Source organism: Toxotes jaculatrix, chromosome 3 (genome assembly GCF_017976425.1).
Source record: "Toxotes jaculatrix isolate fToxJac2 chromosome 3, fToxJac2.pri, whole genome shotgun sequence".
NCBI classification, from domain to species: Eukaryota; Metazoa; Chordata; class Actinopteri; family Toxotidae; genus Toxotes; species Toxotes jaculatrix.
The window spans coordinates 12,407,168-12,468,115 of NC_054396.1; the positions used below are offsets into that span (position 1 = coordinate 12,407,168).

General features: G+C 38.3%; 1 protein-coding gene across 2 annotated transcripts; it reads right to left on the reverse strand.

The window, feature by feature from the left end:
- Positions 1-16,077: 16,077 nt before the first annotated feature.
- On the reverse strand, positions 16,078-41,705 carry mdfi (MyoD family inhibitor). Of its 2 annotated transcripts, none has more exons than XM_041032884.1 (5): positions 41,264-41,705; positions 39,299-39,500; positions 29,190-29,327; positions 20,808-21,170; positions 16,078-19,921 (listed from the first exon to the last, which is right to left on the reverse strand). In XM_041032884.1, the coding sequence occupies exons 2-5, from the start codon at positions 39,453-39,455 to the stop codon at positions 19,668-19,670; spliced, it is 912 nt and encodes a 303-aa protein (XP_040888818.1). In that variant the 5' UTR covers positions 39,456-39,500; positions 41,264-41,705; the 3' UTR covers positions 16,078-19,667. The 2 variants fall into 2 exon arrangements, with proteins under 2 accessions (XP_040888818.1, XP_040888819.1); XM_041032885.1 differs by lacking the exon at positions 41,264-41,705 and adding an exon at positions 41,105-41,157.
- Positions 41,706-60,948: the final 19,243 nt, after the last annotated feature.

Sequence of the window (60,948 nt, forward strand, 5' to 3'; positions counted from 1 at the left end):
GCGCACCATAGATGAACTTTAGCTATGCAGATTCATTTTTTTCTGTCTCTGCTGCTTTAATTAGAAATCAGAAAAAAACACAACGTTGTACATAGTATGGTAGTGGAAACTGATATTGTTTTTGATATGTTGTTATGAAATTAAATAAAAATATACACATTCCATAGTGGTAAACATACATGCACACAGAGTTAATAAGTCTATGTGCATCATACTTATAGCTAAATAATGTGTGGTTTTATGTTTTCTAATATAAAATTTAAAATGAAAACAACTGAAAACTAGTTTTTGTTTTTGCACTCCCTGCAGTAAAATATTATGTGATTTAATTATTTCATAACAAAACTACTGAAAAAGTAAAAAAAAAAGAAAAAATGACTTAAGGCTGACATTTGTGACAAATTGTAGGTGTCACTGGAGGAAAAAGGGAAGCAGCAGCAGCATGACCAGCGTGCAGAGAGGTGCAGACACACAGTGAAGCAACAACAGGGGGCAGTGTTGGGTCATACTAAACAACCCAGCTCTCCGTCCACCTCTCCCTCTCTCTTCCTTTCTCTCCCTGGCCAGAGTCCAGTCCCACCACCTCTCAGGATTAATTACACTTTTTCAATTAATGTTCTAATGAGAGCTGCTGGTGCAGAAGTCTGATAAGGCAGTTAGGGAGTGAATGAGAGACAGACGCACACATGGTGGAGACAGACAGAGAGAGATGCACTAACTACAATGATTGATGGGACAGAACAGAAGCTGATGGAGTTGATATGGTGCAGATAGTAGCAGAGATCAGGTTGACCAGAACAGGACTGAGATGGACAAACACACATGTGCATATGTCAAACATGTGACAAACATGTTAATATACACACGAAATAAAAAAAAAACAAAAAAAACACAGGCCATATGTTGTGATGAGGATACTGGCTTTCGTGTCACAAACCCACACATGAGCAGACTGGGTTTCCATGGTAATGAGCTCAACTGGTGCAGAAGAGGACTTCACCCACATACACACACACACACAAACTTTGCCGGCACGCACCAGGGGACCTGTCAAGTATAAATTAGTGCCGTTGATGTGTCACAAGATGCCCCCGAAGGTCATTAATTGGTCAGTGATTGGAGGCTGGCATGTCATTTATATGAAGATAATTTGCATAAGGCAGCAGAGTACTTTTCCCTCAAATGCATTTTACAGATTCTATATGTTAAAGCTCGCTCTAACTAGGACTTCTTCTTCTTCTTCTTCTCCCAGTGAGGCAGTCTACTTCTGAGAGGCTGCAGCTTTACGTTTCAGTGCTGCGTGCCCACCGCAAGACAGAGCATCTTCTAAGAATGTACATTTCATTTTTATCAAATTAAATTGTCATAAATTCAGTCATTTTTGTCTGAAAGCAATGCGCCAAGGTCTTACACCTGAAAGAAATCCAATATGTTGGAATTATTTATTGTTAAAAATACTTTTATCCCAATGCAAAAACGTACAATTTTATGATGCTTTACAGTTTCATAAATGTTGATATGAACAATATGCTTTTGAATATGCATAGCTATCCTGTCAAATACAATGCATTCATATTACCATTTTAAAATAAGTCACAGACAGAATAACTACGTTTTAAATGGATGGAAATGAAAATCAATGGAGATCTGATGAATCTTAAAGGGGGGCCATTGTTCAAGAACCAGAACCAGATTGAAGGTCAAGGAAAAAAAAAAAAAGGAAAATCCCCGACTTTTTCGATGACATCCTTTTGAAAATGTGGAGGCTGTCTGTTCTTAGAAGACAAAGGAGAAGATAGTGTATGGTGTGTGTGTGTGTGAGAGAGAGAAAGAGAAAGACAGAGAAAAGTGAGTGAGCGAGAAGACTGTAGAAATATAGTTTTTAATTTGAAAAAACGCTGAATGTGATTCTTACTCTCACTAATCAGAGCAAACCATTACATTACATTTTACACTTTTAAAGATAATAAGAATTAATAGTGTCTTGTCTGTATATGCATTAGTCCGTATATGCATTAGTTAGGAATTTGTTAAATTAGAATACCATTTTCTCTCATGTACTTACACAGTCTTCACCAAAGGATAGTATGAAAGTACGAGAAGTGAGAGATTGCTTTTCTCTCCACTGCTGCCCCCCCCCCCTCCCCACACACACAAACACACTCACACACTTATTCACTTAGTTTCTTTCTCCCTCTGTTTCATTCTTTTTCTCTCTTTCTCTCTCTCTCTCTTCGTCTCATTGCCCCATAACCACAGAGAGATGAGTTCAAGCCACCATTAAAGCGTTAAAAATTTAAATATAAAAAAAAAAAAATCTTAACGCTCTTTTTAATTAAAAAGGATCCTAATAATCCACATCATATTATACGTCGCAGATTCATCGGTCAATTTAATAACAGTGAGGCTTTTGGATCTTAATATCTCTGCTACCAGGTTTCCTTCATAACTGAGAGCCCGTGTTAATTACAGCAGAGCCTAATGGTGGGGAATATTCAGGGCTTCTCCATGTTTTGATAAATGGCTTTCCACTAAGATTTATTCCTAATTATCTCATTTGTCTTTCTCCATTACTTTTTATAGCTTAAATTTATGAAGTCATTAAGACGTTAGTGGGCCTGATAATGATTAGGAGAAGGAATTGTATGAAAGTGAATTATATGAAAATGATTATGGCTAAAGGAGTGTTTAAAATGAGGGCTGCGGAAGCCTGGACGCATATGTGTGTATGTGTGAGAGAGAGTGTGTGTGTGTGTGTGTGTATGAGGTACATGGCTTTGTTTGAAGGTGGTGCATGGCACAAGCCCCCCCCCCATTCCCCAACCAGACCCCCACCCCAACTGCCACAAACCCCCCTGTCCTGCCCAGCTGATGCTACCACCTTACACCAGTGGAAATAAGCATGATGAAACATCTTTGTCACTTTCTTCATCCTTCTGTGTCTCTCCTCCCTGCTGGCCCCCATCAGCTCATATCTCTGCTCCATCTATCTGTCTGGTCTGACTCTGTTAACGCAGGGCAATGTTCTCACCAAGTAATGAGAGATGATCTTTCTATTTCTCTAACACACACACACACACACACACTCACACACACAGAAGAAGTTTTTCTTCCACAGCATTTGGCTTTTGTTTAATTTCATTTGCCTTGGAAGATAATGAAACATATAAATACAGAGGCCCACGTGTGCGTTTGGGGTTTTGGAGTTACGACCACTTTATAGTGTGAGAGCTCCCTGCCACCGTCACTGCGGTCTAATCTGTTTGATGAAGGCTTTCAGCTCTAGCACAATGGGAAATAGCAGTCCCTCCCTCTGCCACCAGACACACTCTATGGTATAAAGTGGATAAAATGCATGACAGATGCCACTCTGAGCTTAAAATACACCCTTTTGGCAGACACGCTGAGCTCCCCTATTGTCATTCTGGCCCTTCCTTGTCTCTCAGCGGTCCGCTCCCCACCCTCCTGCACCTCTTCTCCCCTCCACCCTGGCAGGCTGTGTGCCAGAGATCATAAGAGGCAGTGCAAGCCCCTGCTTAATGAATTAATTATTTGATTATTTAATCACCCAGATGAAGAGCGTCTTTAACACTGGTGTTAATTAGCCAACATCTGGGCCAGTTGGCGGGCCAGCCACACAGAAACTCAGAGAGCAATATCAGCACACACTCTGTTTCTCCCTCTCTGTGAAGTGTCACAATTACCACATCTTTTTCTACACTGCCCTCCAGATATGTTTTCATTGTGAAAAGTGAGCAAACTGACCTATTGTCTGATTGTAAGAAAAGAACTACTAATCTATCCACAGAAGTTTTTCAGAGAGGCATTTCTTCTTGCTTTTTCCCCCCGATTTTGTCATAATGTACACTATAAGTAAATGTCATACATGCCTGTCTTTCAAAATAAAATGCTCAAGAAATGTATGCTATGTGTCATAGCATACATTCATTTTCCTCTCACCTTTGCTTTCTCCACCCTCATGCAATGCTGCCTCTTGCCATCAGGAGGAGCAATGTCTTTTCTTTTGCCCTTGCAAAACAACACTCCTTGATTTTACTGGGTAGCAGAGGTGCCACACAGCTGTCCGCAGTATGATTACTGATAATGCATGCAGGTTGTTTGCACTGTTGTACTTTCAGACAACAGTATGTTGTTGTAAGTGTTGTTGCCACATGGGGCGCACAAACTGCAAACAAAGGCACTTGTCTCCTCAACTATTGATATAAAATTCTCACTGATTCTGCCACTTATTATGCTCTATATAGTTGATTTTATATTGTGTTCTACATGGCTTCCCATGGCTAGAATTCACATGTAAATCACATGTAAAACCTGAAGGTCATGCATCTGTTCTTATCTATCTCTTTTTTTTCTGCTCCATGTGCTGTGTGTTTGTGGAGACAGAGACGGAGGGAGAAAGGGATGGTCCAATGAAAGACAGCAGACAGTGAAGGAGGGATGGAGGAGGAGAAAGATATTTGTGACTCTCTAGTCTGATTAAGACCACTCCAGTCTGGGTGGTGCTACTTCACACCAGCAGCAGCCTTCAATGGGTGAGGGAGTACTGGAGAGGTGTGTGTGTGTGGGTGAGTGGTGAAAAGGGGTAGAAGGAGGGATTCCCTTTAATTGCAATCATTCTGGCAGCACTGCAGGGATCTACATGCCATGCATACAATTAGAGAGGAGAGGAGAGGAGAAAGCATGCTTTTGGGCTTGGTTTCTTTCATTACAGTCACGACTATATCACCTAAACCTAAAACACAGAGAGTTCAGGATTCTCCCCAAAACAATATTTGTGGCTGTCTCTAAATGTACAGTGTTTGCTGGGGTTGATAGTCATGGGCTCTCTGTCTGAGAGGACAGGACTCTGGCTTAATTGCATCAGTGTATGTTGTGTATCAGTTCTGTGTTGGCAGCAGCATCTTGATTTGTGTGTGTACGTGTTTGTATATATGCTTTCTGTGTGCTGCCGAGGTTAATTGAGACACACAGCTCATCTCTGCCCTGATGAGGGTCAGAGCACAGAGGCAGATCTGCATTGCATTAATCTAACCCCAATTTATGCTGCCACACACTGTCAGTCCCAACCCTGCCCCCCAATCACACACACACACACACACACACACACACACACACACACACACACACACACACACACACACACACACACACACACACACACTCTCTATGCACTCACACATAACCATTAATTTAGCCCCAATTTGTGTTGTCTTCAGCTGCTGCGATGCATGGCCTGTAACGCAATCACAAAAGCGTACAGCAACAACACTTCTGCTTTCTCACACACACTCACAAAGGCAACAGCAGCTCAGAGAGAGCTGATGGCATTTACTTTTGATGTCAGTAGTGTAAAATCGACTCAGCTACTATGGAAAGCAAAAATCTCCAAACATTTAACTCACCAGCACACACTTTCCCTAGCAACACACACAATATCTCACATCCATGTGGCCTCTATTATTCCTGCATAAGTTTCTTGCAGAACGATGGCCTGACAGAAGCTAGACCCTGCAGCACCCAGAGAAGGAAAGGCAAATTAACCAGCTTCACTCTAACACTGAGGGACCATTAAAGTCGAAACGCCTGATCTCCCTGGCCGGTTTTTCCTCTCCATCCTCTCCCTCGTTCCTCTCTCGTTTCCTCACTCTCCAACTGGAAAGGTTAACCGTGAGAGGCTCTCAGAGACACTCCAGCAGACACACAAGTGATCTTTCCTTTAATTGGCTTTTCCACTCCCCTTCTCCTCCTCTCTTCTTCCTTGCAGGTCAGCAGCGTCCACTGCAGGGCCCGACAGAGGCAACACACACACACACACATATGCACACACAGAATGACACATAGGCAGTCAGGCTGAACTGAGGACTTGATGCGCTGGGCAAGGTGTGTGTGTGTGTGTGTGTGTGTGTGTGTGTGTGTACACCTTTAAATATCTCCATCCGACCAGTCAATCTGTTGTTAGTAGTACAGGAGTTGCAGTGCTGTGTAATTGAGCTATCTGGCTCTTGGGCCTCCATGATGTCCTCATCCATGATGCAGCTGACACTGCGGCTCTGCTCCTCACTGTCACACAGACAGGGCACACAGGAAATTCATAAGGAGAACACTGACAGGTGTGGAGCCCATTATCAGCCATAGTACAGTCTAGTTTTTTTTTTTTTTTTCTTAATCAGCAGTGAAACCTTTAAGCCCCTGCTTTCTTCTGAAAGAGAATTTCACAAAATGTTTTGTAGTTAAAAATGGAGGTATGCAATTTTAGAAAGCTTCTTTCAAATAGACATTAGGCTCTGACAGCATGATAAAAGAGATGCATGTATTTTGGCTCCATGAAGGCTATTGTTTCAGAGCTGGATTTGAAGCTACGCTGAACTCCTGCCATTGAAAACAGAGCAGAGAAAAGTTATCCACTCCTATAACTTCTCATCACATCTGGGAAAAAAAATACTTAATTGTGTTCCTCTAAACTCAATCTGGCAGCTAGCAGATCCAGATAGTAGAAAGAGAATCACAGTGTGAAATGAGCTACACGCTACGCTGACTTCCGCGTGGTAGCCTAGAATCAGACCGAGATGACTAGACAAGGCTGTTCAGACGATTGCACCCAGGATTCAGTTACGCCGACTATTCTGCTTCATCTCGCTCTACGCGCTGGGCCTCGCCACAGCCATTATCCTCAGGGTGCAGTGTGTGAGAGGACATCATTACTAGCTGTCTGCAGACCTGCCTCCTGCCCCTTTCTCTGCTGACACCATCCTATCTAATGGCCCAGACCAAGGAGAACCAGAGCAAGGCCGGTAACTGAGAACAGCCTCATTCCCACCTGCCACAGAAACAGATAGGACACCAAGATAGCTGCAGCCTGCTGGTGGCTTCTAACCTCTGTTAGGCTGATAATGGAGTGAGGCTCATGACTCATCAAGCCAGAAGTTCAGATGTTCAGTCCCCATTTCAGCTGCAAGACTTAGTGAGATACATCTAATCACAGCAGTGTTGAAACAGTACCACAGTGGTACATATATAGAGGGCAGATCAGACCTGACTGAAACCTCTGTTTAAGTAGTTCAACCCTAGTTTAAGTCATTTATGAGTATAGTCATTTTAAAGGACCTGTGCACCCAAATTTCCGTAAAACAGACATATGTCTCACTTTCTCCTCGTAGTGCCATGCAGACAGTTTTCAGATATCTGTCTCTAAGACATCTTACAAATACAAGACGTTAAATAAAAAATTGTTAGTGATCATTACAACACTGAAAAATTGCATTTGAAAATCCAAGGGTGAACAAGAGCTCACAGCCATGTTAGTGGCCCTTTGAGGCTGTACTTTGGCACTGTAGAGCTTTGAGCTAAATGCTAACATCAGCATCCTAGAGATTGCCAAAACACCGTGAATGTCTGTGTATCCAACATTTTACAGTTATCCATCCAAAAGGTCTTGAGATAATTCAGTTTGGAGCAAAGTGGTGGACTTCTTGAGCCATACTACTGTAGCTAGCTTCACTAAACACCAAGAGAGGTATGTGGGATTTTTTTTTTCTTTTTTTTATGATTTGTATGAACTGACCCTTTGAGGTCCAGTGTTCTGTAAACAGCAGTGAACTGTAAGTTATGGAAGCCATTATATAAACTGCACGTAGGAAACTGCTGCAATAAAATACAGTAAGGGTTCGATTTCAAGTCTCTTTTTCACATATAAATGAAAACACATACACGGAGGTTTGTGATCTTGCCTTTGAAAACAGTGTTTGTGATTGTGGTGTTTTTGATGGAGAGCTGTGATATGCTGCACTCTGACTGTGTTTGAAAGATATCTTTTCTCCGAGGTGGACGCGCGACAGCAGGTGGGCAACTACACAAGAACAACAGGCGTGAAAAGGAAATAGGCTTTGAGGTTGTCATGGTAATCAGAGCGTTATGACCCAAACAGTCTCCGGGTTATTACCCCAACCCACGCTGCTGTCCGTCTCCTGACCCCCACTTCCCTTCACACTTACTGCGGTGTAGGTCTTGCGTTGAGGTCAACTGGACCAGATCTTTTTGAATTTCTGCCATTGCACCCACCCACCATGGCGGCCATCACTTTTTTTCTTTTAGTCATACACACAGACAATGGTCCAAGGCGCTTTCTGACACGGGACAGGAAATAAGTGTTTATGTGGACGAGGCGCCCCTTCCCGTGCCTTCCCAGAGGGCCACCACCCCCCAATTCAGACGTTATGTGTATTTATGGATTTAACTTTCCCTCAAAAAAAAAAAGTAACTCTGGGTATAATTCTATCTGAAAGCTCTCTTTTTCTTCACTTCATGCTTCTCTCACACTTGATTTTCCTCCCTCTCTTCTTTTAATCCTCACTGTGTCCCTCCTTCTCTCTGTTTTTACTGGCTCTGGAAAACAATGGAGTTTTGTTAGTGAATTTTACCTTTATGGGCACTTTCACGTTTGTTTTTTTGTCCAGATGACCCAATAAATGTGTTCACATTAGGTTTTTCTCCTGGCAGCACAGGGCTCCAGTTCTGCAGTAGGTCATTGGTGAAGTAGACAGAACTGTGTGTATTGAAGCCAAACAGAGACGTAGCAGAAACTGGAGAAGCTGTTTAGAGCTGTGAGATGTTGACATGTTACCCTTGCATTCTATGTGTGTTTGTGTCTGTGCATGTGCATTTGGGAGTGTGTGTGTGTGTGCGTGTGTGTGTCCATAAGGACAAGGCTCTGTTCTGTGTTCCCTGTTTGCTTAAGGTGGCATGACTCAGCTTGACTCAAAAACAGGAGCCTGTTTTTGTGTGGCCTGCCAACTGCCTGTCTGACATTTAGCTAGCTTTTTCTCTTTTTCTCACACTTTCACATACTGACACACACGCACACTTAGACACAAGTCAACACCACTCTGCAGAGGCAAACAGCCCCTCTTGACACGCCACACATCTGTACAGATTCATATTTTTTCAAATATCAAAGAAATGAGTATGGTTAAAATGAGACTTACTGAAGGTATGGGATGTAAAAATAGGTGGCTGGACACTGAAAATAGGGAACAGTTGTAATGCTAAAACTTGTTGGATGGGTTGAAGGTACATTTGGTTGCTCATGCAGGATGCAAGCGAGCTGAGAGCTTAGGCCGATGTGGGGGTCTGGGATCAGGGATGGCAGGATGCAGATGTGTTAAGGGGGCGAGGCTGCCTGTCTCCTCCTCCTCTGTGCCCCTCGGAGCCACGTCGCTGCGGTTATAAGCAGCCACGAGGGTTTGAATGAAAGCCAAAAGTTGCATAATCGTGCCCTTAAACCAGTGGGGTGCCATGCCTCTCCTCCCCTGTCTGTCTCCCTCTTCTCTTTAGTTTTTATCACCTCAGCTCTTAATCCCTTCCTGTTGATACATTTCTAGCACTAAACGTTCCTTTTTATCTTTCACTGTGTCCATTCATCCCTCGATTAGATGAAGCATGTCTGCTCCTCAGTCTTAGGGGCTGACTGTTTCACTGAAGGTAATTTTATCTCATGATTATACAATAATGTATTTAATAATAACTAACAGTTAGAGGAAAAGAAATTCTAAATTTGAGGCAGTCAGAGTTCAGTGTCATAATTTTCAAACAATCACAAATGTTGTCCATGATCACAGTACACTTTGATGGATGAGCCTATTCACTATTGAAAATAGGGAACACCTTGTACGTTTCAGTTTCTTCTCAGGTTTGTACAGCATCGTTTTTTTCTACGGTGTTTAACTCCCTCCAGGACAGACTGCAAGCATTTAAGACAACAACTTCCTCTTGCTGTAGTGTGTCACGTTGCCATTTGGCAGATTTGATACTATCACCAAGATATTGGGCTGGATGTGAAAACAAGCTGAGCAAATTAGCACTGTTTAATTATCCATTGTTAAAATAAATCATAATGTCAGTTGCATGAGTTTTACTGTTTTTACAAGGTCTTTTGGTGAGTCATCAGGCCAAAAAAGACCTAAAGCAGCAGCCAAACAGAAGGAATACTCCTAGCTAACGGAGAGCCAGCATTTAGGCAGTGCTTTATCGTCAGTGTGCCAACACTGAGTATCTGGCATCTCCCACCCACACAGATGAAAGCCAACTCTTAAGTGGCAGTGCCTGCTCTGTATGCACCTCCCCTGTCTGACACAGAGAGAGAAAAAAGTGCCAACACTGTGATGGAGCTGATGTGTGTGCGTGTGTGTGTGTGTTTGCTAACATGGCATTCATTATGTATTCAGCTAGGAGTTATATCTTCCCCATCTTTCAATTTCTCCCTTTTTATTGTTCGCCTTTCTCTCCCTTTATGCTGAATTCACAAGCAGCTGGGATGGATAAAGCATTTTAATGATCCCTAACTGATTTCTGCATTTGCTTTAAACTCGCCTTCAAGTAGACGCGAGGGTAAAGTTACGGTTGTGGTTGAAATTTGCACGAGCGGTTGTGGCCGGTGGAGTGGGAATGGGTTTTTACCCCAAATCCTGCTGTTCACTTCTGTACATCGTCCCTGCCCTGCACTCTGGAGCCTCTTTCATTCAACACGCCACGGGCTGGTTTCCCAAAACTCAGCAGTGATTATATTTTATTTGTTGACTGTTACTTGACTGCTATGGTCAAATGCAGAACAATCTCTCCTTTATTGGTTTTTCATACCATTTCATACAGGAGCAAACAAAGCTTGGACAGTCTTAGCGTCAACTTCTGCAGGGAAAAATAGCCATTAAACCAAATGACTTTACTCTGTCTTGGAGTGAGATCTTCCAGGTGATTCATCAGTGATTCATTATCTAGCGGATGCTCTCACAGCAGAGGGATCTAGCTCACTAGATTAATCTATCTGTCATCGTCTCATAAGGAAGATAAATGGTCATTGTTCAACAAAGCAGGGATGAAGTAAAGGGGCGGCTTTTTATACGAACTGGACATAGACATTTGTAATGAGAACATCACTCCAAGCACATATTGGGAGTCAGGGGCTATTGTGTTTCTGTCCTTTAAGGAGGCGTTTAGCACATATCCTCCCTTTTACAGCAGTTTTACCAAGGCAGCGCTTTAGAAGCTTTCCCTTGTCTCGTCTCTCTCACACTAACTGACGTCAAAACACATATCAGATGGTCTGGGATACTTTTTAAGGCTCACACATGCAAATGGTCATCTATCCTCCACCCAGGCTGTGTTCCACCCACTTTCTCTCTGCTCAGGCCTGCTGCTGCTGCTGCTTCCGTGAGACCAAGGCAGAAACAAATGTCTCAATCCTGCCAACTCTGTGTGTATATGTGTTTGCATGAGTGTACATGTGTGTGAGTGTGTATTCCATAGAAGCCCACTGGGTTGTGGTTCCCTCAGTAGTCCTGCAGCGGCAGTAACTCGATACAGTACGCACACATTTTTGTTGCTGATCCAAGGTTGTCTGCTTGCCATGATTTTGGTTCAGTTCAACTTGTTGTAAAACACTGAAGTGCAGTGTTAAAGAGGAGAACATGTAATCAGCATCTAATGAACACAGTGTGCCATTTTATGAAAAATGGTTATATGCCCTTTAATGAAGTAGATTTGTTGCTCTAGACTTGCCTTTGATTTAGTGTTTTATTGGCTCTAAATCATATTATAATGCAGAGTTTTTTTCCCCAGTGTTTCAGAAGAATCGAGCTGAAAATATAATCTGAACACCAGTTAATCTCTACAACCTCATTCCAAAAGTCACAGTATATAGCACACAGTGATGCCAAAGTAGCTTTTGCAATAATGCTTTTCTCTCCAATAAGCTATTTCTCTTTCTTTCTGTGTCTCTGCCCCCCACTCTCTTCATCCCCTCTCACTCTCATGTAGGAAGAAAAGATGTTTCTTTGTAGGGACTTACTGGCACTAGCTCCACTGACTCACACAGCTGCCCCAATAGAGCTCTCCTCCCTCTGATTTACAGCCAGAAGTGGTATTATTCTTTTCTACTTCTTATCCAGAGTTATTTACTGGCACTTTCACTGTGTCTGTCTGTGTTTCTGAAATCTGTTCAAAGATGTTTTGAACTGTTTTACTTCTGATTTTAAAAGTATTGGTTAACAGGATATGGCAGGACATGGCTGCTTTGTGCAATTACCAAGTGACCATTTATGACTTTGTTCAACACATGGTGATTAAAAGAATAGTATTAAAACCCTACTCTTGAAGGGTTAAGCTGATTTTGCAGCTATGTTGTTTGACTTGAAGTGAAAAATGCTTTTTTTTAATAGAGGATATTCAACACCTAGTAGGAGTCCTGGACTGCAGCTCAGACTTCCTTTGTATTTTTTAAAGGACAATTGAATTATGGCCCGGGTTTCCTATCAAAATAACTGCAGTCAAGTCTGCACATACTGTATACATGTGAGCCAAAACTTGATGGTGAATGTGACAACGAAGGAGCTGAAGTGTGATATGAATAAAACCTTATTCCAGAATCGGAGCTGGAATGTGTCGTGTCTCTCTCGGTGAAACCAGTGTAAATGACTCTGGGAGTGAATCTAGGTTGTGTTTGGTGCTTCAGTCTTAAGTGTATGAAGATGATCTGTTGATGTGTGATACAAACCTAAACTGCATAAATATTGTCTTAAAAACTAATCAAAATATAATCAGCTTTCAAAGAACTCCTTTTGCATAACTGTGCAGGCACATGAGCCACGGAAATCTTTTCTCTCGCCGAGAGAAAAGATTTTGCCGTTTGACTTAGATGAGAATGAAAACAAAATCCATTTTATGCTCCAATGCTCCTTATGAAGGTTCTCTGTTCACATCAGAAAAATGTCCTGCCTCTTTGCAGATTTTTTTTTTGGTTGGATGATTCTCAAGTACTTGAAATGTGTTTTAGGAAGGAAGAACATTTTTTTGTGACAGAATTTATTTGTAGCACTCGAGAGGTGACACATATTTGGTTCACAATGTAGAGATTTGTGTAAAAGTGACTTGATACAAATCCCTGTTATTGTGCATGTCATGAACTCATGTGGACTGGGCACTTATGCACATAATTAATAAATAAAAAATACAATTAATCAAATAATCAATGTATTGTCTAAGTACGATGAGTAAGAACTAACTGGTAACTTAACATGTCTGCAAATGGCTTTGGATTGCGTGACTCCAATTTTGAGACAAATTAAATAGTTTCCTGTGTACTTGAGTGCAAATGAGTCAATCTGAGGGCCATTGTTTGATAGCTGCTGGGTGAAAGAACGATGTAGAATCACAGTCAAGTTTCTAATAGAATACAGAGTTCTTTTCTCTGTGTCAGAATTATCACAGAATGTGTTGCCAAAGTCGTGATGAAAGGCACAGATTTGAATGGAACACAAAAGATGCAAAATAGTTGGCATTGTAATAGAGGTCCCTTGTGAACACTTTAACAATAACCCCTATAGATGTAGCCACACATGAAGGTTACATGGTTGTCCTCTCATACAATAGTCACATCAGTAAAGTATCAGGCATTTTGTATGAGTGTTGTGGCATTCCTTTGACCCAGTATTAATAATAAATCGAGTATTTCCTTTTCTTGGTGTCTTTGTGACTTCAGTGGAGGAGGGGAGAGCTGTGTTTGGTGGGAGCCAAGGGCGAGTGGCTTGTCATGTCAGGGGTATTAATTTATGATTTCCATCCCAGCTTCTGACCTCATCACCCCCATTAGAATGCAGCCTTTGTAATTTCATGGTTAATATTCAATAGCCACTTGTCCCCTGTGCCTGCTTTGTGCATGTTCTGGAGGGGGTGTGTATCATTCTTGATTTGTTGAGTTTGTGCATGTGTATTTGTGTGCACGTGTGTGTACATGGAAAAGGAAATGAGGGTCGACTGTAGCATGGCTTCCTGCAAAACAGTTGCAGATGTCCAAAGATGTCCTCTGTGTGCGTACTCCCACTGAGGAGCTTGAATTGCCACTCTGTCTAACCTGAGTCGTTTGAATCGCCTCCCTCACACTCACTTTTTTCTTCTCTCTCTCACATGCACACATCTGCACGCACGCATGCACGTTCACAAACAAACAGTAGCAGACCCCTTTACAGGCACTTGCCTTGAGGCCAAAATCTGATCCTCTTATCAGTGAACTCTATACACAGTCTACAAGAAACAGAGGCTGGCCAACAATTCACACCCAGTGGACAGCACACACACACACACACACACACACACACACACACACACACACACACACACACACACACACACACACACACACAGAGGCACGTACACAAATACTAAAGACAGGAATTGTTTTCATGAGACAAAGCTGCTGTTAAGATAAAATGCAGAAAGAAAATAAAGAGAGAGGAAAGATTAAGGCAGAAGAAGAAGAAAATCTTAAACAGTAGAAGTCCCCTGCATTTCTCCACACATTGATGTATTGGCCTGAACACACATTCCTACTGAACGACTTTGGCAAGCCTTTAAAAAAACACATTAAAGGGCTCTGTTCTGCATGAGCCCAGTTGTTGCTCTGTTTTCTCCCTTTTTTCTCGTTTTCTCTCTGCTCCGCTCTGCTCAGACAGCTCAGCTGATGGGGGTTAGCAGTGGGAAAGATGCTAAAGATGATTATGACAGAATATTTATGGAGAAATAATAAAACACAGCAGGGAAAAGATGAGCAACAACACTGTTAAAAATGGGGAAAATATTACCCTAACATGGACATAGAACACGCTCATAGCTGCTTTAGCAACATTTTATCCTCAGTCTTTGTTGAATTCTATGATGTTCAGTTTTGTTTTGTTTTTTTAAAATAGTGGTTCCCAACCTTTTTGCAGGATGCACCCTCACAGAGATGAGCTCAAATAACCCTTGACCACCCGTCACCATCCAAAAATGTTCTTTTGAAAGATTGTTAGATGTTATTTATCGCTATTAATTGCAATATTTTTTATACAATGAATGAAAATTGAATGGACAATGTTTAGGTTACTTTGGTTGAGTTTGGAGTAAGTTACTGAGTTAAAAGCTGTTTATCCATTGCTTTTTACTATCTATTTTTAAAATGTTTATTCAGTGCTTTTTAACTTAACGATTTCAACTGCTAATCCTTGACTTTTAGTTAGCTATTTCAACTGTTTATCCATGACTTTGCTTTTCTTTTCGCATTTCTTTTAGATATTTGCTTCTTTTAGATAATTATTTCAGCTATTTATTCCATGTCGTTAAGCCAACTATTGAATTTGCATTTATCTAAGCATTTAAACGTTTTATCTCTAACTTTTAACTATCTATATAAGCTTCTATGCTCAATTGCTGACCATTTATCTCGCACCCTAAATAGCAACATGTGGTGTAAAATGTGTTGCAGTTAACTCATCTTTGTACCACAGGCTTAGAGCACTGTGCAGTAAGCCTGTCGTACACAGTGGCTAAACCAAAGATCAGCATGAAAATACATGATAATAATGATACAAGTACCACTGATTAGGAATCCCTGTTTTATAAGATATGACAACACTAGTAATAACAGAAAATGACAGTATGAAAATGTAGAGTACTTGTTGGACCAAGTTACTAAACATTTAAGAAAGACTACAGCTGGATAGTATTTACTTGTTTTTCTGTCTATGACATGAAGAATTAATTTATGCATGAGAGTGAAGTTAAACTCTTCTATAGCTAAAAAAAAAAAATTCACAGTGGTAAATCAACTGCATAACAGCTGTGGGGGTAAGTAAAGGACAAGTAAAGAGCAGCCATGAAAAGTGATCTCACCAGCTCACCATAGGAATTGTAAGTAAATTTAAAATGCAGCAAACAGAAAACAAAGAAAGTACGATGAATTTGAGAAGAAAGTGATAATGAGTGGTGATTCTTTACTGCTTTTCAGATATTGTGTATTCTGTTCTTGTTTGTAGTGGTTATGTTTAACCTTCCAGAAAAGCTTACATACAAAAGTGTTCCCCACAGCACAGGTGGAGATATCAAATATCAGCATTTACTGCTGCATCAATACCTTTTGTTATAAACTACAGTACAACAAGTGCATTTATGTAACCATAATGTAATAAAGTCAGAACGCAACACGCTTGGAGCCTATGTAAAAATAAAGACTGATACATGTAGCCTGGAGTTCACATTGTTTATTCAGTATTAAACAAAGAGATTTTAATGTGACTTCCATGACTGCAATTCAAATTGACATTAAATGGGGGTAGTGTAAACAAAATGACATTATAGTGGACTACAGTCTAGTAAGAATTCAGCTGGACTAGGATAACTTTCAGACTACTAGCAGAGGTGGCCAGCCCTTTAAATCAATATCCAAGTTTCATCTCTTAATAAGATAATAAATCTATGAAATCAACGGTTAGAAATTTCCATGAATTTCTAACCATTTCCAAGTTCATTCTAATAGAAATACTGTTAATACTGAGTGTGGAAATCATTGAAAGTAAACTTGTATTTTCTTCTCGTATTACTGTGATAGCTTGACTGAATACAAGGGACATATCTGGAAATGAGATGATGGCCAGTCTGGCACAAACACAACATCAAATCCACATCCCAAATCATCTCTAAAATCCAGAGAATGATCTAAGTGCAAGACCAGTGTTCATCTGAGGACTTTCTATGTCTAGACAGCGTCCTTCATCCCCAGACCAACCAATGAATGCCTCCAGACTGCCTCCGTTCTCCATGAGTTGTGAAACACTTCTCAGTATAGACATAAAGTAGTATCCTTATTAAAATGTTGTTTCACATGATTAATGTTGCACAGCACAACCTTTAGAGCACCTTTAATGCACAAGCTTTGGTACTGACATACCACTCCGCTGCACATTCTAACTGCACTTTACAGTCCAAAAGGAGAATTTTTACCTCTTCAAAATAACTGTTAAAGCTACTTTTGGAAAACAGGAACCTAACAAGAGTGCCAGACATGTTTTAATGAACGACTGGTAAAAAAAAAGAGAGCTGCAAAGAATGCTTTCTGTTACAAATATGGTTTGTTGACTTTATTTTTCCAGCTACAGAAGGAATTTGAGCAAAATAAGATCAATGCAGCATAATAGAAACCAAGGATTTGAGGGCACAGATAAGCCTGTTTGCGAGTTTCCGATTTATGAAAACTGGATTTTGAAGTTCTCAAAATGTACCCCTTTGGACTGTGTGTGAGCCCAGTGAGAAGCTGCAGCTGAGTGGTAATAATCTTGAAACTTGAGCTGGAGTGAGGTTGTGGTTATGCACAGTCATAAATGATAGGAAACAACATGTCAATTGGGTTGGGTTAAAAACAAAGACCCTATTGTTTTAGCAATAAAATGAGCCAGTAGGAAACATATGATAATATGTATTTATATTCCTGCTTGTGTAACTTGCATGATAGCAAGGTGTTTATTTTAACACTGCCGGCTAACAGGCAGAGTAGCTGTGCCACTGTCAACAGTGGAGACCAGTTATGCTAACATTAGCCTGTTGGCCTTGTAGCTATGTGCATGTACAAACTGCATTCCAGTGGTACAAAACTGTTTCTATTAATTGTAAAGATAGTTGTTAACAAACCAGTGTTGCTAAGGAAGCAATTTTTATTTTGGTTTCAAACTCAAATGGGTTAACCTTGCACATACCCCAGGCATTTATCAGAATGTACTCCTTCTCTCTTTTGTGACAAGGTTGGTCTGGTGACAGAAAGCATGTCCTTAGATGAAGAATCATTTTCAAAATCTGCACTTGGAATATATAAATCAAACAAAGTGACATTGTTAAAATTTCTATTTGCAATATAATCCAGTTCTCCCTTCATAAATCTCTCTGTACTGTAAAGATTTGCATTATTTTCCAGGGCTTTCCAGGATTTTGTCTCAGCTGAGTGTGAACATGTCCTAAAATCTGAAACAAATCTAATCTGATATAAACACACATGAGGAGTCATATTATCTTCTCAAGTTGCATTAGCTGAATTCCCAAAACTTGCCTTTTCTGCCGCTGTGTTATCAGGTTGACTACAGCCGTAGTGTATATTCATCATCAACAGTGTTAGATTTCAGCCCTTAAAATAGGGTTTAATCAATCGCAGCCATATTAGCATAGCAAAAACCCTTCTATGTACAAGTAATTATAGGTCTAGAAACTAAGGTCCAGTAAAAGGAAAACTCTTTGGTATTTCCAAGAAAAAAAGATTGCACAAACAGTCTTTGATCAGAGAGGAGAGAGATTTCTATCAAGTCATTTTAAAATGCACAACAGATCTAGGTGACATCTCAAGAGGTATTGGGTTGGAGAAGGTATGCGTCTGAGCATATGAGAGTGCGGGCCTGTTATCAAAAGAGTACCATTCACACTAAGAGCATACGGATCTAACTTAGCATAATGTTGTGAGATTTTCACTCAAGGAATTAAATTAGATGTTGAGCAATGTCTGCTTTACAGAGAGCCCGGCAAAACCCGATAACACAGAAATGTGATTTTCACATTAGAGGAGAAATGCAAATATCTTAACTAAAATCTACAAAACAAGGATTAATAGAGATTTGGTAAAGGCGAGGAATCTACTTGAAAATTCAGACCTTAAGCTAAGCCAAGGCCATTTGTTCACATAGCAAGAATGACAAAAGAAAATGAAAGGTATTAAAAGGGAGATGATGCCTTCCAATCCTCTACCAGTCCTTTACCAGTTCTGACCAATCAGATGAGGAAGAATTCACTGAATACAGTCAAAGCCCCTCGAAAAAAAAAAAACAGCTGTATAAGTAAACAAGATGTGAAACATTAAATGAGGAGAGACTTTTGATTAAGAACTCTCCCTTCACATGTTAGAGTAGAGAATATGTCCATTGCAGATGCTATCAACCATTCGCTCTGTGATGTCCATCACTTTAAACACTCATGTAATGGGACCCATTTCCAGGCTGATACATGACGCTCTCATGTTTCTTCTCTAAATAAGTCCTTTAAGTGAGATGTGTATGAACAAAAAAATCTGTGTGTAATATTGCAACAAGCCACCGATAATGTTTTTGTACATTGCAAAAGATGAAGATGGCGGTGAATTCAACATCTGCCACTTGGACTGTGTGTTGAAAAAGCCACTGTAAGCAATCAAACTGGAAGACTTTAACCTTGCCAAGGACAGGAGGACAGACTACATTTCTACTGAGATCTGAGCGTCCATTTTCCCATTATGCTGCTGCTCTTATCTACAGAAACACTAAAATCCGGTTAAATGGAGCCATTTTCTCATTTGACTTTGGAGGTCATTTTTCATGCTTGGAGAACTCTAGTCATTCAGACGGCACAAGGGGCTCCATTGTAATAATAGCTTGTTCAGGGAGGGTCCAGAGGCTGCACAGCCTGGCAAACTCTCGTGGACCACAGCTGGAACTCGCTCTGCGCCATCCACCTAGCTGTGTAGAAATGGACCAACAGCAAAGACAAAGCAAGGAAAGTTACTGCCCCAACGTTTGATCAGTAAAGACAGGAAGAGTTCACCAGTGACGGCTCTCAGCATTAGGTCACATCTTTTGCTTGGCAAACCCTGTAAGAAACACTGGACATATTGTGGAGCCACCTAGGTCTCCCAATGTAATGTGAACCACAGAGCCCAGGCAACAAAGGCTGGGTGTAGGACTTCTCAGCTCTGATAAGATGCTGGTCGAAGTTGTTCCTGTGCTTGTGGGAGTGTGTAGCAAGCGTCTACTTCGCCCCCTGTGTTGGTGGCTGGGGCCTCAGGAGGAGAAGCAAAGGCTGCAGCACTCCATACAGATCTCCAGGCAGTCTGCAGACTCACAGCAGGCGTCGATGATGCCACAGTCCATGTCACAGGGCAGGTCACAGTCGCCACACTCCTCCGACGCACAGCAGCAGCAGAAACACGAGTCATCGCCAGCGCAGGAGCCGCAGGTGGCACAGTCCAGCACGATGTTACACAGAGTTAGGAACTCACAAAAGAGGCAGGCCAGAATACAGTGAACACAGCAGTCTGGAGGGGAAAGAGAGAAAGAAGCATGTTTATACATGATGCGTTTGTCAGAGTTTTTAAGAAATAGTTTGGCTTTGCAGCCAGTGTAATAGGTCAGAAAGCATGGGACATGATTTAATAAGCAGTTCACAAGAAAACATTTTTCTTCAGAGGCAGGCCAGAGACTAAGGACTGCCAACATCCTGGTGGCATTAGCACACTGACTTACGACATTTGCTTTTTAACAGGGAGGAATAAGAAAACAAATTCCTGGCCTTACCACATGTCCCTTGGTAGTAAGCCTGTTATCTTTATCTCTCTGCTTCAACCACATACTCAACATATTTGTTGAGCTCTTAGTTTCAGAATTAGTCAGGTAGAAGATATGACAGTGTGTACTTTTAAGTTGAATATTTCAACTTGAAAGTAAACAAAGGATGCATTTTTCACCATATCTATTACCTTAAGTTGAAAATGATAACTACCATTCAGTTCAAGTGCAGTGGATCTAGCCTGCTTACTTTTAAAGACACGAGAGCGGACACAACCACCTAAGCCATGACCAAAAAAAAAAACCTTAATTTTAAAGCAGACAACAGAGGGCTGTTCATCAGGTATGACTGAAGGAAATAAGTATTTCTATTTTGGTTATTGATTGAGTCATTTTCAGTTCAGACATTCACAGCTGATAAAGATTTATACATGCAATTTACATTAGAAATTTAGAGTGGGTAAAAGTACTGAACTTCTGAAATGAGAGTTACATTTTTTTGTTGGCTTTTGAGTCAGAGAAAATTCAAACTTCTGCTCTGACTGGACAAGTGGAAAAAAAAACTTGTTATTGAACCTTAGCAATCCATCTGTCTCTCCTCCTGCCCCAACCCCTCTGTCAGTATCCATATCTCACCGTCCTGTGCCTCTGTGGGAATCTGGGAGCTGTTACTCTTGGAGCTGCTCTTGCTCCTCTTGCTGCTCTGGGAGGTGATGGAGGGGTTGGACTGCAATTTCTTGGTGTGTTTGGGTCCTGCTGAAGAGGACGAGGAGGTGGATGAGCCACCTCTTGGGAGGGAGCCCAGCTTAGGATGCTCATGAGGGCCCCCGTTCCTGACCCCGTTGGACTGGACTGCATGCGTGTGCGTGTGATGCGGACAGTGCGTGTGAGAGGAGTGTGCGTGTGAGTGCTGCTTGGCTCCGTTGCGTAGCTGGCTGCTCGGCTGCGTCCGACATGGCTGGGTGTGGTGGATGGGCGTGGATCTGGCTGCTGGTTGAGCTGGGGAGGGGGACAAAATTGTGTTCATTTATAACAGGCTGAGGATAATGAACAGTTTTCATTTCTCACTTCACTTCAGATCAGTGGTGTTGTTGTGGGGTGTTCCTCTTATTGGGTTCACATTTAAATAAAACTGAATAGACAAAATAAACTCCACCATTAGGATAGTATTTACATGTTTTATTGTACTATGTTGTATAGCTGTTCCAATTTTCTTGTATGTTTGTCTTCATCATCAATTAATCTCTTAATTATTTCATGCACTTAATCATCAAGAGACAGAAAGAAAAAAGCAGAAAACCCTCACAATTGGGAAGTTGGACTTTTTTAACAAAAAGTCTGTGTTACGAAACTTGGAGTCTGAAAGACATGAACATTTACCAGGCAGGGAGGGTGTAGCAACAGACACTGCTGAACTGCACTTTGGCAACTGTAGGATCCAATGTGTTTGGAACTCGATCCATACAAAGGGTAATTTACAGTAAGGATTTTGACTGTCTTTTTTGTCTAATCACTGGAGTGCGCTTTTAAAATTTTGAGAGACAGAGATGTTTTGGAGCATTTATATAAAAATATATTCATGGGATTTAAATATTTATATTGTTTGCATAATGCATCTGATCAGTGTGTAGCTCTAAGGCACAACTGAGGCCCCTCTCAGTGTGTGTGCGTATTTGTGCTGATGCAGCGTCATGGAGAGGGAGGCCCTGGGAAACTGAGTCCAATTACAAAGCCCACCCCAAAGGCAATAGCTCGTGGGAAGAGCTATGTATTTACCGAACTGACCCCTGATCCTGCTTGTCTAGACTCTTACACAACTAGAAAGAGACTGCGGGAAAAGAAGACAGGATAAATGCAAAGAGCGTGAGGCAGGAAGAGAGGAGTCTTTGTCTCTTGGTAAACCCATTGCTTTAGCACCCTTATTTTATGAGGATGCAGTTTTGATATGATATGCAACATCATATCAAATAGAGAACATGCACATTTGTTAATCCTAGCTCACTATACCACTTGGCATATTTTACTTCCAAGTGCTACCAAGTGCTAACTACGCTGTTAGAGAGGAGGAGGCAGAAAAGAACACGAAAAGCACACCTTCGCTGCCAAACCAAACACACGCCCTGAAAAGAAGAATAAAATGGAAGCCTGGTTTTTATATATTATGGTAGTATTTAATACCATCCTATTGAGGCCCTAAATATTTTCTTGACCTGAAAGCATATGGTGTGGAGAGGTGTGGTGAGACTTAACAGGGCCGCATAGAGTCCAACAGACCCACAGAAAATCAAAGCAAAGAAACTCTGTACCTCTCACACACACACACACACACGCACACAGTTGCACTTCAAGGCAAACAGAGTGTGGTCCTGAGCTTTAGCTGTGAAACACGACTGGCAATAAAAGCATCTGTTCGATAACCGTTCGGAGACAGATAACCCAACCAGGCCTGTTTTGATTGGCTGATGGCTGTGGTCGCATAACCAATCCAGTGTTATTAAAGATTCTTTCATTCAGCGTTTTCTAACTTTGCTCCAGATGTTTGGCAGGCAGTAGGGCCAGCGTGTGTGTATGTGTGTGTGCATGAGTGTCTAGGCGTGCATGCATGTGCGAGGCTAGAGAGAAGGAGCCATACTTTCTCCTCCAAAGTATGTCAAAAGTCAATACCTGCTGCTCTCCTGTGTTATGTCTCTTTCTCTTCCTCTTTTCCTCCTTTAGTGCATCTCCTCCCTTTCTGTCCTTCTTTCCTGTCGGTCTTTATTGTTGCTCCCTTTTAGCCTTTTGCGCAATAATGTATTTTGACACTCTGAGCAGGCCAACATGTAGGTTGGTAAGAGAAGAAGGGAATTAGAGAAAGGGGCGGGATGCTGTGCACAGTTTTTCATTATTCCTTCTAGTTTAGTTTTGTCCCACAGGGGATTGGGAGTTGTTGAGAAATTCATACTTTTTCTGAGTGTGTGGTGTGTGCGCGCACATGTGTGTGTGTGTGTGTGTATGAATACAGTACATAGGCGGATTTGGCAGGCAGACAGACAGACAGTGAGAGAAAGACGGGGAGTTGGGACTGTATCCAAACAGAGCTTGAGGTTAGGCCCACTCGCACACACAAATATATGCATGCGAGAACACGTGTGGACACACACTCATGCACATACACACACACAGAAAAAACACAAGGTCCCTTTGTCTGAGATCAAGAAAGTAAAGGAGAAAAATGGAGTAAGAAAGAGCGAGAAGAAACTAGAAGAAATGGGTTGCTGCTTGTGCATTTTTGGACCAGGAGGATGCATGGGTGTGACTCATAAACACAATGATTCAGCAGTGGGAGCTAGTTAAAAATAACAGCAAATAAAGAACCAAATGACTGTGGGATTAACATGATGAGACTGGGAAACCACATAGTGTGTGTGTGTGTGTGTGTGTGTGTGTGTGTGTGTGTGTGTGTGTGTGTGTGTGTGTGTGTGTGTGTGTGTGTGTGTGTGTGTGGCACTAACACAGCAGTGTCAGTGGCCACTGGGGATCTCGCGACCTCTGGCATAATGTGTGTACGTACATGTACGGCCGTGCAGATGTGTCTGGACAATGAGCGAGCATGAGTGAGTCACGACCAGTTGAATACAGCAGCACACCCCCCATTCACACACCCTCCACCTTTTCTTCCTCTCCTGGCGTCTCTCAGCTACCCTGTACTTACACATTTCCCTCCCAGACCAGAGAACTGCTGTTCATCTCTCTCTCTCTACTTATCCTCTGCTGGAATGAGTCACCAGAATGACTGAACTGTGTCTGTCTCTGTTCCAGCTGCTTTATCCTTGAGTCTCCTCCAGTGCAGTTTGTCTGTCTTTGTAGGTTAAAATGTGGAAAGTGCTGAACTACAGACAGGAGGGTAAAGTCATGAAGTTGCAGAGTAATAGCATTTTTATCAGACCAAATGTGCTTCATATTACATCTTAATCAGAGAACAACACAGGGAGAAATGATGTATGGATGGCTGGATGACAAACCTGCCTCCTTACCAACTATGCACAAATGTGTATAAACGCTTTTGTGCATTACGAAGCACAACAGAACAGAAGCAAAGTATCTCGGTGTCCAAATACTTTCTGCTAACTATGAATGCTGAAAAAAAAATCGCAGTGCAAACTGTACATTCTGATTGCTTGCAGTGCAATTATACATCAATAAACATATACATGTATTCAATTAATTATGAAAAGAAAGAATGATGCAGGCTTAGCTTGAGTGGCACAAAACACTGCCATTTCACAATATTTGTGCAACATTTCAAAATCTTCACAAACATTTCTGAAGTATCTATAATTCAACCCAGATCTCCCAGAAGCATCTTGCTTACTGACTCCCTTCTGGGGTTTTCTTGCATAGTTAGGGTTGTTTTTAACTGTGGTCCAAAGCCTAAGTGTGAGGCACTAAAACTTTAAAACGGCAAAATGATAAATTGGTGTTGTAAAATGTTATCTAAAACAGTTTTCAATGAGATTTCCCACATTTCTGGCTGCTGTACAGTGCCAACACAAAACCAACACTTCAATGTTAATAAGGCTTGTTTAGTTGCACCCACTCATTACATTGAAAAAGTCACGTGAAACACATTTTGGGGACCACTGCTTCAAAATGAGGCATTAGCCCGACAAAGTGTGACACAACTTTGGCCAAAGAATTTTTTTTTAATTTCAATTAAAAAATAAATATTTAGAGTCTTAGTCATTTAAACACACAGAAAAAATTCCAGAGATGCTTATTGCAACATTTCAGTTATAAATGATCATCATTTATTATTGCAATGCTCATAGACTTTGTTGTTAATACATCTGGCTGTCAGTTTGCTCTTATATTACTGAAATTTAAAAAGTGAAAGAATGGACTCTTGTTGCCTCCTCTCAGGCATGTTTTAAACTAAATATCACTTACTAACATAACCTTACATCTAATTAAAACCATAAATTGCAAATTATTAAGATGTACTCAACCACTTGAGGAGTATTTACACACAACAACCTAAATGTGATCAAATTGTCTCAGCACTCAGAGAGTTGACTGATTGCGTGTTGACTGATGTATTCGTGCCTGCACATGTTTGCAGCAGAGCCTTTTCTAAACCAGGAAAAACACAGATGTGCATGGGCATTAGTCTTTTGTTTTGTAAACTGCCAGGCACATTTCTTTGTTTTTGTGGTTGCATGAAAACATGAAATATAACATTAACTGACGCAAAAGAAGAACAACAACTTGCCCAATACCCAAAAGTTCTGGAAGAAAACAGAATCCACTTTCTTTTTTCTTTTTGACATATTTAGTGACTTAAACCCAGCTCTTGGAAAAAGGCCCATACTTTGAATGCTAGAACAAGATGACACAAAGCAACATTAATCGTTGACCTGAGACATCAACCAAATACTTCATCCACACGTGACCCCTGGCATGACACAGATGGACTTTCCAACACTCCTCTCCCTGTAGCCATTATCTAACTTATATCAAATTTAAAGTGTGTGTATTTAAATGTGACTAACAAAGAGATAAAGGGAATTTGAGAAAGGAGCAAGAAGAGAAGAGAGAAACAGAGATGGAAAACAGTTTCAGCACGGTCACTGGTCTTTAATTAAAGGCAATGTCACAGTTCTGTTAGATTTCCCACTAACAACGCACTGCACACTCCTCCCCTTTGATGACAAGATAATAACAAACAGCCCCTCTCAGCATTTCCCTTACACACACTTCCATGCCCTCATTCGTACATGCCTGAAAAGGACTGTCTTCTATTTTGTTTATGTTGATCTAATTTAGTGAAAGTGTTTCAAACTGATAAAAATAAACAAAGTGGAAATGTCATAAATGCTACTGTGATCCAGTAAGTGATGAATTACATGTGTCATTGTTTCCTCATGAGTCCAAAAGTAAGTGTAAGCAGTTAAACATCTGTGAACATGTGTATCCTGCTGTGACTGTGACGTCAAAGACAGCAGTGTGGTCATGACATCAGTGACAGCGAGCGTGTGCTCGTGTGTGTGCGTTTCGACTCAGGCCATAACAGACACTCACACATGTTAACAGCTCTCTCTGCACATTGTTCTCAGACAGCTTGTCATAGGCCCAGGGCCAGACACATACTACAGCTCTGATGTCATCACTGCGAGACCGAACATACGGGCTGAGGAGCTTTCTGTTTTTGCTTCTGTTTCCTCACCCTCTCAGTCACAAACACTCTCGCACACACATTCGCAGATGTCACGCAGCCATGACCTCACCGCAGACCTGAGTCACAGCTATTTTGTAACGAGTCTTTGCACTCATTACGAAGCCAGAGAAACAGATGATGACGGATTGATCGGTTGCAGATGACACAGGCCGTATTTAAACTGCATTCAGGCTGGTGGTGTCTAATGTGGCGCTCAGAAGACACACAAACCAGCGGACACTGACAAAAACAAAATGGACAGATACTAGAGTCAAAAAGACAGACGTTTAATTATGCATGCAAACAGATTTAAGCTGTCTGTGCTCACCTGAGAAAGGGATAAAGAACTTAGTGCTGTTTAGTTTGTGGTTTATGTCCTATGAATATGTGTGATTCTGTAAGTTGTAAAAGGAGGAAGCTATGGATGAAAGGAGGAGGCATATGAAGGCAGATGCAAAGCCAGTGAGGACAAGTGTGCATGATGGTACATTTTGTCCAAGCTTACTGTAGTTGCATAACCCTCCCTGCACAGCATATGGAGCTGGTGGGTTTCATAGATTTTATTGGGATGTAAAATAAAGCAGACAGAAAGCAAGAGAGAGAGAGAGAGAGAGAGAGAGAGAGAGAGAGAGAGAGAGAAGCAGAAAGAAAATCAGACCCAAACGTCTCAGTCTTCCAGCCTGGGCCTGAAATAGAAACACACAGCAGACAGGACAGGTAGAGGCACAAACATAGATGGAGACCGCAGACAATTCACACACCTATTCAGCTTAAAACACACTGCATTCACCTACTTATCCATTTCCTGACTGAACTGCTGGTTTTTCGGTTACCACAAACTAGCTATTATGATGGTGCAGGTTTGTGTGTTTGTGCATGTCACCCATGGCTGGCCCTGGATTCCAGGAAAAACACTCATAGTTTTCTAACACATGCTCAAATGTCAGCTTACTCAACCTTCTTCTCACTCTTCAGTTCCCCCTGTCATTTATCACTCATTCATGTGCACCATCCCTGTTTTTTCTTTGAATGACAGGAAGGACAGATTTAGAACGCTTTAGAGTATTTAAAATTTTTACAGTGCTTTTGGGTTAGTGGCAAAGCATCGAGACAACGTAGCTAGAGTTTTGTGGGTGTTATTATTGTGGAGCTTGGTCTTCTAAGTGATTAAATGACATAGTAGAACTAGTTTAAGAATTAGGTTGAGATTCTACTTATTTCAAACCAGAGTGAAATCAAGAAAAATATATGTGGTGAGGTAATGACATAGTGTACTTGCATAACCTTTGGCTCTGATACTGAGGGTTGGAGTGACTGCACATCAAGGAGAGTGAAAAAGAGTCTCTCTCTAGCTGACACACAACCCCTGGACTTGTAATATGAGGGAAAGGAAATGGATAATATAACTCTGGAATGAGAAATTTCAGGTGTTGTGATGCCCCTAACCAGCAAATTGAGATGGAGAGGTGGTGATCCACCCAGGTGGGGAGTGTAATGATTAGACAGCTGGAGATTTTGGAAAGTAGTTTAGTCTGGACGCCCTGAGTGTAAATAAAGCACACACAATATGAGACTCATTCACCTCTCCACCTGCAGTTTTGTCGCTCTAGTGCCACTGCCAACAAGCCATTTTATGTTACAACGATGAGAACCAATATTTGGGGGGATTGGTCAAAAAACTAATTTCACAGATGGAATAAATACTGACATAAAAAGAGCTCAAGTGAAAGTGGAAATTCTGGGTTCTGTTACAGAAGTAAGAAACCTTATCCACAGTTACACAGACATTTGTAATAACACAAATTACTAAAAATCCAGCCCTGAGACTCGCTCTACTGTGTGTTCAGTGGTTCACTGCATTTGTCTAGACAGGGATGGTTAAGTTTTTAAAAATAATGTAATATTTCTGTTTTCAACATCCTTTGACAAACACCATTTCCCAAAAACCCAGGACTGTTGTGGATTAAACATGACAAGCTTGACTGAAGCCAGTGGAGCGGCTGGGATGCTTTAAGTGGGAGAGTGCATAGCTGCACTGATGGGAGCTGTAGTTTTTATGAATGCTACCAAATTAAATATTGTTTAACTTTGTTTAAAACACAAAGGATTGAAATTCTATTACAAAACCAGTAGATACTTACTTGCATACTTAGATATTTACTGTATTTTAGAATATGATCAGTAAACCCCAGAACCACATTTTTTCAAAAAGACCAGTGACAGAAATCCCTAACAAGAGGTTACAGAAGTGAGTTGAACAAGCTGGTTGTAATGTGACATCAGGACTTCAGCTCTCTGTTGGTCGAATCAGAGACTTTTTGAGGGGATTTATTCTTATTTGACCGATGCCGAGATGTCCTGTGGACCTTAAATAATTAAAGGAGACTGAGTAATAGAAGCAAAATCCACAGTGCCAGTCACGCTCACCTAGCGTTGTCATGGTGACAATCTAACAATCCCAGTCTCAACAAAGACAGACGGACAGACAGAGAATAAAACGCAGAGAATCAGAAAAAAGTGGAAAAGAGGAGGAAAGGTGTTTCATTTCAAGTGTGGAGATTTGGGTGTAGACTTGCTTGTGTTCAGAAATCAGAAACTTAACCTACTTAGCTGACGATGTAGATATTTCTGTCTGTGTGTATGATTACCCGACCTATTTCTTCAGGGTGTGCAAATGTATTTGTTAAAGGTCAGGACAATGTGACTCATCAGACCGGTGATCGGTAATGGAAATAAAACTCTCACCAGTCTCTCTGCATGTGTGTCTCTCTATGTGCCAGTGTGTTTGTGTGTGTTTTGTGTGTGTGACGGTGCTGTTTACTCACATGTGATACTCTTGCTGGGTGTTGTAAGCTCCGAGTGTGAGAAGCTGCTGTTACAATTGTCTTCATCATTGCCTAGCAACCTTTCTGGTGTGCCATTTGACCTCAATATGAGGGGCTCAGTGTAGGTGTGGGCCACATCTGAAAACCAAACACACAAATACACAGTTAAAGAACGTTAGAACAGTTGTCTGTGAGACCACAATGTTTTATAGTTATGTTAAGTTTATTTTGAAGGTCACTCTGGTTCCCAGTTTCCCTTCTTATTGTCAGGTATCAGCAACAAGCCATTTTCCCACTCATAGTAAACTCATCTAGTCCCATGTCATTTCCCATCCACCAGCACTTAATTCATTTAAACAGAGTAGTTCTGCTGACTTCAACAAAGCAGATGATTTTGTCTGTATGTGTTGGTGTGTGCTGTCCTGAACTTGCATCTGGAAGCAGTTAAATTCAACCCCTTGGGACTGTTTAGGGGTCTATGTGCATGCTTGTGAAACCTGAAATCTGTGTGGGTCTATGTGTGTGCGTGGGAGTCGGTTTGAGAGTGGACGTATGTGCATGCATGTTTGAAATGAACACATAAGAGGACGTACACGTAACATACATACAGTAAATACATGTCTTGGTGTTTTATGTGTTCACCGGTACCGTACAGTCCTCTAATGAAGCTGTTATTATTCACACACAGACATACATACATACACACACACTACACAGAGGCCTTCAAAGTGGGGCAGGCTTGGGCCTCTAAGAGGTGCAGACTCATTCCTGGGCAAATGGGAGCCAGCTGGGTTTGATAAACACACACACACACACACAAACCAAACCACGTCCTGTGCATGGACTCAACACTTCCCGGCTATGTTTATTTACTCTATCCACTCTTGCTCACTTCTCTATCTGTCCTCTCCTTCCTGTCCCCCTGCCTCTCACACTCTTCGTCTCCCGTTCACATTCCCTCTTCACTCTTACAGATTAATCCCTTCACATATTTGGCATAACTCTGTAGATTAATTCCCACTTTTACGGCTAAACCTAATGCCAAGGTGCAAAGGCAACTCAATCAGTAAGCAGAGTGCTTTGAGAAAAGTGAAAGCAAAGATGCAAAATAATAGAAATGCTTTTCTTTTAGCAATAACATTTTAAATAAAAGTGATTAAAGAAATGAGCTGAGTAATAAGAATAAAGATTTCTGGCTCTGATATTATGTTTGTCCAAATACAACTACTGTGTTTATGATTTGGACAAATGTCTTTACAGTATTTGGAGAAGCACTTTATTCATTAGCACATGAGGAGAAGAAAACATGGTACTTGTGGAGGTTCAGGCAGGATCATGAACTCATTCGCGCCATCAAGGTAATCAGATGGTGCTAATACAAAATTCAATGTATGTTTTTAAATAAAGCTGATATGTCATCACATGCATATTATATATGATTACACTTTGAAGTTAACTTAGTTTAACTACTGAATAGAGGACCAGTTTACCAATAGTTGATGGTATACTTAAAATTAGAGCTGGGCTGTGCCTCAATATTATGAGTAAATGTCTCTTCCTATCATCAAACCATGATAAAATTCTCATATTGAGATCGTAACTCACAAGAATCTGTGCAATTATTTTTCTTAATTAATTCATTTTGTTCCTGCAAAATACACATATACCCACACAAATTACGAAAACATTTGACTATATGAGTTCAGTGTGAGTTTTATTTGTCAGAGTATTATCTTTACTGAAGAAGATATCATACATACAACATACTATTTGATGAAATTCAACTACAACTAAGGGCTGCCAAACAGCTAAAAACTTATTAAAGTCTGTACGTATATGGTACGTAATGGTTGTTCATGTTGGTGATTCCCGTTGTAGCCCAAACCTGAAAGACCACTATTTTTATTTTCTTATAAAACAAAGTATATCAAAACCACTTGTCTAAATCTCTTGGTTATGTAAGGTGATCTAGCTTTAATGAAAAGAGAGCTGTGTATTCAGTATTTTGAGGATTTGGATTAATTTCTCCTTGTGTGCTTGTATGTGTGTATTTGTAGACATTTTTGTGAGCATTAGGGTTCTTGTGTGAGTGAAGTTCAAGAAGATGTAAACAGGACCTGAAGGGAAGTCCTTCCTGCTCTTGTGTTCTATCATACAGTGGTACACAACCCCCCCTCCCCCACATACTTGTATAAAACACATGCGAAACACATTTATTCTAATGTTACCTTTATACAACAATCAGCCGCAACATTAAAAGCAGTTACCAGTTTTAATATTGTAACTGAATATATACATGGAGAGAGAGAGATAGATATATAGATTTATTTATTTTTATACACTGTACATACATGCTGTATATATATATATACCACTCAGCCACAATATTAAAATTGGTAACTAGTTTTAATGGTTTTATTGTTGTGGCTGATCGGTGTATATCTAGTACCAGCTCTCTCTCCACACACACACACACACACGGTTGACTCTTGCATGTGGAAGCCATTTCTACAGCCCATGTTGTATCCATTAGTCTCAATCAGCCTGCTTCAGATATGAAAGCCACTAGTGAGAATTGTTGCCCTCAACACTGCCAAATGTCTAGGAGATATGTGTGTGTATTATAGACTACATATGTATATGCCTGTCTATTATTGTGTTTTCACCCATCCATTCTTATTTGACTGTCATATAATCATTTTGGACAACACTCTGTGTGACAGAGTTTCAAAGCAAATCCAAGCATAAAGACTAAATGTATATGTATACTATGTGTAACTCCATCCATACATTAATGCATAGGCCCAGACATAAATTTTGTCATGTATTTATAATTATCCACTTAAATATTTTGTTTAATATTCCTATAATCATTTAAAGAGTTATTAAATAACACAACAAGACCAATCAGTTACATATAATCACCTAATGTTCTATGCAGCTGGTATCCATTTTATCAATATGCTAAGGATGGATCATAAAGATTTAATATTTCACCATGTGCTGGAGGCCATTGACTGACTTTAACGATTCTAGACATTTGGCAGGTTTTTGAAAATACTGAGATCAGTTAATATAATTTAAACAAAAAATGCTTTAGGTGGCGTTTATTGGTTATACTCATCCTTGCTCTCATGTTGTTTAGTTCTCATACTCTGGAAGCTTCTTTTTGGGGGCAATTATATCATTATCAAAACCACAAGAAAGCCCAGCATAAGAAAACTTTGGGAAAGCAAAGGACTTCTTCAGTGTAAAGCCCCACGACTTCACAACAACCACTTCAAGAAGAATACATTCCTACTAGGAATGAGAAATACAGACTTAGCTAAACTAGCGAGACAGTGATTGTGCAAACTTCTTGGAAGTGACACAAAAGTTCAAGACATGATCACTGCCCTTGCTGGACAAATAAACATTACAGATATGCAATAGATCCCTATACTTGGAGTCTGAACATATGTATAAGACCTGCATGTTCCAACTGGATATGTGTTCAATCATCTGGTCAGCTGAACCCCTCCATGCTTCAGCACAGTAGTCTGTTAGGTATTCTCATTTAGACCCGGGCACTATGGGTACTATGAGTTAAAAGAGTGTAGGTCCTATGACTCAGTCAAAGCTTTCCCTCTCTAAACGTTCAAAACCGCAATTGTTGGAGCTAAACACATCCCCACCAAACCCCTAGTGCCATCCAAGCGGGCCTTCAACCAACTGTGTGTTGGCATCAGCATCAAACCACCAAACCGCTCGACCTCAGAGCCATTTCTGAGATCTGAGAAAGATGAGCCTCTAATTCAAATCAGACCAGAGCAATCAAGAGCCGCTGAGAAGATCTGGCTGTGTGTTTACACGTGTGAGTGAGTATGTGTATTGGTTTGTGCATGCTTAACTGTGTATGAATATGTGTCTTCATGTATGTGCGTGTTCATGTGTGTTTGTAGTTCGGTGTACGTATGCGCGTCAGTGGCCCTAAAGGGGCGATCCAGAGGAATTTTTGAGTCTCCTAGTAAACAAACAGTTAACCATTAAAGCAAAAACATATGGATCACATGGGGTGATGGTTAGCTCAAACACAGTACAAACACACACACATGCACACAAACATCCAGGTTATATGAGCAGGAAAATCATGTGACATATCCTGAATCACCCGAAGGGAAGTGCAGCCTGCTGTTCCTTTGGGTATGATCTCTGAGGGGGAGCTACTTGGCTCACAGAGCACAAGTAGCTCAGCTGCGTTTACCTGTTGCCTTTTAAAGTACCTCAAGCCTACTCCCACAGCTTCACTGATACTCCTTCAGAAGCTCAGACTTCTGATGTGTATACGAAAGGAGGTCCCTCAGGTGTTTACCTCCCTTTGGAAAAGACAGTACACAGACATACACAGGGAAATTGTGATGGACAGTTTTCTGTATTTGATTAACTTAAATTTGATTAACTCTTGTAAGATAAATCATATAAATGCACGCTATTCAGAATCACAAAAGACATATTCACACCGCGCTGACTCATCTCCAAAAACATAAATAGCTGAGAAGAACTGGAAAGAAGATACACTGAGATGAGGTGAAGAGCAACTGAGCAGAATAATGTTCAGCAGAGCGGAGTTAGTAGAGACAACGTGGTAGTAGCTCTCTGGCTGGCAGTAATGACTGGAACTGATTGAAACCACACGCAACCACTGAGGTTCTGATCAGGACGAAGGATAATACAAAGAAGAGAACACACAACTACAGGAATGGTGTGGTTTATGTCTATATCCCGCAACAAATATACATACCCGTTCATGCACACACACACAGACACACAAAGAAAAGGAAAGAAGAAGCAAATGTTTAGTTGCAATCCAGCCAAAAGCTGAAACCACACACACACTGTACAGAGTGGCTGTGAGAGTGCAGTACTGGAATATGTCCAAAATCAGAGATTATAGCTGCTGAGAGAATGAAGCAGTGTAAGCTCATTAAAGACAAAAACTGTCTGCTGTTGAACAGGCTCAAGGGGAATTTAACTGTGTTACTTTGTCTCTGAAATTCCTCTGGTCCATGGGAAAATTCAGCTGCTTTGCTAACTGAGAGCTATACTGCTGCATGTACCACAGAGTGCCAGAAACGGCCAGGTTCCTTAAACATGGACACCACCACCAGATACACAAACACACACTTTGTACATAATGGAACAACATATGGAAATAAGGACAAACACTGAAAGTCATAAAAAGTAGAAGATAAATATAATTCAGTAGGATTTCACATTCAGGAAGAGAGTGGAAGAATTAACAGAGAGACATGAATAAAACCATCCAAACTGTGATCTCAAGCTACAGTGACAAATGTACACAATGCTCTAATGCACACTTCAGCAGGCTGATTTTATAAGTGAATATTATTTGCCAACAAAATATTAAAATATTGGTATCAGAGCGTATGTGGGCAGATATGCAATAAATATGTTTGCTAGCATATAGTTAGAATTTTTATGATAAACTGTATTGGTCAATTGTAAAATAGCTTCACTCAGACATCCTTATCAACAAACAACCACACACCTGAACCATCAAATTTGTTGCAGCAGTAACTGTGCAGTAACGGGCCCCTGGATCAAGTGTCTCAGCAAGACAGATAGATTACTTGCTAGTTTGCACTATAACCAGTGACACTGTCTGTCAGCCATTAATGACATTGGTTATGGCGATCTGGAGTCTGTAGTGGTGAGAGAGAGAAAGAGAGGGAGTGCAGGCTACCAGAGCAGCAGCAACAACAGCTTCTGAAATGTTTGCGAGGTGGTGAAGGGGGGAAAAAAAATGCTTGAATAGTTCAAATATGCTGTAAAAACGCCTCAAACTGCTTCTAGTTTATTTCGATCTCTGTGAGAAACAAAATTAGACATGAGCCTCAACAAACCTCAGGGACGGAAAAGGGACAAGTAGGCAAATAGCTGCATCCACACTCTGGTGTAGAGAGAGAGAGAGAAAAAAAAATAAATATAGTTTAGACTATGACATGGACTGAGAAATTATTTCACATGGGAGAGAGAGAGAAAGAGAGAGAGAGAGAGAGAGAGAGAGAGAGAGAGAGAGAAAGAGAGAGAGACAGAGAGAGAGAGAGAGAGAGAGAGAGAGAGAGAGAGAGAATAGTTTGTAGAAAAGATTTACACTTTGGGAAGTAAAGTTTGGGTGATATGCCAGACTATTTTTTGGTTCCTGGATTCTCCGCTGGTTGCCTGACAACTGGTCCCGGACAAGATATAACCCCTCCCCCCCCCCAAAAAACGGTCATTTGTTGTTTTTATACTTTGGCTTTTTGTGCAGACTGATAAGTGTTTCTCTTCTGTTTCTAGTCTTTGATCTAGGCTGTTAGTCAGCTGCTGACTGTAGCGTCATGCTTAGTGTGCAGACATGAACGTTTTAAGTATTTCCCAAAATGTCAAACTCTTTTAACCTAGCTCCAAATTTTTCAAATATAACCAAAAGTGGTGTTATAGTGATATTCATATTTACAACAGCTACATAGTTATCCCCTTATGGCAACAAAGACAAACTTCTGATCAGTCATGACTGACAAGGTTGTTAACAAAAAGTATTGATATCTAAGTGACTACCCCTAATGATACTGTTGACAACTTAGCACTTAACATTTCTTCACAGCCATGAATCCTGAAGGTCTCACTTCAGAAAAGTGGGGCTGACTGAAATATGAAAACAATGACATGATGTGCCCTCAAGTTTAAAAGATAAAAACGACTGTTCACGTCCTACCAGCTATTGTTCATTTATACTTGATCATTAACAAGCTAACTAAGAGCTACCTGTCTGAATTCAACGTGAAACAGCTAATGTTTAACTATTTATCTGGAGAAAGACTCCAACACACCACTTTCCTTTAGAGTGAATGAGAGACAAAAGACAAGGGCTGAGAAGTGTGTAAAAAAAAAGACAGAGGAAGAGAAAAAATAGAGTGAGAGAGCTGCCAGTGGTTAAAAAGAATGAGAGTCTAGCATGTGGTGGTAAGAGGCTCCTGTATAAACAGACAGCCTCATTGCATCTTAATGCCTGAGTGAGAGCAACACTCACAACAGCAAGACAGGCGCACATCTGTCAACACACACACACTCACACCACCATTCAATGGCCTTATAATGACTGAGCACAGCTTTGCTCACTTACAGCAGAAAAGACTGCTATCCTACTCTGAGGTGACGAGGGGGCTACAGCTTTCTCTCTGGACTCAGTGATTGATTGGCTGGCTCCCACTCTGATGCTACTGCGTCGCTATCATAATTAAACAATGGCTTCAGCAACTATCATAGAACTGAATCAACACTCCTGTGGCACGGTTTCAACTAACCTGAAAAGACCGTTTCACAGAGCCCTTATTTGTTGAAAGCTTATTGCATCAGATTACATTTGACTGTAAAAATGTTTATAATATTGTGAATCTAGTGTATCACAACATATTTAGCTGCCAATTTGTCCCAGTGGCCAAATGTGGTACTGCAACAAAAAATCCACTGCGGTCCAGAAACAGTTTTCACCACAGACAGTTGTTGTAACAAACATGTCAGTGAAACGTCTGCTCAGATATGTTGAATTACATGCAAAGTCATTTCTTTGTATAGTAATGGTGTTTCTAAACCACACATTTTTAAAGCCATAGTATGACACTTTTTCCTGACAATTTTTCAAAAAAATAGGCTTCAAAATATATCTTAGTGGAGAGGTGCTGACCAAGCCTTGCCCTTCCAACCAATCAGAGAAGGCCAAAGTCAGGAATGGGAGCTCATGGCTGTGCCCATTCAAGTCTCATGCTAGCGCTACCTTGATTTCCAGAACTTGCCAATTGTAGCTTTAACATCTGTAAGACCTTCTTCTCAGAGCTTAGAAAACCTATTTTTGAAAATGTTATCATCTCAGTGTAAAGTCCCAAATTGTGGGGAACATTGATGCCTGTTTCTGCCCGTTAGAAACTCAACTCAACCAATCAGAAAAATTGCAACAAGCATGGATGACCCTGACCCACACGTTGACTAACAACTCCAAATATTTTTCTTTAATGTGAAAAACATTAAGTTAACTGCTCCTGGAAACCGCTGTGGCATGTCAACAGAAAATGAGATTGATGGGACGGATATGTAATTCGCCACTTGTTGATTAGGGTAAAACAATGAAACCCACTCCCAACAAGAAACTGGCTCTTTGGCAATGTCAGGCAGAATGAATGAAGTGAAGTGAAATGGCAATTCAGTCCAATTATCAGGGTAACTCAGCAACAGGAAAAGAGACGCTTATGCACATTTGTCATGGGCTGTACAGCTTAAGAGTTGAACCAGGAATAGAAAAAAATGTTCTGCCCTTTGTGCTGGCTAAGCAACTTTCACTGAAATAAAGAGTGCCGTCATGGAACTTGCTAGCGAGTTTTAATAATGCATCCATGGGCAAAAGTTTGTCTCAAGCCTCAGGTAGATCTGTGTGCCTGTTGTCAAAAAGTCCTGCACTCTGTGGGCTGAGGGATGGGTGGGGGGTGAAGCACAACGCTGAAAGCAGCGCCTTGTTGTCCTCAGCGGTAGCCTGACCAATCTTCTCCTCCCCACCCTGGCTCACCTACCTACCCTCAGCCTACACACGCTCATGCACACACACATAAAAACACACACACACACACACACACACACACACACACACACACACACACACAGAAATTAGACCAGTCATCCAGACAAGCAGTCTAACTTTAGTGGGAGAAGCCACAGTTACACTTTGTGCTGGCTTCCTGAGGAGTGAGCACAGGTAAAGTCAGCACAGCGACGAGAACATGTTCAGACACAAACCTACTGTTTAATAACTCTAAAACTCTTCACTGAGGTATTATCATTAAATCTGATGCTGTACTTACACTCATCGTGGTAAACCGCAATGTAGCAGAGAAGACAGATGTGCGTGTGTGTATTCTTTTTTTTTTTTTGGCACATTCAGTACAGTAATCATAACAGATAGGGTTGAGACTTGCCTTTATAAAACAAAACTAAAAAAAATAAATAAAAGAACACCATCAACCATCGAAGATTTTTGTGGCATGTTCCCGTGGCAACAAGCCGCTTAAATCTCTGCACACTTCCCTAACTGTTAACCACACCTTCCCTAATTACCCCATAGGACCTGTTCTCTGATCTACAGTCAGTGCTGTGTTTCTCACTAAAGCTTGAGGGAACTTGAACCCTTTTGGCTGATCCTGGATGAGTCATTCAGGCACAGCACTGCCCTAAGTTGGTCCACATCCTCCTGTTCCCGCCCCAGTGTCAGTCAACCCTTACCATGACCAATCACACAAAGGGGAAGGGTCATAGGTTCATTCCAAAATCCCCAGGAGTCCAATTGCGGCTTTTAAGCGTTCCACAGCGCTGAATTTGTCCTCATCCCTCAGACTGTCCAAGGAGGCACGTCCCCCACACAGACCAATCTCTGATCACCTCAGTACACAACTGTTGTGTCTGTCAGTAAGAAGGCCTCTGACCTAATGAATCATTATGACATCTACCAAGAACACGCAATGATTTTTCTAGGATTTAGCCCCCGGGTCTACAATTTGCAATTACCAATCTTTAAACACAACAGTGTCTCAAGACTGTTCCACTTTGGAAAACTAACATCAATCACTTTTTTCACAAAGGCAATTCTTGTTTTTGAGTAAGAAGGTCTCCTATAGCTTGGACAGAAAGGAAAGTGCTTTGCATACAGCTTTATATTCACATACATACTGGCCAACTTCTTACCATAATGAGGTTCACATGCATGAAAGAGCATGGAGAGGTCGTCTTTCTCAGCACTAATCCACTGGCTCCTCTTTTTCATAATAAAAGGCTTAATCTGTTAATAACTACTTTCTGTCTCTTTTTTGAGACAACCACACAGACGGACGATAAAACAATAAAGGTGGTTTTGTTGAACTTGGTGCTTGTGGTTATAAATGTGAGCCTATTCAATGGATGTTCAGACCCATCACACAGCTGTTTGTAGAACCTCTTGTTCATACGCAAAACACAGCAACACAAACAGCTGCACACCAGAGCTAGGCGTCTGTTTTTCTTCTGTTTTCTGCAAACTTGTTTCTTACCCTCACTAGGACAGGGCTTTAGGTTTAGGCAGCTCTTTGCTCTCTCTGTGGTGGAGGTCGTGTGTGTACTCGGTTGTGGAGCTGGTAGACCGGGGTCCCCATCATCAGGTGGCTCTGGGGAGATGGCAGGGGCACTCCTCTCCTCATCCATGGACATAGGCCTGGCTCTTATGGAAGGAGGTGGAGGGGCCAAGGAGTGAGCCTGGACCAGAGAGCGAGAGAGAGAGAGAGAGAGAGAGAGAGAGAGAGAGAGAGAGAGGAGATAACGAAAAACATATTATCACAAATATGATAGCATTGTTGTCATGAAAGATTTCTCATTGTCTGGGAGGGAGGGAGAGGTGTTTACAGTCATGACTTGAACCAGCATGAATTCCTTTCAGCTATTCAAGAAATCACTAGAGGAAGAGACTGGTTTTCTGCTCGCATGAAACTGGCAACAAAACGGAAAGGCCTAATTACAGCCTACTTTTAATTAATAGTTTTAAAACTCTTTGAACTTCTGTTGCGCAAATAGTGACAACAATGGTTGTATTTATTTATATTTTATTTATATATAACACTTCTAAAAGCTCTAACATGCTTTATTGGAGCAGATCAGGGAGAAGCATTCAATCAACACTAAAACATGAAATAAGAAGGCACAGTAGCCTGGTAAGAAAACAAGTACAGAGAAAAAAAAAAGTCAAACAATAAGTAATTAATTAAAAATGAACAAAAAAAGAGAGACAAGAAGAAGAAAACTGATAAAGCACAACAAAGCTGGAGCAGTTAAACAAAAGCTGACAACGCTAACATTGTTATACATATTTACAAAACTTTATTTGATAATCTCATTCGAGATCACAAACTGACTTACAAGAAAATATGCAAAAAGTGCATGAAAACTGAAATCTGTGATTTGAATATTTCAGTCAATTTAAGTGTGAAATTTGTTAATTAAATCTCCTGCAACAAGCAGACAGAGAATGTGATATGTGTAAAAATAATTAATTTAATTTTGAAACAAATTAATAATACATTTAAGAGTAGCCTCATACTAATTATTAATGTAGTTAGATGATGATGATGATGATGATTATATCAAGTAAAAGCAAGAATCTGTCATACTTACCACTACTACTATTGCTATTAATAATAGGCTTTTAATTTTGGCGCATGACTACAGCCCTAATTCTTACTAAATGGTTGCTAAGCGACTTATAAACGGGACGACCGTTAGTCCATTCTAACCTTCATAGTTTTAATTATCTGTTGTCAGGTTTTTAATATAACGTTCGAGCAGCCAATCAGAACCGATCACTGCGAGAACGTTCTTCAACTCATTAATAAGACGATACAAGTTTTGCATATGGGTCACGTGCCAACGTGTGTTTGGCGCGCGCCTACCTTGCCAAAGCAGCTCAGCTAGACAGCTGTTTGCGCGTTCCCGTGGCTCGCTCAGCACTCACTGCCACAAAAAAAAAAAAAAAAAAAAAAAAAAAAAAAAAAAAAAAAGTTTTGACAACCTACAGCGAAGGTTTTAGTGAAAACGCTTAATGAAGCGAAGTTTACCTGAGTTCACGTTTGGTTCATTAAAAACTTCCTCAGCGTTAAACAACTGCAAAGGGCCCAGTTTTATACTTTTGATAACGGGGAAAAGTTTTAAGAAGTTTCAGGGAAAGAGAAGACATCGCACCGCACTCTCAAAAACAGCTTTAAAATTTATGCCAATGTTTTAAAAACAAATTTCAAAATAAATTTACGTTTTTAAAAATAATAACACTAAATGTTAGGGTTAGCTAATAACGGGTGTATTCTGTTTACCTTTATTGCAGGTCTGCGCCTTGCTTTCCCAAAACGAGTCGCTGCATGCTCAGACCGTGCTCAGCTCCAATGTGGGGATCGTTCTTTTCTACCTGATTTTATACTGCACAATAACTCGGCTTTGATCTACGACAACACCACAGGAAAACAACTTCTTACCTTCTCTCTGGCTGGGACTCTGAAGCAGCCGAGCCTTTGGCTAATTCATTCTCTGACCGCTCCAGGTGGACTTCTCGCCCTCCAAGACCTTTCCCGTCCTCTTTCCCTCCACTCTTGTCACTTTACACGACCACCGAATCTCTCTTCGACTCATGTAGATGACCCCCCAGACTCCCAGATTCAATGCATTTTTCTCCGGCGGAGATAGTTTTCTCTCCGCCCTCCAAAGTTTCTCTCTCCGGCTCGCCCCGTCCTCCAGCAGACCAGATGTTGGGTAAGTTTGTGTGTCTCTGCAGGCAACTCGCTGAACGCTCTTTGTCTGCACTGCAGGTTTCCTCACCTTCTATTGCGTTTCTGCAAACAAAGTCCCAGCACACCACCTTCCCAAACTTGCCTAAACTCTTAGAATGAGCAGTGTCCGTCCTGTGCACTCCGTCTCTCCTCTCTCCTTACTCCCACTATACTTGCCTCAGACTTCTGTGCTGCAGCTATTGGACAGGAAACTACAGTCAGCAGTGATTGTGCTTCCTCCAGGCTACAAACTAGTTGGGCTGAACTATACTGTCATATAATTACCCCTTAACCCGAACCAGACACAGCACTAACACAAGCTAGCTTTCATCAAGAACCACATGTTTTATCATTAATAATATATAGTAACAATTTATGAAGATACACGTTTGTGCAGTGTCACGATTAAGTTTATTGTCACTATTTTAGATATCATGACTGGATTTGAAAACAGCATAATCTACCATGATATATTGTAAAGTGTTAACTTTTCATCCATTCAGATCTTAAAAACAATACTGTAAACTGATCATAGTATAACCAAAGGTGTAAAGTAATAAAATAAAGTATTATTGCATCTTTAACCCAGCAGCTTTTGTTTAACAAAGTGGCAAGTGCATTGTACTAAGACATGACATTACTTGACCAAGCCTGTGTTCGTCCAGGACAAGGCCACTGTTTTTAATTTACACGCTGTTGTGACTCATTGTGGGAATTTTCTCCATCCATTCTGGCGTGCATGAAGCTTTGTAAATCGTCCCAGTACAAGAGGAAACTAGGTCCTTTTCTCCAAGATGAGTCATGATTCATCCTCATGATAGTAATTGTGTACTCAAAAGTGATTACAAGAAACCCTTCAAAGCACACCCCCACCTTATGCCTACATGCCATTAACATCAGCTGGTTATTTTGTTTTTTGTTTTTTACAATTTTTCAAACTAGTTACCATCTTGTTGAAACTAGAGGTACTAAAACCAAACCTGGTACATATCACAGCATGTGTCTATAAAACTGCCTCCAAGAGCATCTTTTTTTTTTTTAATTTACTGAACAAATATCAACACTGAATCATATCAAATATCATTATGTAATATTGTTTCGCAAAATCAGGAGACAAACTCACTGAGTTTAACACAGGATGTATGTGTTGAGATATCTGTAGACAAATAATCAGATAGAGTAGGTGCTATACATTTTAATTCGTACAAGAGACATGACAGTTGAGCTTCACATGGGGAACCACTATCCATTCTCTGACATCCAAATTACATTCAAAGTTTTGTTCTAATGAAATGATGGTTGGCAGAGAGATGCAGTTATATTGAAAAAGAATTCTGATATTTATGTTTTGATACTTATGGTTACTGTCTCAAAATAGAGAAGACGACTCGAAATACTAAAATACAGAATCAGAAGCACTATTATTACTTATCAAATATCAAAAACACTCTAACTTATGTCTATCATTTCCAGTGAAATTTTTTTAGACTTTTTGCAATAACTTTCTGACAGATAAAACCATAGCTTATCCACAACTTTGTCTGTATTTATTTATCTCATTTTAATTTATTGATGTTACAAGCAATAAGGCCAAAATATAAGAATCAGTTGTGTTTCTTGGGCCACACATGATAGAGAAAAATGCTGCACATGACAGACAGGCCTTGTCTCCTCATGCCATGTTGACACCTGGAGGTCGGCTGAAGAGTGTGTTTTCGGTGATTGATGTTTGAAGGCGTGGCAGGGGTGTGAAGTAATTCACAGCAGCAAAGGTCTTTTGAGACAGGCCTCATTTTTACTAACAACTCGATAACCTCCCATTCAATTTGTGTACAGTCAATCATCTGAAACAGTCAGGCTTTGACACTGAAGTATTTGTAGGATTTGTGCTCTGTGGGGGCTCAGCGTCTGTCTGGGCACGAGGGTCAGAGTTTGTGTAGGCAACAGTAGTGTTAGAAAGGTCTTGTTTCTGCAGGATTTTTTTTTTTTTTGGACTGCTTCTTTTGTGGTTTGTGAAAGAAATTGAGACATGTTGTACTTTCCTTAGAACAGCTGGGGTTTTACAGTTCAGCAGATTAGACTCATTTTATGATCCCAACATTTCTGTTACCCATAATTCATATCGACATGAAATTAAGACACACCATTTAGAGAAGCAGTCCCTGTATGAATGTCACCAATGGAGGATTTTAACCAAAGCTGCCACTGAAAAGAGGTATGATCACAAAAATAGCAGCATTTCAAATTTTCTTTGAGCTAATCAATGTGAACACATTTTGAATAGTTGCTCTCCTTGCTGCTTTACATGCATAACTTACCAATTTGTCATTTACTGCAGGGGATTTTCAACAGGATGGGACAAGAGCACTCCTAAATTGTGCAAAATTAAAATTCAGGATTCATTTCCACCAATTCACAGGATCACAATGTGTTAAAAGTATTAATGAGGAAATTCCTATCTTTCATCTGATGTTATCACATTTGGAAAAAAAATGCACTGTTCAGTTATAGTGGAATAAAAACAGAAGACCCACATAAATAAGCTTCAAAAGCTTCAAAACACCCTGAAGAATGTTGACATTACACCGTGGCTTCATTCAATTCTTGTATGTTTGTACAAGATTCAGAATCCCCACCTATTCCGTGTACTGAACAATGAGAGTGGAGAAATTTTCTTGTCATCAGCTTCCTGAAAAGCTTTTGCTGTCTATCCTCTTATTTCCGTTCATGACTCACACCCCACTTCACCCTTCACCGCTCCCACAAGGCTCTCTACAGCGAGGTCTCTTAGCTTTAATTTCTATTTCTTACTTGGTATTTACACAATTATTTAAAAGGGAATGATTCACAGGTACTCAATGGTAATTTAATCAAACCTTATTTAACGGTAATTTAATGCTTTTAAACACAAGGGAGGTGGCGCTGTAGATTTACTGGTTGCTTTTGTTCTGGTTCTAATTGGCAGCTTCCTGTAGAGGTGAACAGGGACACTTTGGACCGTCCAGGGTCTAGTGCACCAAGCAGATGAATATGGCAAAATCCTTCCACTTTCCTCACTTCCAACAGCAATCAGCTTCCAATTATGAAACAGAGACTGCTGCTGACACACACGCACAGATATACGTATTTTATTCAGTGTAGAGGGACAGAAATAGCAGCAAACAGACAGAAGAGACAGAAAATCTGAGAAACCTGTCATATTGTGTTTGTTTAAAAAAAATTAAGTGTAATAAAAATGGGAAACTACTGCTTTAAGTGAATATGCACTTCAGACAGGAAGCTGTTGCATGAGTAGTCTACCTTGTACCTTACAAGTTAATGATAGCATCTGTTTTATACAATGGGATGAAGTAACGAAACAAGGGCTTCACTACATAAGGAAAAAAAGGCCAACATTATATTAAAAGAATCAAAATCCACACTTGTGTTTACATTTTTGGTGTGATACTAATATAAAAGAGTTGCACATTTTGCAAAAAATGCCACCACACTGTGTCCAAATACAACACTCCCTCATGTGTTACTGCTTACTGCTTGTGTTAAGTTACATTTTCTGCTACATACTGTACAATTTGTCCTCACAAAGGCAATCATGCCATGGTTCACCATGTTGAAAGCAGTTGTTCCTCTCTCACAGCACGTAGACCTGTTCTTTGTTTGGCTTAGGCCTCTGAGGCTTGAGAAGCTTTCAAGTCCACTGAGATCCAGCAGAGAAAGGACAGGTTGCCTTCTCTAGCTAGCCAACGCTGGTGGACTGAGGTGAGAGCTGCTCCACTGCTCCAGGACTTCTGACCAGACTGCATGAGATGCCACATCCAGACCCAACCCAGCATCAGATCAGCAGAGAGCAGTGTGGGAGGGGCAGACAGAGGAAATGAAGATATTGAAAAAGAGTGAGAGTCAAGACAGGAGAAGAGAGAGAGAGGGAGCATGTGAGAACAGTCAGCGTGTGTTTGTGTGTGTAGGTGTGTGTTCGCAGAGAAGTGAAACTGGAGCCACATGCACACAGAGAGTATCTGCTGAGACTGTCTCTGAGTATTTTTCTAAACTTTTGACGTTGATTGTCTCAGTGGTTGTGAACAGTCTGGTGTGACTGGGAGAAAGAGCAAAGGAGAGGGAGAGAGAGAGAGAGAGAGAGAGGAGGGTGAAAATGTGGTTCCAATCACTCACAAAGATGCTTTTGTTCTATGGCTGAGGCCCTCTCTCTCTCTCTCTCTCTCTCTCTCTCTGCCACACATGGAGTCATGGAGTTTCATCCACTTTCTCATCAGGGGAGAGTATATAGGAAGAAAAACGATGTACATGTGAGACACTATCAATATGAAGCAAGTTTTAAAAAAAACCCAAAAAACAGAATTTGTGCTTATTTGTGAATTTGCTTACACACTGTAATGTACCATCAACTCACCATTATGGTGTTCTGCAACGTTGTGCAACTTTTAGTTTAGGTTTGCATTGCAAAGTCCTTTTGTTCACCTTGTCTGTTTGTTAAATGTCTGGCCGTGGCACAGCAAGATAAGCGTGCGGCTTTGGACTTAGGACCGCCCAGAGATCCTTCACCACCACCGTATCCGTTTTTTTGTGCTTGGTTGAGGGGTCGAACCTATGACACTCCAATCTCAGGCTGGTCCAAAGACGCACTCTTAATGATATACTGATTTATGCCTCTGCCTATGTCACTACTCACAAGCAACTATACAATACCTGCAGAAATACGGCCAAAGATGACTGTCTAATTCTGAGCTGGAGGGCTCAGACTCATGCTTAGCCGACGTTGGCTCTGGGTTCATGTCGATGTTGCATGTTGTTTCTTCTCACTGGAATCAGGCCAGTCCACTGGCTCGTGCTGCTACCAAATGAGCACTCTGCCATCATTGGGGGTAATAGAGCCACCTGATTGATTGTCAATGGCAAACAACGCCTCAACGCAGTCTATTTTTTTTTTTCCATGCAAAATTTTGAGGAAATTATAACATGTAACGAGTAACGGCATAAATTTTAGAAATGTAGTGGAGTAGAAAGTACAGATAATTGCTGCAAAATGTAATGGAGTAAAATCAAAAGTATGCATTATTATTTTTACTTAACTACAGATACGTAAAAAACTACTTAAGTACAGTAACAAAGTACAAATACTTTGTTACATTCCACCACTGTTGTCAGGTCAGTTTACATCCACAGGTCAAGCTGATGGCGAACCTCAGGAGCGCCCTCTGCTGGAGCATCAGGTGAACTGAACACCTGACAGGTCAGTTTACCAACAGGTCAGTTTTACTGACGGATCAGTTTACCGACAGGTCAGTTTACGATGGGTGAATTTATCGACAGGCCAGTTTTACTAACGGGTCAGTTTACAGACGGATCAGTTTTACTGATGGGTCAGTTTTACTGACGGGTCAGTTTACCGACGGGTGAATTCATCGACAAGTCAGTTTTACTGACGGGTCAGTTTACTGACGGGTCAGTTTACGGACGGGTGAATTCACCGACAAGTCAGTTTTACTGACGGATCAGTTCACCAATAGGTCAGTTTAATGACGGGTCAGTTTACCGACGGGTGAATTTACCGACAGGTGAGTTTCACTGACGGGTCAGTTTTACTGACGCATCAAAAAAAAAATTTGACCTCAAAATGTCATAAAAAACGTCATAGTATAGTAAGGCGTCAAAATCGTCCAAAAAAAGTCATGTTTTAGTAAGACCTCAAAATGTCATTAAAAACATCATACAGCCGTAAGGCGTCAAAGTATGCCAAAAAAAATCATATTTTCGTAAGACCTCAAAATGTCATAAATAATGTCATACTATAGTAAGGCGTCAAAATTTGACAAAAAAAGTAAATTTTTATTATGAATTCAGAATGTCATGAAAAGTGTCATAGTATACTAAGGCATGAAAATATGACCAAAAAAGTCAATATTTAGTAAGACCTCAAAATGTCATAAAAAACGTCATAGTATAGTAAGGCGTCAAAATCGGCCAAAAAAAGTCAAAATTTTTTTGACCTCAAAATGTCATAAAAAACTTCATAGTATAGTAAGGCGTCAAAATCGGCCAAAAAAAGTCAAAAATTTTTTGACCTCAAAATGTCATAAAAAACGTCATAGTATAGTAAGGCGTCAAAATCGGCCAAAAAAAGTCAAAATTTTTTTTGACCTCAAAATGTCATAAAAAACGTCATAGTATAGTAAGGCGTCAAAATCGGCCAAAAAAAGTCTAAAATTTTTTTGACCTCAAAATGTCATAAAAAACGTCATAGTATAGTAAGGCGTCAAAATCGGCCAAAAAAAGTCAAAATTTTTTTTTGACCTCAAAATGTCATAAAAAACGTCTTAGTATAGTAAGGCGTCAAAATCGGCCAAAAAAAGTCAAAAAATTTTTTGACCTCAAAATGTCATAAAAAACGTCATAGTATAGTAAGGCGTTTTTTTCGGCCAAAAAAAAGTCAAAATTTTTTTTGACCTCAAAATGTCATAAAAAACATCATAGTATAGTATGGCGTTTTTTTCGGCCAAAAAAAGTCAAAATTTTTTTTGACCTCAAGATGTCATAAAAAACGTCATAGTATAGTAAGGCGTCAAAATCGGCCAAAAAAAGTAAAAAAAAATTTTGACCTCAAAATGTCATAAAAAACGTCATAGTATAGTAAGGCGTTTTTTTCGGGCAAAAAAAGTCAAAATTTTTTTTGACCTCAAAATGTCATAAAAAACGTCATAGTATAGTAAGGCGTCAAAATCGGCCAAAAAAAGTCAAAAAAAATTTTGACCTCAAAATGTCATAAAAAACGTCATAGTATAGTAAGACGTTTTTTTCGGGCAAAAAAAGTCAAAATTTTTTTTGACCTCAAAATGTCATAAAAAACGTCATGGTATATTAAGGCGTCAAAATCGGCCAAAAAAAGTCAAAATTTTTTTTGACCTCAAAATGTCATAAAAAACGTCATGGTATAGTAAGGCGTCAAAATCGGTCAAAAAAAGTCAAAAAATTTTTTTGACCTCAAAAGGTCAAAAAAACAACATCATAGTATAGTATGGCGTCAAAATCGGCCAAAAAAGTCAAATTTTTTTTGACCTCAAAATGTCATAAAAAACGTAATAGTATAGTAAGGCGTCAAAATCGGCCAAAAAAAATCAAAAATTTTTTTGACCTCAAAATGTCATAAAAAACGTCGTAATATAGTAAGGCGTTTTTTTCGGCCAAAAAAAGTCAAAATTTTTTTTGACCTCAAAATGTCATAAAAAAACGTCATAGTATAGTATGGCGTTTTTTTCGGCCAAAAAAAGTCAAAATTTTTTTTGACCTCAAAATGTCATAAAAAACGTCATAGTATAGTATGGCGTTTTTTTCGGCCAAAAAAAGTCCAAATTTTTTTTGACCTCAAAATGTCATCAAAAACGTCATAGTATAGTAAGGCGTTTTTTTCGGCCAAAAAAAAGTCCAAATTTTTTTTAACCTCAAAATGTCTTAAAAAACGTCATAGTATAGTAAGGCGTTTTTTTCGGACAAAAAAAGTCAAAATTTTTTTTGACCTCAAAATGTCATAAAAAACGTTATGGTATAGTAAGGTGTCAAAATCGGCCAAAAAAAGTCAAATTTTTTTTTTGGCTCAAAATGTCATAAATAACGTCATACTATAGTAAGGCGTTTTTTTCGGCCAAAAAAAGTCAAAATTTTTTTTGACCTCAAAATGTCATAAAAAACGTCATGGTATAGTAAGGCGTCAAAATCGGTCAAAAAAAGTCAAAATTTTTTTTGACCTCAAAATGTCATAAAAAACGTCATGGTATAGTAAGGCGTCAAAATCGGCCAAAAAAAGTCAAAATTTTTTTTGACCTCAAAATGTCATAAAAAACGTCATAGTATAGTAAGGCGTCAAAATCGGCCAAAAAAAGTCAAAAAAATTTTGACCTCAAAATGTCATAAAAAACGTCATAGTATAGTACGGCGTTTTTTTCGGACAAAAAAAGTCAAAAATTTTTTTGACCTCAAAATGTCATAAAAAACGTCATAGTATAGTAAGGCGTCAAAATCGGCCAAAAAAAGTCAAAATTTTTTGACCTCAAAATGTCATAAAAAACGTCATAGTATAGTAAGGCGTTTTTTTCGGACAAAAAAAGTCAACATTTTTTTTGACCTCAAAATGTCATAAAAAACATCATAGTATAGTATGGCGTTTTTTTCGGCCAAAAAAAGTCAAAATTTTTTTTGACCTCAAGATGTCATAAAAAACGTCATAGTATAGTAAGGCGTCAAAATCGGCCAAAAAAAGTCAAAATTTTTTTTGACCTCAAAATGTCATAAAAAACGTCATGGTATAGTAAGGCGTCAAAAACGGTCAAAAAAAGTCAAAATTTTTTTTGACCTCAAAAGGTCAAAAAAAAAACATCATAGTATAGTATGGCGTCAAAATCGGCCAAAAAAGTCAAAAATTTTTTTGACCTCAAAATGTCATAAAAAACGTAATAGTATATAGTAAGGCGTCAAAATCGGCCAAAAAAAAGTCAAAATTTTTTTTGACCTCAAAATGTCATAAAAAACATCATAGTATAGTATGGCGTTTTTTTCGGCCAAAAAAAGTCAAAATTTTTTTTGACCTCAAGATGTCATAAAAAACGTCATAGTATAGTAAGGCGTCAAAATCGGCCAAAAAAAGTAAAAAAAAATTTTGACCTCAAAATGTCATAAAAAACGTCATAGTATAGTAAGGCGTTTTTTTTCGGGCAAAAAAAGTCAAAATTTTTTTTGACCTCAAAATGTCATAAAAAACGTCATAGTATAGTAAGGCGTCAAAATCGGCCAAAAAAAGTCAAAAAAAATTTTGACCTCAAAATGTCATAAAAAACGTCATAGTATAGTAAGGCGTTTTTTTCGGGCAAAAAAAGTCAAAATTTTTTTTGACCTCAAAATGTCATAAAAAACGTCATGGTATATTAAGGCGTCAAAATCGGCCAAAAAAAGTCAAAATTTTTTTTGACCTCAAAATGTCATAAAAAACGTCATGGTATAGTAAGGCGTCAAAATCGGTCAAAAAAAGTCAAAAATTTTTTTTGACCTCAAAAGGTCAAAAAAACAACATCATAGTATAGTATGGCGTCAAAATCGGCCAAAAAAGTCAAATTTTTTTTGACCTCAAAATGTCATAAAAAACGTAATAGTATAGTAAGGCGTCAAAATCGGCCAAAAAAAATCAAAAAATTTTTTGACCTCAAAATGTCATAAAAAACGTCGTAATATAGTAAGGCGTTTTTTTCGGCCAAAAAAAGTCAAAATTTTTTTTGACCTCAAAATGTCATAAAAAAACGTCATAGTATAGTATGGCGTTTTTTTCGGCCAAAAAAAGTCAAAATTTTTTTTGACCTCAAAATGTCATAAAAAACGTCATAGTATAGTATGGCGTTTTTTTCGGCCAAAAAAAGTCAAAATTTTTTTTGACCTCAAAATGTCATCAAAAACGTCATAGTATAGTAAGGCGTTTTTTTCGGCCAAAAAAAAGTCCAAATTTTTTTTAACCTCAAAATGTCTTAAAAAACGTCATAGTATAGTAAGGCGTTTTTTTCGGACAAAAAAAATCAAAAATTTTTTTTGACCTCAAAATGTCATAAAAAACGTTATGGTATAGTAAGGTGTCAAAATCGGCCAAAAAAAGTCAAATTTTTTTTTTGGCTCAAAATGTCATAAATAACGTCATACTATAGTAAGGCGTTTTTTTCGGCCAAAAAAAGTCAAATTTTTTTTTGACCTCAAAATGTCATAAAAAACGTCATGGTATAGTAAGGCGTCAAAATCGGCCAAAAAAAGTCAAAATTTTTTTTGACCTCAAAATGTCATAAAAAACGTCATAGTATAGTAAGGCGTCAAAATCGGCCAAAAAAAGTCAAAAAAATTTTGACCTCAAAATGTCATAAAAAACGTCATAGTATAGTACGGCGTTTTTTTCGGACAAAAAAAGTCAAAAATTTTTTTGACCTCAAAATGTCATAAAAAACGTCATAGTATAGTAAGGCGTCAAAATCGGCCAAAAAAAGTCAAAATTTTTTGACCTCAAAATGTCATAAAAAACGTCATAGTATAGTAAGGCGTTTTTTTCGGACAAAAAAAGTCAACATTTTTTTTGACCTCAAAATGTCATAAAAAACATCATAGTATAGTATGGCGTTTTTTTTCGGCCAAAAAAAGTCAAAAATTTTTTTGACCTCAAGATGTCATAAAAAACGTCATAGTATAGTAAGGCGTCAAAATCGGCCAAAAAAAGTCAAAATTTTTTTTGACCTCAAAATGTCATAAAAAACGTCATGGTATAGTAAGGCGTCAAAAACGGTCAAAAAAAGTCAAAATTTTTTTTGACCTCAAAAGGTCAAAAAAAAAACATCATAGTATAGTATGGCGTCAAAATCGGCCAAAAAAGTCAAAAATTTTTTTGACCTCAAAATGTCATAAAAAACGTAATAGTATATAGTAAGGCGTCAAAATCGGCCAAAAAAAATCAAAAATTTTTTTGACCTCAAAATGTCATAAAAAACGTCGTAATATAGTATGGCGTTTTTTTCGGCCAAAAAAAGTCAAAAATTTTTTTGACCTCAAAATGTCATAAAAAAACGTCATAGTATAGTATGGCGTTTTTTTCGGCCAAAAAAAGTCAAAATTTTTTTTGACCTCAAAATGTCATAAAAAACGTCATAGTATAGTATGGCGTTTTTTTCGGCCAAAAAAAGTCAAAATTTTTTTGGACCTCAAAATGTCATCAAAAACGTCATAGTATAGTAAGGCGTTTTTTTCGGCCAAAAAAAAGTCCAAATTTTTTTTAACCTCAAAATGTCTTAAAAAACGTCATAGTATAGTAAGGCGTTTTTTTCGGACAAAAAATGTCGAAATTTTTTTTTGACCTCAAAATGTCATAAAAAACGTTATGGTATAGTAAGGTGTCAAAATCGGCCAAAAAAAGTCAAATTTTTTTTTTGGCTCAAAATGTCATAAATAACGTCATACTATAGTAAGGCGTTTTTTTCAGCCAAAAAAAGTCAAAATTTTTTTTGACCTCAAAATGTCATAAAAAACGTCATGGTATAGTAAGGCGTCAAAATCGGTCAAAAAAAGTCAAAATTTTTTTTGACCTCAAAATGTCATAAAAAACGTCATAGTATAGTAAGGCGTCAAAATCGGCCAAAAAAAGTCAAAATTTTTTTTGACCTCAAAATGTCATAAAAAATGTCATACTATAGTAAGGCGTTTTTTTCGGCCAAAAAAAGTCAAAATTTTTTTCGACCTCAGAATGTCATAAAAAACGTCATAGTATAGTAAGGCGTAAAAAATCGGCAAAAAAAAGTCGAAAAAAATTTTGACCTCAAAATGTCATGGTATAGTAAACCGTCAAAATCGGCCAAAAAAAGTCAAAAAATTTTTTTACCTCAAAATGTCAAAAAAAACGTCATAGTATAGTATGGCGTTTTTTTCGGCCAAAAAAAGTCAAAATTTTTTTTGACCTCAAAATGTCATCAAAAACGTCATAGTATAGTAAGGCGTTTTTTTCGGCCAAATAAAAGTCCAAATTTTTTTTGACCTCAAAATGTCTTAAAAAACGTCATGGTATAGTAAGGCGTTTTTTTCGGCCAAAAAAAGTCAAAATTTTTTTTGACCTCAAGATGTCATAAAAAACGTCATAGTATAGTAAGGCGTCAAAATCTGCCAAAAAAAGTCAAAAAAAATTTTGACCTCAAAATGTCATAAAAAACGTCATAGTATAGTAAGGCGTTTTTTTCGGCCAAAAAAAGTCAAAAAAATTTTGACCTCAAAATGTCATAAAAAACGTCATAGTATAGTAAGGCGTTTTTTTCGGCCAAAAAAAGTCAAAATTTTTTTTGACCTCAAAATGTCATCAAAAACGTCATAGTATAGTAAGGCGTTTTTTTCGGCCAAAAAAAAGTCAAAATTTTTTTTGACCTCAAAATGTCATAAAAAACGTCATGGTATAGTAAGGCGTCAAAATCGGTCAAAAAAAGTCAAAATTTTTTTTGACCTCAAAATGTCAAAAAAAAAACATCATAGTATAGTAAGGCGTCAAAATCGGCCAAAAAAGTCAAAATTTTTTTTGACCTCAAAATGTCATAAAAAACGTCATAGTATAGTAAGGCGTTTTTTTCGGGCAAAAAAAGTCAAAATTTTTTTTGACCTCAAAATGTCATAAAAAACGTCATAGTATAGTAAGGCGTCAAAATCGGCCAAAAAAAGTCAAAAAAAATTTTGACCTCAAAATGTCATAAAAAACGTCATAGTATAGTAAGGCGTTTTTTTCGGGCAAAAAAAGTCAAAATTTTTTTTGACCTCAAAATGTCATAAAAAACGTCATAGTATAGTAAGGCGTTTTTTTCGGCCAAAAAAAAGTCAAAATTTTCTTTGACCTCAAAATGTCATAAAAAACGTCATGGTATATTAAGGCGTCAAAATCGGCCAAAAAAAGTCAAAATTTTTTTTGACCTCAAAATGTCATAAAAAACGTCATGGTATAGTAAGGCGTCAAAATCGGTCAAAAAAAGTCAAAAATTTTTTTTGACCTCAAAAGGTCAAAAAAAAAACATCATAGTATAGTATGGCGTCAAAATCGGCCAAAAAAGTCAAAATTTTTTTTGACCTCAAAATGTCATAAAAAACGTAATAGTATAGTAAGGCGTCAAAATCGGCCAAAAAAAATCAAAAATTTTTTTGACCTCAAAATGTCATAAAAAACGTCGTAATATAGTAAGGCGTTTTTTTCGGCCAAAAAAAGTCAAAATTTTTTTTGACCTCAAAATGTCATAAAAAACGTTATGGTATAGTAAGGTGTCAAAATCGGCCAAAAAAAGTCAAATTTTTTTTTTGGCTCAAAATGTCATAAATAACGTCATACTATAGTAAGGCGTTTTTTTCGGCCAAAAAAAGTCAAAATTTTTTTTGACCTCAAAATGTCATAAAAAACGTCATGGTATAGTAAGGCGTCAAAATCGGTCAAAAAAAGTCAAAAATTTTTTTGACCTCAAAATGTCATAAAAAACGTCATGGTATAGTAAGGCGTCAAAATCGGCCAAAAAAAGTCAAAATTTTTTTTGACCTCAAAATGTCATAAAAAACGTCATAGTATAGTAAGGCGTCAAAATCGGCCAAAAAAAGTCAAAAAAATTTTGACCTCAAAATGTCATAAAAAACGTCATAGTATAGTACGGCGTTTTTTTCGGACAAAAAAAGTCAAAAATTTTTTTGACCTCAAAATGTCATAAAAAACGTCATAGTATAGTAAGGCGTCAAAATCGGCCAAAAAAAGTCAAAATTTTTTGACCTCAAAATGTCATAAAAAACATCATAGTATAGTAAGGCGTTTTTTTCGGACAAAAAAAGTCAACATTTTTTTTGACCTCAAAATGTCATAAAAAACATCATAGTATAGTATGGCGTTTTTTTCGGCCAAAAAAAGTCAAAATTTTTTTTGACCTCAAGATGTCATAAAAAACGTCATAGTATAGTAAGGCGTCAAAATCGGCCAAAAAAAGTCAAAATTTTTTTTGATCTCAAAATGTCATAAAAAACGTCATGGTATAGTAAGGCGTCAAAATCGGTCAAAAAAAGTCAAAAATTTTTTTGACCTCAAAAGGTAAAAAAAAAAACATCATAGTATAGTATGGCGTCAAAATCGGCCAAAAAAGTCAAAATTTTTTTTGACCTCAAAATGTCATAAAAAACGTAATAGTATATAGTAAGGCGTCAAAATCGGCCAAAAAAAATCAAAAATTTTTTTGACCTCAAAATGTCATAAAAAACGTCGTAATATAGTAAGGCGTTTTTTTCGGCCAAAAAAAGTCAAAATTTTTTTTGACCTCAAAATGTCATAAAAAAACGTCATAGTATAGTATGGCGTTTTTTTTCGGCCAAAAAAAGTCAAAATTTTTTTTGACCTCAAAATGTCATAAAAAACGTCATAGTATAGTATGGCGTTTTTTTCGGCCAAAAAAAGTCAAAATTTTTTTGGACCTCAAAATGTCATCAAAAACGTCATAGTATAGTAAGGCGTTTTTTTCGGCCAAAAAAAAGTCCAAATTTTTTTTAACCTCAAAATGTCTTAAAAAACGTCATAGTATAGTAAGGCGTTTTTTTCGGACAAAAAATGTCAAAATTTTTTTTTGACCTCAAAATGTCATAAAAAACGTTATGGTATAGTAAGGTGTCAAAATCGGCCAAAAAAAGTCAAATTTTTTTTTTGGCTCAAAATGTCATAAATAACGTCATACTATAGTAAGGCGTTTTTTTCAGCCAAAAAAAGTCAAAATTTTTTTTGACCTCAAAATGTCATAAAAAACGTCATGGTATAGTAAGGCGTCAAAATCGGCCAAAAAAAGTCAAAATTTTTTTTGACCTCAAAATGTCATAAAAAACGTCATAGTATAGTAAGGCGTCAAAATCGGCCAAAAAATGTCAAAATTTTTTTTGACCTCAAAATGTCATAAAAAACGTCATAGTATAGTAAGGCGTCAAAATCGGCCAAAAAAAGTCAAAAAAATTTTTTGACCTCAAAATGTCATAAAAAACGTCGTAATATAGTAAGGCGTTTTTTTCGGCCAAAAAAAGTCAAAAAAATTTTGACCTCAAAATGTCATAAAAAACGTCATAGTATAGTAAGGCGTTTTTTTCGGCCAAATAAAAGTCCAAATTTTTTTTGACCTCAAAATGTCTTAAAAAACGTCATGGTATAGTAAGGCGTTTTTTTCGGACAAAAAAAGTCAAAAAAATTTTTTGACCTCAAAATGTCATAAAAAACGTTATGGTATAGTAAGGTGTCAAAATCGGCCAAAAAAAGTCAAAATTTTTTTTGACCTCAAAATGTCATAAAAAACGTCATGGTATAGTAAGGCGTAAAAAATCAGCAAAAAAAAGTCGAAAAAAATTTTGACCTCAAAATGTCATAGTATAGTAAGGTGTCAAAATCGGCCAAAAAAAGTCAAAAAAAATTTTGACCTCAAAATGTCATAAAAAACGTCATAGTATAGTAAGGCGTTTTTTTCGGGCAAAAAAAGTCAAAATTTTTTTTGACCTCAAAATGTCATAAAAAACGTCATAGTATAGTAAGGCGTCAAAATCGGCCAAAAAAAGTCAAAATTTTTTTGACCTCAAAATGTCATAAAAAACGTCATAGTATAGTAAGGCGTTTTTTTCGGCCAAAAAAAGTCAAAATTTTTTTTGACCTCAAAATGTCATCAAAAACATCATAGTATAGTAAGGCGTTTTTTTCGGCCAAAAAAAAGTCAAAAATTTTTTTGACCTCAAAATGTCATAAAAAACATCATAGTATAGTATGGCGTTTTTTTCGGCCAAAAAAAGTCAAAATTTTTTTTGACCTCAAGATGTCATAAAAAACGTCATAGTATAGTAAGGCGTCAAAATCTGCCAAAAAAAGTCAAAAAAAATTTTGACCTCAAAATGTCATAAAAAACGTCATAGTATAGTAAGGCGGTTTTTTTTGGCCAAAAAAAGTCAAAAAAATTTTTGACCTCAAAATGTCATAAAAAACGTCATGGTATAGTAAGGCGTTTTTTTCGGCCAAAAAAAAGTCAAAATTTTCTTTGACCTCAAAATGTCATAAAAAACGTCATAGTATAGTAAGGCGTCAAAATCGGCCAAAAAAAGTCAAAAAAAATTTTGACCTCAAAATGTCATAAAAAACGTCATAGTATAGTAAGGCGTCAAAATTGGCCAAAAAAAGTCAAAAAAAATTTTGACCTCAAAATGTCATAAAAAACGTCATAGTATAGTAAGGCGTCAAAATCGGCCAAAAAAAGTCAAAAAAAATTTTGACCTCAAAATGTCATAAAAAACGTCATAGTATAGTAAGGCGTTTTTTTTGGCCAAAAAAAGTCAAAAAAATTTTTGACCTCAAAATGTCATAAAAAACGTCATAGTATAGTAAGGCGTTTTTTTCGGGCAAAAAAAGTCAAAATTTTTTTGACCTCAAAATGTCATAAAAAACGTCATAGCATATAGTAAGGCGTCAAAATCGGCCAAAAAAAGTCAAAAATTTTTTTGACCTCAAAATGTCATAAAAAACGTCATAGTATAGTAAGGCGTCAAAATCGGCCAAAAAAAGTCAAAAAAAATTTTGACCTCAAAATGTCATAAAAAACGTCATAGTATAGTAAGGCGTCAAAATTGGCCAAAAAAAGTCAAAAAAAATTTTGACCTCAAAATGTCATAAAAAACGTCATAGTATAGTAAGGCGTCAAAATCGGCCAAAAAAAGTCAAAATTTTTTTTGACCTCAAAATGTCATAAAAAACGTCACAGTATAGTAAGGCATCAAAATCGGAAAAAAAAAGTCGAAAAAAATTTTGACCTCAAAATGTCATAGTATAGTAAGGCGTCAAAATCGGCCAAAAAAAGTCAAAAAAAATTTTGACTTCAAAATGTCATAAAAAACGTCATAGTATAGTAAGGCGTCAAAATCGGCCAAAAAACGTTTTTTATGACATTTTGAGGTCAAAAAATTTTTTGACTTTTTTTGGCCGAAAAAAACGCCTTACTATACTATGACGTTTTTATGATATTTTGAGGTCAAAAAAAATTTTGACTTTTTTTGGCCGATTTTGACGCCTTACTATACTGTGACGTTTTTTATGACATTTTGAGGTCAAAATTTTTTTTGACTTTTTTTGGCCGATTTTGACGCCTTACTATACTATGACGTTTTTTATGACATTTTGAGGTCAAAAAAAATTTTGACTTTTTTTGGTCGATTTTGACGCCTTGCTATACTATGACGTTTTTTATGACATTTTGAGGTCAAAAAAAATTTTGACATTTTTTGGCCGATTTTGACGCCTTACTATACTATGACGTTTTTTATGACATTTTGAGGTCAAAAAAAATTTTGACTTTTTTTGGCCGATTTTGACGCCTTACTATACTATGACGTTTTTTATGACATTTTGAGGTCAAAAAAAATTTTGACTTTTTTTGGCCGAAAAAAACGCCATACTATACTATGATGTTTTTTATGACATTTTGAGGTCAAAATTTTTTTTGACTTTTTTTGGCCGATTTTGACGCCTTACTATACTATGACGTTTTTTATGACATTTTGAGGTCAAAATTTTTTTTGACTTTTTTTGGCCGATTTTGACGCCTTACTATACCATGACGTTTTTTTATGACATTTTGAGGTCAAAAAAAATTTTGACTTTTTTTGGCCGATTTTGACACCTTACTATACCATAACGTTTTTTATGACATTTTGAGGTCAAAAAAATTTTTTGACTTTTTTTGTCCGAAAAAAACGCCTTACTATACTATGACGTTTTTTAAGACATTTTGAGGTCAAAAAAAATTTGGACTTTTTTTTGGCCGAAAAAAACGCCTTACTATACTATGACGTTTTTGATGACATTTTGAGGTCAAAAAAAATTTTGACTTTTTTTGGCCGAAAAAAACGCCATACTATACTATGACGTTTTTTATGACATTTTGAGGTCAAAAAAAATTTTGACTTTTTTTGGCCGATTTTGACGCCTTACTATACTATGACGTTTTTTATGACATTTTGAGGTCAAAATTTTTTTCGACTTTTTTTGGCCGATTTTGACGCCTTACTATACTGTGACGTTTTTTATGACATTTTGAGGTCAAAAAAAATTTTGACTTTTTTTGGCCGATTTTGACGCCTTACTATACTATGACGTTTTTTATGACATTTTGAGGTCAAAATTTTTTTTGACTTTTTTTGGCCGATTTTGACGCCTTACTATACTATGACGTTTTTTATGACATTTTGAGGTCAAAAAAAATTTTGACTTTTTTTGGCCGATTTTGACGCCTTACTATATACTATGACGTTTTTTATGACATTTTGAGGTCAAAAAAATTTTGACTTTTTTTGCCCGAAAAAAACGCCTTACTATACTATGACATTTTTTATGACATTTTGAGGTCAAAAAATTTTTTGACTTTTTTTGGCCGAAAAAAACGCCTTACTATACTGTGACGTTTTTTATGACATTTTGAGGTCAAAAAAAATTTTGACTTTTTTTGGCCGATTTTGACGCCTTACTATACTATGACGTTTTTTATGACATTTTGAGGTCAAAATTTTTTTTGACTTTTTTTGGCCGATTTTGACGCCTTACTATACTATGACGTTTTGTATGACATTTTGAGGTCAAAATTTTTTTTGACTTTTTTTGGCCGATTTTGACGCCTTACTATACTATGACGTTTTTTATGACATTTTGAGGTCAAAAAAAATTTTGACTTTTTTTGGCCGATTTTGACGCCTTACTATATGCTATGACGTTTTTTATGACATTTTGAGGTCAAAAAAATTTTGACTTTTTTTGGCCGAAAAAAACGCCTTACTATACTATGACGTTTTTTATGACATTTTGAGGTCAAAATTTTTTTTGACTTTTTTTGGCCGATTTTGACGCCTTACTATACTATGACATTTTGAGGTCAAAATTTTTTTCGACTTTTTTTGGCCGATTTTGACGCCTTACTATACTATGACGTTTTTTATGACATTTTGAGGTCAAAAAAAATTTTGACTTTTTTTGGCCGATTTTGACGCCTTACTATACTATGACGTTTTTTATGACATTTTGAGGTCAAAATTTTTTTCGACTTTTTTTGGCCGATTTTGACGCCTTACTATACTGTGACGTTTTTTATGACATTTTGAGGTCAAAAAAAATTTTGACTTTTTTTGGCCGATTTTGACGCCTTACTATACTATGACGTTTTTTATGACATTTTGAGGTCAAAATTTTTTTTTACTTTTTTTGGCCGATTTTGACGCCTTACTATACTATGACGTTTTTTATGACATTTTGAGGTCAAAAAAAATTTTGACTTTTTTTGGCCGATTTTGACGCCTTACTATATACTATGACGTTTTTTATGACATTTTGAGGTCAAAAAAATTTTGACTTTTTTTGCCCGAAAAAAACGCCTTACTATACTATGACATTTTTTATGACATTTTGAGGTCAAAAAATTTTTTGACTTTTTTTGGCCGAAAAAAAACGCCTTACTATACTATGACGTTTTTTATGATATTTTGAGGTCAAAAAAAATTTTGACTTTTTTTGGCCGATTTTGACGCCTTACTATACTGTGACGTTTTTTATGACATTTTGAGGTCAAAATTTTTTTTGACTTTTTTTGGCCGATTTTGACGCCTTACTATACTATGACGTTTTTTATGACATTTTGAGGTCAAAAAAAATTTTGACTTTTTTTGGCCGATTTTGACGCCTTACTATACTATGACGTTTTTTATGACATTTTGAGGTCAAAAAAATTTTTGACTTTTTTTGGCCGATTTTGACGCCTTACTATACTATGACGTTTTTTATGACATTTTGAGGTCAAAAAAAATTTTGACTTTTT

What these genes read in the sequence shown, in the direction of transcription:
- mdfi (XM_041032884.1), bottom strand. Translation starts at nt 39,455, where the DNA reads ATGTCCATGGATGAGGAGAGGAGTGCCCCTGCCATCTCCCCAGAGCCA. An exon ending in AAAGCCCTGTCCTAGTGAGG is followed by an intron (nt 29,328 to 39,298) that starts GTAAGAAACAAG and finishes TTTGGTTTTCAG; the next exon opens with ATGTGGCCCACACCTACACT. An exon ending in TCCCACAGAGGCACAGGACG is followed by an intron (nt 19,922 to 20,807) that starts GTGAGATATGGA and finishes TTTCCCCTCCAG; the next exon opens with ACTGCTGTGTTCACTGTATT.